Source organism: Peromyscus leucopus, chromosome 7, assembly GCF_004664715.2.
Source record: "Peromyscus leucopus breed LL Stock chromosome 7, UCI_PerLeu_2.1, whole genome shotgun sequence".
In the NCBI taxonomy this organism is placed as follows: Eukaryota; Metazoa; Chordata; class Mammalia; order Rodentia; family Cricetidae; genus Peromyscus; species Peromyscus leucopus.
In genome coordinates, this window is record NC_051069.1 from 74,346,436 (window position 1) to 74,418,524 (window position 72,089).

Consider the following 72,089-nt stretch of genomic DNA (forward strand, 5'->3'; position numbering starts at 1 on the left):
TAGGAATGCCCAGCAGCCTATCTCCCAACTGATTCTAGATCTCATCAAGTTGAGGATTAATGCCAGCCTGGCACTACCTTCATAAGTGAATGAGATCTGAAGGCTATGAGAGCTGATTTCTGGTATAGCTGTTGATGGACCAAACAAAGCTACTAGAAATGAAAGTGAAGAGAGATCAGTGGGAAACAGAGAGGTCGGGAGAACTTTCCGGTTATTTTTCACTCATGTATAATATTCTGAGATATACTACTGCCTTCAAAACATGCTGCAAAATCTCTCCCTGGTGTTTTCGTGAGCCTGCTGAATTAGTTGTTCAAGTCTTTTGTGATATTCTGAGGTGCAGAAATGAGCATGGTCGCACACTCTGTTGTAATGAATTACATCTGCTCCTTACCTCAACATTCTGTGCTGGTTTCTAGCAAATAAACCATGAGAAGCACAGCCATTGCTTCAGGCTCTGCTTTTTAGAGGATCCAAGCCAAGGAACATAGATTCCGCACGACCAAGCCTATAAAGTAGATGTTCTCAGCAGAGTTGTACTCTAGAAATGTTATGTAAAAAATGCATATGGATTTACCTCATCCAAGACTTATTAAATAATAATTGATAAGAGTTGTGGCTTGAAACGCATGTGTTCCCTCAGGCATAGTTTTATAAATTCATCAGTTGAGATAAATACCATATGAGAATCAGATCCACATGTCCAATCCTACTCTTACCCTCCAAGAAACATGTCACCTACCAAGTGACAAAGAATTTTATTGATACTGTTTTGAGGAAAGTTGACACATCATTTTCATGGCTCCAGGAACTTGAACCTGACTGAAGCTATCAAGGGAATGAAGAAAAGGACAGATAACACAGTTGGAAAGTTGGGATGTAGCAGCTTGGGTTCTCTGATGGAGAAATCACAGCACCCCATCTCAGTGTCTTTATTATATTAAATTTAATGGATAGGGGGCATATTCATTGCACAAAGCTGGAATAAGGAAGCATAAACGAGGAGGCAGGATTTGTGGTATACAGCTGGATCAAGGAGACAGGTTTAACTAATCATGGTAGGCATAGTCTCTGTCAGAGAGCAGAATTCAGGCTATTGATATATCAGGGGAGAAAGCTATGGTAGACACTTTCTGCACATACTGTCAACATCCTCACACGGACTAGAAGGGAAGGCTTTGCCATTTCCCTCTGGGTCTCATGCTAGAGTCCTTGTCATGGTCTTGCCCATGTTGAAAACTGTTGTGTGATATTTTACTTGTGTTCTGACCAATAAAGCTTGCCTGGAGATCAGAGGTCAGCACTACCCACTAGTTAACCATTAGTTAACCATAGAGCCTAGAGCATGGAGGTGGTGGCATACCCCTTTAATCCCATCTCTCAGCAAGTGGACACAGGAATATAAGGTGGGTGGAGACAGGATCTCAGCCCCATTCAGTCTGAGGGTTCCTAGAGACAGGATCCCTCCCACTCAGTCTGAGATTTCATAGAGGTAAGAAGTCTTTACTGGCTGGCTTCTCTGCTTCTCTGATCTTTCAGCTTTCACCCTTAACATCTGACTCCAAGTTGTTATTCTTAAGACTAAGATCGCACTTCATCTGGTGCCCGGTGTTGGCAGAAAACAATACTCAGGATCTAAGACACTGAGGATTTTCTTTACTCCCAACAGAAAGTCTATGTCATAATTACGCAAAAGTCACAAGCTATAAGGAAAATACCAAGGAATGTGTTGGAGGCGGCATGCTAAACAGGTGTGATAGGAACACAAACACGATTAATGAACATTTCACATTACATGAATGCAATCAGAATTTTGTAAAAGATTAGTGAGACTCATTATACTCTTCACCTTTCTTTTCAGACATTTTCCTGTTTTACAAATTCAAAAAATATTCAAAGGAATGGAGCTCAGTTGAGTGGCTTGTGAGTAAGAAGTGACGTGAGACAGGCTAATTGATCACTTTTGAAGATTAATTGGCCCATTCTCTATACTATAGCCTATAGAAACCAGCCTTGTAAACATTGGTGCAGTTTATTGAATTTTGACTGCCAACTGAAAATTTAAATCATGCTTATTCTTCAGATGGGAATCCACCCACAATAGGCAATTTGGGTGATCTCATCTGTTAAGAAAAGTTGGATGCTCTTCCTGAACCGTCTATGTACTATGCTGTTACCATGCACCTGCTTTTTAGATGGATGATTGGTAGGAGATGGGCTGTGGAAGACAAACTTTGTCTTGTGTGTTTAGGATAGAAACAGACTTTCAGCATATGCATTGAATAAGTTCTGAAAACCTTTAAGTCTAATATGCAAACTCAGATTTTTTTCTGCTTCCATGGTGAGATAATCATAATACAATTTAATCTAAAATTTGAGATTTTCTTGAGAACTGAATGGAAAATATAATTAAGTTATCAAGTCGTTTGCCTATATCTGCTTCTTACAACATGTACGATCTTCCATTCTCAAGTATAGAGGACTGATAAAAATACCTACCTTGACAGTCTGTGATCAGGATAAGAAGAGAGATGTCATGTGGAAGCCTGAAGAAGAGAGTAAAAAGTATGCAATTCAAGACTTCCTCTGTATGTCTTCTCCTTGCTTCTGCAATAGCTTGGACCAGGCCAGCTTGGTTCCTATCAGTTTTCATTTCATATTTAGTCAGGCAGGAGAAACAATAGCTACCACTGTTACGTTTGGGGCATCTAAAAAGATGGTGTAGAGTTTTCAAGTAGCTCCCAGTAACAACGAGACAAATATGTGCCCTTAAGGAGTTGAATGCTACCACAGAACCAAAGAGGATTCTTTGCACAGTCCTGATATCGATATTTCTCTTTTTTTTCATATAATGATGATCAATGATTCAAACTTATCCAAGAACCTGAAGAAGCTCTATTTGTCTCCAGGAGTTAAGGAAGTTTGTTCAATAAGCTATACATATGGATTATATAAATCAAGTAACTGCAAATATTAAAAAGCCCCTCCTCAACTGACTCTTCCTGTGTTTTGTGGTAGGAGCAAGGACTCTACTCTTGGTCTAGGTTATTCCATGTATCAGAAAATACAAATCCTGGAAGAAGAGATGCTGACATGATCTTACTCATATATATTTTTTAAATTAAATCAACTCTATCTATGTCTACAAATGTTTTGCCTCTATGTTTGTATGTGTACCACATGTGTGCCTGGTGCCCACAGAGGTCAGAAGAAGGTACCGAATCCCCTGAACCTGGAATTACACATGGTTATGAGCTGCCTTCTAGGTGCTAAGATGTGAAATCCCCATCCTCTGTAAGAACAAGTGCTTTTAACCTTTGAGCCATCTGTCCAGCCCCCAGTTTTACTCATATTAAGGTTACATGTTCATGACTAAAGTGAGATATTTGATTGAGGAGAGATTTTGGTCTCTTTTCTTTGTTATTTACCTGATGAGCAAATTATTAGTGAATGGTTCAATAACAAGTTCACTCAAGGGAATCAAGTTCACACAAAAGAAACATGCAATGTCAGTGCACTTGAGAGTGCTAATATGTTGACATCTTAAACCCTTATGAAAGAATTAGTTCTGAAGTTGGCATCAGAACCCTCCCTTCCAGAAGTACTTTCAATGGGATACAGAGTATCACATGTTCGGGTGCTCTATCAGTGTCCTAGATAACCAGTGAGCTGAATATTTTTCTCATTGCCTTGTGGACTGGTTTGAGTACTTCAGTGTTTAGTGGATCCTGGCCCTCTCTGTCTCTCTGGCTCTGCCTGTCTGTCTCTCTTTCTCTCTGTCTGTCTCTATCTGTCTCTGTCCATCTCTGTCTCTCTGTCTCTCTCTATCTCTGTCTCTCTCTCTCTGTATGTGTGTGCAGGTCTGATGAATGGGGGTGGAGGTCAGAAGACACCGTGGATATTGCTCCCCGGGTGCCATTCATTTTGTTTTTGGAAACAGGTCTCTCACCATGCTCGGGCCTTCTGATTTGACTGGGATGGATGGAAGGTGAGTTCCAGGGGTCTGCCTGTCTCTGCCTCTTTGGCTCTGGGAGTATGAGTGTGTGGCACCAGGCTTAGCTGTTTTACATATGTTCTGAGCACTGAATTCAGATCCTTGTGCTTGTAAGGCAAACAATTTACAGACTGAACCATTTACAGTGCCCCTTGAGGAAATCTTTTAAAATAGCTAATGGAACATAACTTATAAAATTTCTCACAACTGAAATTGTATGATTATGTATGTGTGCATGCCTTTTATATGCGTGTACACACATATGCATGTGTCTACATATGTGAGTGCATATATATGTGTGTATATATGTTTTGAAATGAAGCCTAGAAGGCTCATAACAGAGGTGGATAGAAATACTTATTTCCACATTACACTTGAGAACATGAGAATAGCTTAAAATAGATTCAAATTTGGTTCATTGAATAGACTTCTATTTTGTTGCTGAGATATCATTTTAATATCTCAAAATCTCAGTATACTTTCAGGGCTAGTACAAAGGTAAATTAGTAAAATCTTAAATTCATGTGGTACATTCATTTCTCTGTAATAATTACAAATGTTTAACTAAACAAATTACATAATGGAAGTGATCCATGTTTTATGAGCAAGCTTATTTGGTCAGACGTTGCATACAAAGTTTGACATATTACAGGATGCTTCATTACACTCGCAAAATTATCTTGTCCACCCAAACTTATATTCCATGATGATAACATGGCCCATGGATTACTAAAGTAAATAAACAGACAGAGACAGATAATGGTGATGTATGTAACTTACTAAGGGTGCTAGTTTAAAGAACTTAATTAAAGTATGAGTCCTTCATATTTTTTGAGGTTTCCAAAACATATCACACCATGTAGGAATTCCGTTGCTCTTATTTTTCCTTTTGTAAATACAAAACTAACTTCTTATGATGTAAGAATCCTGTATGTATGTTGTTGTTTTTCTGAGAGAGGGTCTCACTATGTAGCTCTGGCTTACCTGGAACTCTCTGTAGATTAGGCTAGCCTCAAATTCACAGATATCCATCTGCTTCTGCCTCCTGAGTGCTGGGATTAAAGGCATGAACTACTAAGCCTGGTCCCTGTTATGTCCTGTAAAACTAATAGAGAGATGTCCATTTTTGAAAGTGACAAATCCATATGTCATTGCATCCTCCTCTGATGTGGATTTTCTGGAGGATCATGAACTTTAAGTTTATTTGAATGCCTCACATCTACCTTTTTTAAAATGGAAATGTTACATGAGATGTTCAGTACTTTTTATGAATGATGTTATGCCACTTTACTGTACTGAATCAATCTCCCTCACAAACTCTCTTTTTATGAGACTCACTGCGGCCAAGTATACTGGGGCTTTGGGCAGGATGCAGAGAACCTCACTGGCTCACATACAGAAGCCAAAACTGAAGTTTGAGAGTTGTATTACATGGTTTCTATCTATATTGCTTTTTCTATGAACTCAGGATCTTCATTGCAGCAGATACATGACTTACACAGTAAACACAAAATGGCACCCAAACTCAAAATCATTACTGAGCGTGACACAATAACACAAAGAAGTCTGAAAACAGGGGAAAAACAATGAACCCCCTGAAAAACCAAAAACAGATATAATGCCCAGAGCAGGACTGCTCTCTCAAAGGAGTCAGTGAATTTGTCTTCTTCAAACAGCAGTGCTTTCCCACATCCTGCCTGGAGCCTCGGCCTTCATTCTGCACTCTTGATTTTCTCAGGGATATCCTAGTTCTGAGAAGCATAAGTAGGAGATGAAGAAGAGGAGAGTGGAGAAATGAGACACAGAGAGAGAGAGAGAGAGAGAGACAGAGAGAGACAGAGACAGAGACAGAGACAGAGGCAAACAGAGACAGAGAGACAGAGACAGAGACAGAGATAGTGGGAGAGAGAATGGAATAGTGCTGAAAGGGCCAGCATGCCAGATGTACCACCCATTACTCTTGTCTCTGATCACAATCTCACAACCCATGGTCAGCACAGGCTACCCTACTCTCCTTGGCTTCTTAGCCTCAGAAGCTTAGAAGGAATAATACAGTTTTTTTTCTCTAAGCATTCTTTTAAAAAAAAATCTCCATTGACAATATCTCATTCTCAGAGTTCAGAGCTCCAAGTGTGATAAAGACGGGAATTTCTGCTCCTGGATTCTCCAGTGATCTCTTGCAGCAAGCCAGAAACTTATTTCATACAGTTCATGGTCATTCTTCATCGTTTGAACATCTTCATTCTTGTGTTCCTGTTTGACACTCCACTTCACCTCTCAGTCTGAAAGTCAACAGGATTCATTCACGCATTGATTGACCAACATTGAACAAACACTGTTACAGTTTAGATCTGGAACATCCCCGAAAGGACCACAAAGTGAAGCACCCACCTCAATTAAATGATGCTCAGAGGTTGGAAATCTGAAGATGTTATTAGATACCAAGGGCCGTTAACTCATCGGTAGATTAACCTATTGATACAGTCAAAATGTGACGGTGTTTGGGGAAGAGGTGGAAACTAATGGGTAAGAACTGAAGGAGCTAGGTCTTTGGGAGGGAGTCCTTGGCCCTTCTCCTTCTCTGCTTCTTGACTGCCATTTGGCAAGCAGCTTCACCACACCATATGCTCCCTGCCACAGTCTGCCTCACCATGACCCCAAAAGCAATGAAGAGAAACCTCTGAAACAGTGTGCCAAAGTAAATACTTCCTCTGTGACAGACTTTTCCTGGGAAGATGTACCACACACACACGCCTACGCACCCCAGATAGGGAATTCAGGACAGATCAAAGTACAGATACCACCAAAGTCCAACTTGGAGAAACAAAGAGTTTTATAGAGTTACTTGGAGGAATATGGGGAGGGGGTTACAGGAGTAGAATCCATGTGGTTGATATATTATGCACCCCAATAAACTTATCTGGGGGTCGGAGAACAGAACAGCCACTATATTAAACATAGGTTTAGACAGTGGTAGAACATGCATTTAATTCTAGCCTTCTGGAAGCAGAGATCCATCTGGATCTCCGTGAGTTCAAAGCCACACTGGAAACTGCCAGGCATGGTGACACACACCTTTAATCTCAGGAAGTGATGGCAGGAAGCAAAAAGATTTATAAGGCATAAGGACCAGGAACTAGTCCTGTTAAGCTTTTAGGCTTTTAGCAGCAGTTCAGCTGAGATCCATTGGGATGAGGACTCAGAGGCTTCTGGTTAGAGGAAACAAGATCAGCTGAGGAATTGGCCACATGAGGAAAACTGTGGCTTGTTCTGTCTCGGATCTTTCAGTGTTCACCCCAATACCTGGCTCTGGGTATGTTTTTATTAATAAGACCTTCTAACAATTCGTGCCACAAATCCACTCAAAGACAACTGCACCACCAAAGCCCACCCCAGCATAGGTTATAGCTGACAAAAGCTGGAAACCTGGAACACACTCTACAGCTCCACAGGTTGGAGAGAGTGTCCTCTCCAGGTAGCTTGGTTGCTCTGCGCCTCGTGCAGGCAGTTCAGCTGGCCTCTACCGTGTACACATCTACACAGAATGAAAAGTAAAATAAGCCTTGCAAGAGGCATGTAAGTCATTGTTTCTACAGCGCTTTCTGCTAGGATGACAAGTCATAAAACTATAAAGCATTATCAAGGAGTTTCATGAATGTGACATTAGAATAAGAAGTTTGGAGAGGATTTTTTTTTTTCAGATTTTTCAGGAGAAAGATCAGGAGAAATCTTTGATAAAGTAACATTTTACCAGTAACAAAAATGTAAAAGGAAGAATGAGATCAAAAGATTCAGGAATGCAGGGCTCACGGTGCAACCTGATGATAGTACACCTGCTATTATGTGTGAGAACTTAGGTTTAATCCCCAGTAGCACTACTGAAAAATGAGAGAGAGAGAGAGAGAGAGAGAGAGAGAGAGAGAGAGAGAGGGGGGGGGGGAGAAATAATGAATTTAGTGAGAGGATGATACACAAGATTCAACAGGAGTCCTCTCTCTCTCTCTCTCTCTCTCTCTCTCTCTCTCTCTCTCTCTCTCTCTCTCTCTCTCACCTATGTTAAAATTGTTTCTAAAAGCCCAGATTTCCTTCATTGAGAGAGATGGGGGAAGCAACCACTTTTCCATGAAAGCTGTACTCCTTAGCTTTCGTCCAGTTGCTACAATTATCTGGAAAGAGGGAACTTCAACTGAGAAAATGCTTCCATAGACTGTGTCTGAGTAGTCATCTCTGGTGGGAGCCCCACAACACTTGATTGTGTTCAATATGGGATAGGAATTTACATACTCCAACACTTAATAGTGATTGTCCACTTGGTGGGATTTAGTATCATGATGGCAATGTACCACTAGGCATGTTGTGAGTGTGTTTCTAGAGCAGATAAATTGAAGTGGGAAAACTTACCCTTATATGTGGCTGGCACCATTGCATTGGGATGGAGTCCTAGAGTTAATAAAAAGGAGGAACTGAACTGAGCACCAGTAAAAGAAAAGAAAAAGGAAAAGAAAATGCCTCCAGAAGATTAGTCTATCGACAAGTCTGTGGTAGTATTTTCGTGGTTAATTATTAGTGTGGGAGAGCGGTGTCATCCCTGGACAGTGGTCTTGGGTTGATTAAACTGAGTGAGCGAACTGAGTGAGCCATGGAGAGCAAGCCAATATGTACCATTCTTCCCTAGTTTCTGCTTCCAGGTTCCTGCTTGAGGTTTTGTTTTGTTTTGTTTTTTCCTCTGACTTCTCTCAAAAATAGATTGTGACAGGGAAATATAAGCCAAATAAACAGTTTCCTACCCAAGTAGCTTTTGGTCACGGTGTTTACCACAGCAATGGAAAGTAAACTAATACAAACATGGAACACCTCAGATGCATAAAGGGACACAATGAACTTGGCCTTGTTGAAGTGCATTTGGCTGATAGGTGAATATCACTGTTACTTTGTACAGTGTTTGTCAGCATGTGGGTTTGGGTCACTTTTCAATTACAGTCTCTAGTAAAAACAAGCCACTTTTGTGCTGTGCTTTGTACATATTCCTATAGCATCACGTTAAAGGCACCAGGAAAACTGAGGATTCTCTAAATGTTTACTAAGGTTGAGGCTATGTAATGATTTCTCTTACCTTGCAGCTCAGGAGGCTGCATAAAACAAACAAACAAACAAAAACCTCTCTTTAAATAAACCTCTAATGGAGCAACCTAGCTAGACAAGTATACAGCTGGCTTTGCAGAAATCGGGAGGAGGTGAGGTCTGGAATACGCCGTTGCATTCAGAACCTTTAAATTACTGAAAGGGTAACTTTCCACACGATGGAAAAGGCAGCAAAGAACAAACTCTACTTCAAGATGACAGTTAAACAGACGTGGTTACGTAAGAAACATTCAAGGGAATTTAATGAGCTGCCACAAAGGGGATTATAAGGCCATAAAACTTCAAGGTGCATTCTAGTTAAATCCTTACGATTTCTGGGCCTTCTGGAAAAATGGAATGTAAGTGTTCACAGTCTTAGAATTGTTGCTTCCTTCAGCAGAAAGTTGAAGATATCTGACCTGCTCCTGTTACAAAACAAGCAAAGAGCAGATACCTGGTACACAGGGGTCACCTTTGAGGAGCTCCGTCTTTGCAAACTCCCAAGAAGGCACACTACAAGGGCTATTACCTTCATCTTGAGTCTCCAGGGTTACAGTGCCCCATACAGAGGTAAGCCTCGTGAATAATTAACCCCAAGGTAACTGGAAAAAAATGAATTTTCAGCCAGTGAGTCTTCCTTGAAAAAGGAGCCTAATCTTTTATAGGGTAGTGGAGCAAGCCTTTCAATGCTCCCACTCTCTACCTTATTTAGGCATAATACACAAATAAAATCTGTGTGTATTAAAGGTGTGTAATGTTACTTTGAGAGATATATACACTATGTAGCAACTGCCACAACCAAGCTAAGCTAACTTCTCTGCTACCTTCTCCAGAAACCGTTTTTTGTATGTGGATACAGTGAGAACACCTTTGAACTTCAAGTTTATAATGCATTCATTTTCATTACCAGCTGTACCTTAGGTCTTCAGTTTTTATGTATCTTACATGAAAAGTAAGTTGTGGAAAGAGTATTTTGGTGTGGATGTGAAGTGTCCCCATAAGCTTTTGTGTTTGAACACTTAGTCCCCAACTGGTAGCACAGATTTGGAATGTTCTGGAACCTTTGGGAGGCAGAGGCTGTTTTGAGGAAGTGGATCACACTGGTGAGGCTTAAAATTTTCTCTTGCCACACTTCCAGTCCACTCTTTGCTTCCTTAATGAAACACTTTGACTAGCTGCCTCATTCACCTAATGCACTTCCCACCACTTTGAATGGCATGCATCCCTTCTTAACTGTTGACCAAAACAAACTCTTCCTCTGATAGGAAGTCTTCTGCCAGGTATGCTGTGACAGCAATGTGAAAAGTAACAAAGGACCTTCCACTTCTGGGTCCATCTCAGGACTCGGCACCAGGCTAAATACATAAAAAAGTATTCATTAACTATTAAAATGAACAAATGAGCCATGTTTCAGAAGGTTGGCTGTTGTGGTGCTATATGCTGATGTAGTTTTGAATGGTACATAAATGTTAGGTATTAACAAACTGCCAATTATCCTTTACTCAAACCATAGGAAATTCTGTGCCTTATTCTGTGAGTTTAAGTGCATTTTCAGTTTGCCTCATAAAATGCAGGACTCTCAGTGAAGTCTGACTTTCAGATATACGTAGATATGATTTTAGTGTGAGCATGAACCAAATATTGCATAGTATACATATTGTAGATTATCACTGGTGATATGCAGTTTGTTAAGATTACATTCAGGGCATTCTATGTCTTTATTTCTAAATCTGACAACTCTAGCTTCATGCCTTGAACTTAACTGGATCTGTTCCTCTTCTTTTCACTGCGGCCTGGCTCCTAGGACAATATTAAACTACTTTAAAAGTTTGTTAACTCTTCCCAGTTAAAATGAAGAACACATAAACTATGATCTTTTTGGCCTTGCTTGAAGAGATATAGAAAAACTCCAGAGCCTAAGTAATTATGAATGGATGCATAGAATAAACAGCATTACCCACCATGACCAGTGATGTCTATTATATTGACTTTTGTTAAAAGAAAACCTAAATAATAGGATTTGCTCTAATGACATGACCAGATGATGCCACAAGACCTTGGCATCACTAATAAGTATGCACTGTGCTAGAAAATCAATAGTTTCTGAAGGGTGCCCTGATGAGACTTTCTGCAACTTACCACACACTCATAAATCCCTGGAGTTCAGGTGCATTGCATCCCCAAGCAAGAAAGCCTGGGCCTCAACTAGCTTCATAAGCTGCCAGGCTGGAATGGTTGTTTTTAGCTTTGCTAAAGGCATCTATTCTTTGTCACCATTTTTAACTGTTTCAAACAGTAGTTATTGCACTAGAAAAGGAAATCTAAGCATAGGTATTCCTCCTTTTCAAGAAAGCCTGCTGTCTGAAACAGTAAGCACAAGTAAGCAAATAAATTTGGAATTGGTTATTAATATCAAATAATAACCTACTGCCACACACCATTGAATACTAGAGTGTGACACTAGCAATAATTTTATCATGATTTCTTGCAAAGAATCCCTAAACAACCTTTGAGCATTAATTCTTGTTACTGTCTGTCCTACAGGAGAACATTAGTGGTAGATTAAGTTTTCTTTAAATCTTTTCTTTTTCCCCTGGAATGTCCAAGTGAGGCTTCTCTAAGAATTTTGAGTAATATATATCATTCTACCTTCAGCTCTTCACATTATCTCAATATGGCAGGTGCATGGCCACTACAACATTAAATTCATTATTGTTTTTACAAATGGAGTCATGGCCCAGAAATAGTTAGGAGGGGCCACCTGGTTTTCACTGTTCATAAACACTTTGAGAACAGTTTCAGATTTACAGAAAACTATGAAAACCGTAGCGATCTCGCGGCATCTCATGAACCCTATATCCGGTTTCCTCTAGTGTTGACATCATACATCAACATGGTACACTCATCACAGCTGCTATGAGGAGACACTGTTCCAGAATACTCCACTCAGACTGCCCTGGTTTCTACTTGAAGGTTTTGTTTTGTGTTTTGTTTTTTGTTTTTTGGTTTTTGGTTTTTGTTTTTGTTTTTGTTTTTCTGGTCCTGGAGCTTATCCAGGAACCCATATGACATTTGGTGCCGTGTCTCCTTTGTGGATTCTCTTGCTTTTCAGATTTCTTTTGGTCCGTGATGAAGAATGACTGGGTTGGTACTTAACAGAATGAATTCCCCTCAAGTTTAGGTGGCAAGTATGCCCTATTAATGTTGACGATGATCACCTGGCCCATATAAGGTCTCTTGGGCCTCTATATTAGTTGTAGTACATAGATAAATACTAAGACTGCCCACACTTTAGAGGTAGAGCTAATGTCCCCTTCATTGAGGGGGTAGTATTTACAGAGATTATGTTGAATTCTACATGAGAAATTTGCCTCCTCACATCATTCACTCAGTCATCCAGCTACTTTTATATCAGCGTTGCTGCATGGATGGTTTATTATGTTGCTTATTATCCTAGTTATTGATTTTGCTGTACAAATTTCAGTTTCACCCACTGGAGCTCTATCCCCTTCCATCATCATAGCCTGTTTGTAAGCTTCTCTTTCTTTCTGAAATAGCAAGATGTCCCATGGTCCTTGTGTATATCCCCTTCTCTGTCCCTAGGTTTAGATCCAGCCACTTCTCCACAGAGCTTGGTTTCCTTCTGTTGGAGTGCAGCACTAGAAACCAAGATGTAGGCCCTGTTGGATGAGAGCCACTGAGCTCTTAAGTGGCTCCTCTCCCCTTTTCCTGCCAGAATACATTGGTCAGTTAGCCTCATGATATTCCTATCATGGATTTCAAACGTAGTTCTGAGGGGGAAATTATGGCTTCATTTCAGAAACATATAATGGTTTTAAATATTTTAAAGACGAGTATAATTTACCTTTTGATTATTATTGCCATGCTTTCTTTTTCTTATTAAAGGAACTGAATATTTAGAGAATGGGGTTCCTAAGGAAAGGACTGGTTACTAAGTGCAGCCTGGTAATTCAACTAGAAATGACAGGGTGTACCTAAGCCTAGGAGGAGTTTAATATATACTATCCTTATCCAACCCTTGTTTAAAAAGAATTACATGATGGGCCAAAGACTCATCAGGGACTGCTTGTAGAAGAATGAAAAAGTTGCAGCAAAGGATAAAAAATCTGACACACAAATACTATTATTCTTCCAAATAACTGGTGTGTGTGGCGTGGGGAGTGTGAAGGAATCTGACTTTCAATACTAGGAGTATCCCCTTTCATAGATGCAACATCTATCATGTGTTCTATTCAACATCAAGGTTTTGCCTGGCTCTTAAAACCACAAACATGTCCTAATGTAGCACAGGCTTACCAAACACACACACACACACACGCGCACGCGCACACGCACACCACGTCTCATCTTTTTTCTACTTCTTCTTCCCACTTTTATTACCAATAGGTATTCCTCATACAAATTAAACATCCTATTAAATAATGTAATTGTGCATCATATGATATTTAAGTAACACTGATGGCAGAATCACGGTTGTTGGGTTACTCAGAAAAGCCAAGCCTACTCAGAACTCCCAGAATTCTGAAGTTCGGAGCTGAGAGTCTGCTGATACTGAAAACAGCTCTGTCTTCCGGGTCACTTATCCCTGCTAAGCTTATACCCAGACAAAAATTTTTGGCACAGAATAGCTAGTCTCTCTTGAAGCTGTTGCAGTCATTTAGATGGACTGGCTGGAGGCTGGACACAGTCGTGTCCTGTGCTACAACACAGCTTCGGAAGGTTGGTCTGCTCCTGTGTGTGCCTCACGCTTGACAGTGTACACAGCTTGGGGTTCAGAGGACACGATCTTTAGCACATTAAACACCAGAGAGAGCAGACACTAATCAATAGAAAAAAATAACTTCTTTTTATTTACAAAAACAAAAAAAATCCAAATATTGGATGCTGTAAACAAAATTCACAATCTGTTCCCTCTAGCACTGATACGAACATGTCAGTTTCGAAGAGTCCGTTTTCCATCAACACCCTTTCCTGCCTGTGACACACCATTGTCAAAACATTCCAAGAGTGACCCAAGGTGCAGCTTGCTGTGGTAGGACAACTCAGAGCAGGCAAAGGTTGTAGAGAAGTAGGAGCGGGGGTCAACAGGACCCAGAGCCTCTTACATCCCGCAAAGCCTGGCAGTAAGTATCCCCCAGCCCCTCACCATCTCCCACTTTGTACTCTCACCACTTATTTCTTCGCAAGCCATTACCATGACAAAATGTGACACGGAGATCCCTCCACGGCACTGAAATGGTGATGCTAAAAGAAATCTTAAAGAAAGAGTATATTCAAATAGGTACTATATATGAAAACAGGGGGTTTTTTTGGCTTTTTTGTTTGTTTTATCTAACACACTTTTTTCTTTCACAACAAAAGCTTATTTTTGACAGCTGCTGACAGCTTTCAACATAATACATTTCATTTACAAAATAGTTCACAATCTTTATTTAACAAGCATTGCATTGAAAACAAGGATATGCACGGTAAAGCAACCAACGACAGCAAACAGAAAGGGGTGGCATAAACAGTATGTTCACTTTTCATTTCATTTCTTCCCAGGCTTGAATTACAGATATTCTGCCCATCCTTGTGTTTTCTTGGACCCAGGTCAAAACAGTCTAGCTGTATTAAAGAAAGCGAGTGCTCAATTCAATCTTTCAAAGTCCATCCCCCTGTAAGAGTTCTTGAGGCAGCTGAACTTACTGCAGATGAAGTAAACTTTGTAAGAGGACACAGTCACAGGCTAAGTGTGCTCTGACATGCCAGACTGGACACGTGAGAAGAGCCTCCAAAAGACAAAACTTCCTCCTGTTTCAAAGTAACAGTGCACTAGGCAGATAAACACAAACGCAAACACATCACCGGCACTGATCAGACATGGAGAGCTGGTCTTTGCTCTGACATTCAGATTTTTAGGCCACACATCCACAAAGAGAGACATATATTCCATTGTGTGTTCAACTACATATGCACAGGACTAGAGTATGCACAAAACAGAAATAAATTATATGAGGGTTAAAATAAAGGCCGAAAGTTGTCTTGAACACAGCCTGTTCTATCTGAATGCCATATGCTGGCACTTTCAACTAAGCTACCAACCTTAAAGTCATCAAGCAAAGAATATAAATACTTGAGAAAGTAAATGAAAGGCATATTTTCTAATAAGGCTCCTTCAAACAAAACCCTGTGTTGTGGATTAACAGCAGGTTGCTGCTATGGCAGAGCCAGAGATCTCCAGACTTTAAAAACAGTGGATAACTCATGTATGCAGAATTAGCACGAGCAGAAACCAGGTCACCAGATGAGCCTCTGCTCCCCAGCAGTCCAGGAGAACTTGCTAAGAGCTAAGCAGGCTGGACTGTGGTTTCTGATAGGTTAACGTCAGGCCTAATCTGCAAGATGAACAGTATTTCCCAGGACTTTGCAAGTGATTTTTCAGACCTAGGGCCTGTGATGAGGGAAACTGGACCAACGAGAGAGTAGGAAGAGTTCCTTATAAAAGAGAGTGGCAGTGTTGGGGGCTGTGACAGCTTGGTGGGGATTCACAGGGAAGCTGCTACAGCAAACTCATCTGGTTACTGTTAAGGCTTCAAATACAGATGCACCCTTCAAATACAGAAGGGTGGTCCAGACAGATTAACCTATACTAACCTGGCCATGAGAATCTAAGAGATGCCCAGGTAACAAAAAAAAACCAATCACACTGCCAACGTGAGGGTGCTATGTCCTCCCTAGCTCCTCTGTAACTGATGGAGTCTGCAAAGGAGTTATCATAATTAGCAGTCATTCATAAAGATTCAAGGAGATTATGTGATTGTTTCACAACAAGAAGGGAAGGTTTGTAATGCATTTGTTTTGCTTTTAGAAATATATTTTCAGAGACCAGTGTCTGCAGGGCTAGGACAGGAGTTAGGATTAGCTGTTACTGAACTGAAGTCATATTATCAGCTCATATCACAAAGGTATATAAATGGTCTCTTGGGAAAAAAATAAAGTTGGGTTTGATCAAATCAAAGTGATTCAATTTAATGTACAGTACTAAATATTTCTATGCAGTGTGACAACCAGATCAAACATGTTTCATATTGGAATAAATTTATAAAATGTATATATAATATATATATCCTATATATAAACTTTATGCAGTTGTGCAAATACTCTTTAAAAAGGGTCATTTCACATTTATTAAATTCTAGTGGTCCAAAATGCAGAATGCACTCATTTGTATATTTATTTAAATATTAAGAAGTAGTGTTCAGGTCCCAGAAATTCTTTTTAGCAGTTATGGATTAATTATCCTATCTCTGGCCCATGATCCACAAGTTCTATGCCTTGAAGGCATATGATTCTATTTATTTAAGGTGAGAGGTTCAGACTGTCAAAATGTCAGGTCAAGTCAATTAAAAAAAAATGTTCTACCAAATATTCTCCCATTTGTGAAATTTTCTGGTTCACTGAAGAGAAGAAAAATAACCTCACTAAAAATGTATAATCTCTGCTCTTCCTATCAAATATATTACTCATTTCTCTCATTTTTATATGGGTTTAAATTTGTCATTGCAACATGCCCATGACATCTATGATCCTAACAAAAACATAAAATGCACAATATTTTAAAATGTCCTATTTGATACATTATTTTATAGGTCATAGACAAAGGAGTGTGTGTATATACATACATATCACATATGTGTGTGTGTACATACACACAAACAATATACGAACACGTACCTATGATAACATCACACCAAACAATATCAACTTTATATAGATATTTGCCAAGAAAAAAAAATAGGGCATTTCCTCCACCATTCACAAGCTTGTATGTTTGTTTGTTTGTTTTTTCTTGAGTCCCTGATAAAATAAAATAACCATTAAACCATAAAATAACTTTTTCCACTTCAAATCCTCTAAAAGCAACAGGCACTTTGATGTGTATTGGTGTGTAACAAATATAGTTACTCTTTATATATCCTAGTCTATCTCTTCTGCTTGGGGATTTTTATCTGTTAAATCTTTGGTCCTTGAGCATATTTTCTTGGCTACAGCTGGTTTTGCTTGCGTTCTTCACATTTTAAGAATGCAAGCTATGCACAAAGCTGGAATTAATGGGTTGTGTCATCATTAAGTTCCGCTGTTCGTTATGAGAACAGCATCAAACTACTACTGTTCATTTGGATTGAGCAGTTTCTGTGAGGAGAACGGGATCCTTCCAGAGAAAGCACTTGCTGCAAGATGGACGGTAATCCCCAGGAGGAGTCCCGCTTTTCCCATATTGTTACTTCCTGACCTCCTCAACTGATAAGACAAGGCTTCTCTCCTCTGTATTTTCCCTTTTGTGAATACCATCTTAAAAGTTTTCCCACCGTTCCCCTCCCCTATGGCAGAGCTATGGGAGTAGTTGCTGCAGACCCATATTGTCAACAATGGAGCCATTTTTTTTTTTTTTTTAATTCCCTTGTTATCTTGGGAGAGCCTGGCTGCCTTTACTAATGGGCCTCTTTTGTTTCAAGACACAATCCAATTGGGTAGAGCCCATGGGGGGTGTGGCTAAGGAGGGTGACAAGTTGAGATCATGCTCCCTTACCAATGGAAAGATCCATAAGTATTGCCAAGCAATCCGGAGCACGTCCCCAGTGCACAGAACACATCCCTAATTAGGGATGGATCACTCCTTTTTGTTGTTGTTGTTGTTTTGTATTTTTTCCTTTTTCTTTTTTCCCTATCCTGTCTGAAATGGCTTCCCCACAGGACATTTTTAAGTGATTCTTAATTGCAGGGTAACCAAGTGGAGTATGTCTGCTGTTGGCATGTGAATACTGGCTGAACCTGTGCAATGTAGTAATTGCTAAAGTTAGCATCCGCAACATAAGGGGCTGGCTGGTAATAGCAAGTGACATTAGCTACATTCGGGATGACATTTTGGTCAGCTAGCACCCGGATTGCCAGCATGGTGATAAGGTTTAAAGTCTGCCTCCTTTCGTGTCCCATCAGGCACACCGTACTCTCATTTACCACTCCGTGAAGGGTCATGAGATAGTCATACTTGCGGTCTTCCAAGCCCACGAAGTGGTTCTGCAAATAGGATTCCAGCTTTCTCTGCTGCTCCCCAATGTCTGAGAAGTCGATAAAAAACCTGGAGCACATGTACCTCTGGAGGGTCTTGATCTCATCAGAGGCAGGCCTGAAGCCCCTCACTAGGAGGTTGCAGTACTTAAGCAGGCCTCCCCCTCTTATTTCCTCTGGGTTCCTGGTAGCAATGATCTTGTTGCAAAGGTGATCAAAGGCTTCATGGAAATCACCGTAGACACTCTCGCCGATTATTGTCGGGTGAAATGTCTCTGTCATCGGGTTCTCGGAGCACTCGTAAAAGAGGAGAAGAGAGTCTAGTTTGATTTGAAACGAGTCCACACTGAATTCGAACTGCCTGCGGAGGGAATCCACAAACTTCAGCTCCACATTTTTGCCGCTGTTGTTTGACAGGGATATAAGACTCCACCGGTCAGAATCATTGCACACTTTCACCATTTTCTGCACGTAAGCTTCCTACAATGGAAAAGACAAAACAAGAAGATGAGCAAAACTGGAAAAAATAATGATAATAATAATAAAAGAACAATCAATACATCTCAGCTTCTCAGCTGAGAATTATTTTGCTCCTTCCTGTTTGTTTTGTCAAGTTTCAGCAAAATACTACCTACAAGCTTAAACAGTCTTAGGAAAACAGGAAAAAAAAATACATTTAACGAGTAGTTTTGCTGTCTGGGAAAGAGACTAGAAGTAATAGTTTGAGGCTTTTGGCAGACATAGCAGCGTACTAAGGGGTTCTGTTGTCATGTCTGACTTCAAATGTTATTTTTTGAAGATGGTTTAATAGGCGCAATATTCACCCAGTATCCACAGAAAGGCAGACAGTGTTGTGAGTATGCCTCTCACCCTTGTCTCCAGCCACCCAGTTCTCCTCCCCCTTAGGCAATCAATCTTATCAGTCCCTGGGGTGCCCCTTCAGTGACACGCTACAGTTATAGCTAAAGAGGAACTAAATTACCTTCAGGCAACTTTAATTAATTAAACAAAACGCCACCTAAACCGAGGGGGAGGGACATACTACTACACCCTCGACACATAAATTAACCCGGAGAATCACCAAATATCTTAAAGGCTGAAGTCAGTTGAATCCAGAGTAGGAACCTATTCACATTTTCCAATACAATAAAAAACCCATTGACTCAATTCTGCTTCAAGCTGCTATTTTCCCAAAGCCTGGATCACAAGATGACTCAAAAAAAAAAAAAAGTATTTACATCATTCCAGTCTTCCACCAATCAGAATGAACTCTGGACAGGAGTCCAAGAAGGAATGTCAAGAGTTAAACCATACAGAGAAGGAAGAGAAGGGAACGAACGCAAAAGGAGGAAGCACGCAGTTGTGGCTGGCGCCGAAGCTCCCAGAAAACTAAAACACTTCACATCATTCTCGCACCTTACTTCACTCGTGAAAAAAAAAAAATCAAAAATAAATAAGCGTCCGCACCAGGGCCGACCTAGCGGCAGTTAAGGCAAGTCGGGCTTGCCTTCTGCTCCCACCCCAGTCCGCCGCTGTGCCCCAGCCCATCTCCAAGTGGCTTTACCTTGAGAGTGAGCGGTGTGATCTTCTCCTTGTTCACCCCTTCGGGCAAGAAGTCCAACAGGCAATCCAGCACGACGTCCTTCACAGTCTGAAACTCCTCTTCCCCACGCAGGTCAGCGCAGAAGATGAGGTCCAGGTCCTTGTAGCCCAGGCCACTGTCCTGGTGTAGGACGTGACTAGCGGCCGAGCCGTTGAGGCGCACGTCGCGGACACCTATGCTCTTCTCCTCCAGACGCCTCCGCACCACCTTCACAATCAGGCTCGGCTGCAGCTCCAGCGTGGGGAAGTTGCCGCGCCCGTGGATCGGGATGGTCTCGCTCAGGATGCCGTCCAGCCGCTGCACTTGCTCCCAGTTCAGCACGTTGCAGTGCGCCGTGGGGCTTTCGCAATAGTCCAAGCAGTCGCCGAAGCTGCTGCCGCAGCCACCGAAGTCAGCACCCAGGGGGATGTAGGGGCCGCAGGTCAGCTCGTCCTCCGCCATGGCAAAGTACCCTTCGCCCTCGGCCATGTAGTGCCCGCCGAACGCCAATTGGCCTTGGTCAGTCCTAAAAGGAAAGAGTGGGTTTAGGGGAACATCAGGGAGGTCCGCGGGTGCGGGGACAGGGACCCTCCGAGGGACCTGGGCTCCACCACCTCCCCGATCGTGACCCGCCTGGAGCTGCCCAGAGTAGCCCTTCTCCCCGGACCGACCCCAGTGCCCAGCCGCGCCCCGCAGAGCAGCCCCGCACCAAAAGTATCTCTGATGCATCTGGAAAGCGCAAGCGAGAGTCCCGTCTGTGTCACCTGGAGGCGGCCGCCCCTTCTAGGAGCGCAGGCGACCGAGGAACCGCGAGGCGGACACACTTCGCAGGAGCTGCGAGTGCGCTCCGGGCAGCGGCCCGCGACTTCCCCGCGCAGACCCCTGCCGCGCCCTGAGCGTTCCCGCCCCTCGCCCGCGCCCCGCCCGCGCCCCCGCTGCGGTGGTCTCGGAAGTGGCGGCTCTCGGTGCCGCCAATGCCGCCGCGCGCACTCGCGTCTCTGGAGCTTTAGCAATTGTGCGGGGGGAAATGTCTTCAGTACTTTTTTTATACCGGGCTTCTCCGCGCTTCCGGGGCCCCAGAGAGCGGCGCTGGCCACACCCTCTCATTTGCATAGGGCACCTCCCCCCCCCAGCGCCACCCCCGCGGGCAGTCGCTGGGTGGACAGTCGCCGGAGCTCAGAGCTGCTGCTGGCTGCAAGCCAGGGTGCGCAGCCCCTGGCTGTGTGCAATAGCAGATGCCTGTGGCGCATACGTGTAGATTGAGCTATTTCTGCACGTCCTCGCAAGCCCCCCTCCCCAAAGAGAAGACACTTTGAACGCCCCAAATGTGATAATCAGCCATCAAAACTGAATCAGGGTTAAAAATCCGCACAACTCCAGAAACTTCCCAAGCCTAGCCTTCGGGCCGAGTGAGGAGCGTCACTACTGCGTAACTCTGGGTCTCCTGGAGGTTCCTCCAGCCAGTGTCCGTTTGTGGCTAGACCTTCGATACCACTAGGGACCCTGGGCCAAGTGTGGTCTCCAGAGGCAACTTGTCACGCACGTCACTTTCTGTGCGGGAGGGGGAGGATTTGCTGAGAACTGAGTTTCGATTCTGGAAACCTCGAGAAGTGCTGGGGAAGTCGGGTGCCAGCCAGCCTTAGTGCGCAGCTAGCTGCTGCGCGCGAGCGGGGCGGGCCCGCGTCACCCACCCCACTGCTCCGCGGGCGCGCGTGGCCAACCGGCGGGGTCGCGGAGCGCAACCCCAGCAGTGCACGAAAGCGGCCGCCAGGGTGGCGATCCTTCGGGGCGCAGACCTAGGAGGGGAAGCGCGTTCCTCTCAGCCTCTAAAGTTCTCAGTTCTAAAGTGAATCAAAATGTCAGCGATCTAGGTAAGATCTGGCTTTTCACCAGACGTAAAGGACAAATTTAAAAGATGGTTTAAGTTTCTCCCCTCCAGCTTCAGTCGCTAGTGTAGCTCTTAAGGACTGGAAAGGTTATCTCCGTGCCCTGGCACCGCGGTGTTTGCTAGAAAGCTCCCTGCTTTTGCTTGCCCACTTCCTCCACCCGCTGCCTCTTTCCAAAGAAATGCTTCGCAGTCCTCCTCGCGCCAGGTAAAGGATGTGTGGACCGCTGCAGTCCGGGTACTGAGGACAGGCCCTGAGTTGAATAATCATTTCCCCCAAGGCCCTGCACAACTCCAGAAACCCGGCCTCTGAATTTGGGGAGCTCTAGCCTAGAAGCCCAACCTGTGCCGCTTTGAGTTGAGAGATGGGGTGCAAGAGTGTCGCCCACGCAGATCTAGCAGCGTAACAATGCCGCCCCCTGCTGGTGCCCTACGGAGCCGAGTCCCCAAAATGGAGAAAGACCAGGTTTCCTTAGCTTAGGCAGGGCCTAGGCCAAATTGGATTGAGGGACTGAAGGAGCCTTGGACCCCGGCATTGATTGTCCTTATAACCCCACCGCTTTCTTTCAGGACGTGTCCAACCATGAACGCTGCCTAGCAACACATTTCATATATATGAAAGTGTGTGCGTACGTGTGTGTGACAATACCACTGTGCAGCTCAGACTAATCTGAAATTCAACATCCTCCTGAGTGATATGGTTACATCTGTGAGCCACTACTTCCAACCTGAGCTCTCTCCACATACCTCACAGCCTCCAAGTCAAGACGAAGGTATTCCGTGCCATAGAGACTTGGAAACAAAGGGATTAAGAGGTAATGAGAGCCTCCTAAAATCACAACTAAGTTGTGGGGTCAGGCCTTGCACCTCACACCCATTTGACTGTGAATGCTATTTAGTCTTCATTGCCTGAACGAGACGTCCCTGGCTTAGTTCTTCCTTCTCAGTGGAAACTGAGGCAAGCACTGTGTGTGTGTGGGGGGGGGGGGGTCAGTGGGAGAGGAGAGTACTGTGGATGCAGCTCAATGATAGTGTTTGCCTAGCTCTGAATTTAATTCCCGTACACACACACACACACACACACACACACACACACACACGACACGGGGAGGGGAGTGGACGGGAGGGAGACAGAATGAAAGAATGGGATAATGAAAATATTTTTTGATAGATTGTCAGAAAATTTTTTTTCTTCAAAGGCTGATAAGAATTTTCCATTTTCTTAAGATAACGTCAAAGTTGCTGGTCATATATTAAATACACTGCATTGGGAGGGAAAAAAAAAAAACAATAGTTTAGCTCCAGTCTCATTACTTTGTGCTGTATTTCAAGCTTCCATCAGAAAGAGTGAGAGAAATAAAGCCCAAAGTAGAGTAGCCCACGAATGGGATGATTACTTTAATCACATCTGCAATGTGTCCTGTGGGGCTGAAGAGATCTTCAACTTAACTAGAAAGCTGCCCACCTCACCTCACCCACCCCCACCCCACCCCACCCCACCCCTCCCCACCCCCGGGGATCCCGACAAGAGGACCCAGCCAGGGCTTGCTTGCACTGCAGTGGCAATGACTGCAGCCTGTTCTCTAGGTGGGGACCTTGTCCTCAGCAGTAGATACCCTTCTCCGCACAGCTGCTCCCATGGCCTCTCCCAAGAACAGGAAACTTGGCTGAGAAGTAGAAGCAGGTCATGGAGGGCCTGCTGTGCACACCACGTGCTGAGAGCGAGAGTCCATGCCACGGGTGGGGAACACCCCATTTCCTCCTAGCCAGCAGGAGAATTCTTTGTGGATAACACTTCTTTAATAATAGAGCATTCCCCATTGTCGGGCATGAACTAGACCCTCCTGCCTGCCTCCCACACCAGGACATCTGGGGCAACTCCCTCTTGGCAGCGCCAGGAAAGGCAATTGAATTATTGGATTAATATATGCCTGATGCATAGAGGCTACTTGTTACACACTGCTGAATGGAAGCATATGGTCTTCATTGTCCCTCTTCTGTCATCAAACTGGGGTAATATTTATATTCTGGAAAGTTGCAGCCACTCTTACACGAAACTGCAGAGTTTGCAATTGTGAAGCACTAGCTTGCTTTCTGTAGATAGCCAATGGAAGTATTCAATGAGAAAGTCTGTACTTCCCAGCACATTCACAGCCAAGACACTTCACACAGTTATTCTGATATTAGAGTCACATGCACTTGGCTTTTGCAAAATGGATAGAAGGTTTTAACTTCTAGGCTTATTTGTTAATTTTTTCCCCTTTAAAATGGAAAAAAAAGAAGACCATTGGCAATATTTTGCCATGAAATGATAAACTAAAGCCACCACAGGAGCTGGAGAGATGGCTCAGCAATTAGGAGCACCTATATTTATACCCCTTCATATTTATACCTCCAGTTCAGTTAATAGCACCCACATCAGGCAGCTCACAACCACCTGTAACTCCATCTCCAAGGGATCCAAGAGCCTCCATGGGCACCGGTGCTCACATGTAACACACAGACACACAGATACATATACAACTGAAAAAAATTCTAGAAGTATTAAAAGCCACCAAACTGAAATAATGTATTCAGACTGCTTCCTTAGCATATTTAGACTGTTGCCTGAGCAAGCAAAAAAAAATCTTTATCTGAAAAATTTAATGGAAAGCTTAATATAGATTTTTGAGGAAAGAATATCATTTACAACTATTTGTTCTTGCAACTTATAATAACAATCAGTCTGGGCTTAACACAATAAGAAAAAAGTTTAATTTTGGCTTTAATATTATTGAATTTGCTAGTATGCAACAGAGAGTGTGCTCAGTACTTTAAATATCATTTTTAAAATATTCTTCCCAAGGCACAGCTTTGCATATTCTCTCCCTATTTTCTGGATTGGAAAAGCAAAGCATTGGAAGGTCAAGTTTCTTAGAGAGGTGGGTCCTTCATGTCTGGGAGTCTCTTGAATTCTATGGGTTGACCTTCTTCCTGTCTTCTGCTACTCTTTTCAAACTTGGAATTGACCTGGAATTGTCTTCGACTATTTCTTTCCAAGTAGTAGAAGTTCTACCTGGCATAACATTGGGAACTTAGTCTTTAAATCAGAATCAACTGCGAAGAGTCAAACTGCACCATGACTGGACTGATGGCTTCCTCTATGCATGAAAAATGACCTCTGCAGTCACTGAGAGCTAGCAAGCCAGCAGCCTCACGGGAAGCAAGCCTGCAGAAACCCCCCACAGAGGGAAACACAGTGGGAGGCTTGGAGATTGGCCCCAGTACACTGAGCAGTGGAGTCATTTTTCTCTTCTTGTTCTCTCTGATTCCTATCTTTCCCAAAGATGACTTCAAAAGATAAGAAGTAAACAAACAGGAAACAATTTCCCAAGCTCAGACCCAGCAGCACAGTGAAACAAAGAATCCAGAAAGCCAATATTAAGACTCGAATGTCCCTCTCACAGCCCTCTGGTAATTCTTCCTCCCGTAACCACGCTGCTCTCTTGGTTTTTCCATACCAGCTACTGCCTTCCCTTCACGATCTTCCAATTTTTGCTGCTTCTACCCTTTGGCCATTTCCACCAAAAGTAGTGTGAATGTGGGAGCACACTGTAGCCATGACAAAAGAGTGCCAGTGTCTGTGGTGTGAACTCTGACCACCTGCCTCATTCAGAGGGCAAATCTCAGTGATTAATGACAGTGAGGGACACCAGCTTCCTTTTCCAAGCATGAACACACATGTGCCATCTCACAGAGACCCTGAGACCTCTTTGCTCCCCAGTTGTCAATGGTGGAGTAGCCACTGATGGCAATGTTCTATGTAGAAGTTAAAATTCACAGAGAGAGCTGTTTATAAGAGAAATAAATGGTGCTTGTAAAAAGATTTTTACTTTGATTCTTCAAGGAAATAAGAAATGTTTCAAAGACTATCAACATCCCAGGATTTAACATTTCTAAGTTATTTCAAAATTATGTTCTAAGTTATTACTTAATATATTATTAGTATCTGCATTAGTTACTTTCTGTTGCTGTGATAAAATACCATGACAAAGGCAATTTAGAGAATGAAGGATTTATTTTGGCTTATAGCTCTAGAGGGCCCATCATGGTGAAGAAGCATGGCAGCCAGAAGGCATACCTTGAATGGCAAGCACAAACCTGAAAGAGTAAACTGGATATAATGAGGTGTTTTACTCTCAAACCCTGCCACCAGTGACTTCTTCCAGCAAGGCTGGACCACCTAAGTCTCAGACTTAGGTGGACATTTCTTATTCAAACCACCACAGTAACCAATAACAATTACCAAAATGATAACAATTATAATTTTCCTCTATATTACCTCCTTTTTATCTTCAGAACTCTTCTGCTGGTTCTAATTTTTCAAATGAGGATAGACTAGGTGGTATCTGCCATGTTTGTAAAACTAGTCATGGAAGAATTAAGGTTACACAATTCCCCTTAGTTGCCACAGTTCTGAGTTTTACACTTGTGTTAGTAGATTGAAAACTAGGGATGCTCATTTATATTTGGAAAGACCCTATAGCTACTCAGAGGGTCCTTTGACTTGGCTGCATCTTACTATTAGATTGCTAAACATCTTATTAAAAGTGTCATTTTCTAAGGTGTTATTTTCAAGTATTCCTTTGTTCTATCTCACCACAGAAAAATAACTCCATTCACAGTTGCTAATCAATGAACTGAAGAAAATCCATGAGCAGGTACCAATACTGTTGAAACAACTAATGGCATCACATTAAAGCCAAACTCAATACCAATTTCCCCATAATAGAATTCTTCATCAGAGAGATCAGCCAGTATTTTCTGGTACTGATGCTGCTATTGATGCTGATTAAGCCAACGTTTCTTCCTGTTTGGACATCTTGGTGAAATGCTTGCTGTTTAAATCAGTCTTATAAGTCCCATGGACCAGATGATTGTTCTTACTCCAGACAAGAGAGATATTCAAATTTGATATTCATTTGGTGACATATAAACTAGAAATATACATGTTACCTTCCCAAATACCAGGTGTGCAGAAATGAGCTGTTATTTTACACTACAGTACTTTCCTTCTGTGCTTGCACTGAAAGATGATGAACTACTCTGACAAAAGGATGATGCTTACATTATGGAACACAAGAAACATTGTGGAGGATAGTAAGACGGGCTACACTCGATCGTTCTTCCTTTTTAAGATGAATTCATCCCCAAGTATTTGCAACCCTTGCCTTGTGGAAAATGAGGCCATCTTCTATGGGTAGGTTCATTGTATCTTGACATGTATCAGCCAGTTCTCACCTGGAACTTGGATTGATATATTGAATGCCCACTCACTGCAAGCTGCTTTCCTTTACATAAGATTTCAATGTTTAAAAGATATGTTCACAAATGCTAAACAGTCGTTACATTAGTCCATTTTGCTGTTGATCAAACAAAGTGGCTGAGGCTTGGCACTTTGTAAAGAAAGGGGCTTAGTTAACTCACTGTTTGGAGAACTTCTGGGATCTGAGGCCATTTATTTGACTCCTGGAGAGGGTCTCTTGCTGTGCCACAGAATGGAATATTGCTTCATGGGGACAGGAGTGCTTATGGAGGAGACATTGAATACCTGAATTCAGAGGGATTGTGTAGCACGAATCTTAAAAGTTCTTATTAATAAAAACAAACCTGGAGCCAGGTATTGGGGTGAATGCTGAAAGATCAGAGAAGCAGAACAGGCTACAGCTAACTTCACCTCACCAGTTCCTCAGCTGATCCTGTTTCCTCAGACTGGAAGCTTCTGTGTTCTCATCCGAATGACTCTCAGCTGAACTGCAGCTCAAAAGCCTAAATCTTAACCAGGCCAAAAGCTTCTAGCTTCTGGTTTTCAGCCTTGTATACCTTCCTGCCATCACTTCCTGGGATTAAAGGCGTGAGTCACCATGCCTGGCTGTTCCCAGTGTGGCTTTGAACTCACAGAGATCCGATGGATCTCTGCCTCCCAAGTGATAGGATTAAAGGTGTGTGTGTCACCACTTTCTGGCCTCTATGTCTGTCTAGTGATTGTTCTGTTCTCTGACCCCAGATAAGTTTATTAGGGTGCACAATATTTTGGGGAACACAATATCACCACAGGATTGACTCAAGGGCCCCAAGGCTTAATCATCTTCCACTGTACCTTCCTCCTAAAGGCCTAAGCATACTGGAGCTTTGGCCTCCAATCACTCGAGCTTTGGGGGGACAACTGCAGACCATATCTAAACTCTAACACCCATTTACCAACACCAGTTTTATACACTTAATCTGGAGAATGTATGAGGTAAATCTGTGGAAACTGTGGAAGACACATTTATTTACCCTACACCTAAGTCATATACTATGTCAAACATGCATGCACTGCCTTGTGTGATATTTGAGAAAAATTAGCACGGACTATGGTTACCAATAAAAATTATTTTTCAGACTTTTTGAAAATTTGAGTACAAAACTTATGTAAATAATTTTTGAACCTACTAAAATGCAGAACATTGATTAAAAATAATATTCTTCAAATCAGTAAGATTTGACAAGCCTAAAGTCCTTAGGTGTGAGTAGGAAAAACTACCTGCAGACTAGCTGTATGTTGTTACTCAAAATGCCAACATTTATGTTACTAATGTGATTCAAGGAAATTCTAATTCATGCTATTAACCAAAGCAAACAATTCAAAACACAGGGAACTGTGCATTAGCTGAGAAGTAAAGAGAAGAGTTGTTGATATGTACACCATAAACATATCTTACAAGGGAATCAGCTTTCACCAAGTCTCTATTGGGATCACTAAGGATTAAAAGGGGGTAGGGTCAATACTCCCAAGAAAACTAACTGAAGTTTATATAAATAAGATAGCCCTGCAAGGTGGTACAAACACACTTTCCAGGTTTTGAAACTTGTGACTAGTGAAGGAATTGAGTAATTCATCAGCATGACAAACTGGCATTTTTAGTTTGTCTTACTATAAATGCCTATTAGAATATTAGAAGAGAAAAAAATAAGGCAACTGGGAGTCAAAGTTACTTTTTAAGTTTTAATTATTGTGCCTAAGAGATCCATGAAACAAAAATGCCTCTGATCTGCAAGCCCCTTGCCCAAGGACAGATAGTTCCTAAAATGCTGGAGGCTATTGTGTCTGAGAAATAACAAGCCATCTGTTTTCACTCCCCTAGACAATTGTGTTTGACCCATCTGTGCATGTTCACATGTGGGTGGGAGGTTCACAGGCAAGAAATACATCAGACTATATATATGCTTGATCCTGACTGGATGTAGGCTGGAGGTACATCAGGATGTATGCTTGCCCCTGATTGGATCTGCTGGGAAATGCAATGAATTACAGGTTTTCCTTCTTAAACCCTTTCAAAACTCCTTTCTGGGCCATTTCCTGGAAAACTGGATATGGACCTGGCCAAAGACCATCCACCAATTTAATTAAATACTTACTTAATTTTTTTATGCTTTATAATTATAAAATTATTTAATTAAAGCTTGTTTCAAATGTGGCTTTAAATTGTGGTAGCGGTCTTATTTTCGATCAGTGGGATTAACACTAAGGCTCTGTGTTGGCTTCCCAGCATTGAAAAAACAACCTTAAAATACTCAAACAAGAGAGATATCGTTAACAGTAATAATTTTATTCAACTTTGAAGCTTATTGTAAAATATTTTAGTTAGATTTAATTAGTGTATTGAATTGTGTTTTAGTTTTTGAGGGTATTTTTATGTATGATTTTTGCTTTGTTTTGTAGATAGGCTGTCACATTATTATTGAGGCTCCCTTCAGACCCATTGTGCAGCCCACATCAAGGTTGAGACTCAGTAAGAATATGAGTAGAATCATCAAATACAACCATTTTGAGGAATTTTGGGAACCAGCAAGATGGGTACTACTGGAAACAACACCTAGTATGTGTACTTTAGGGAACATTGCCCTAGAGCTGGACTGAGAAGATGCCAGTACTAGACTTTCAGAGAAGACAGATTGGACAAGCCCTCAGCAGGCTCAGGGACCACCCAATTGTGCATCCAGAGCTGGAGGCCAACCTAATGCTCATGAGGGAGGGCAACGAAGGTTGAGGGAGAAGCACAAACCACACAGGTTCTCGCAGGGGACCAGGCCTGTGGGGCATCAGATCTTGGACTCTGAGGTGTCTTATAAAGTTGTCTTTTTCTAAGCCCCACCTGAACTCAAAGGCAGATATATTCTGAATCTCCATCTTCAACTGGCTGCTGGTCAAGAATACACAGATATCTGCTTAAAGATCTAGGGCTGCTGGGCCACAAATAGTGACTTCAGTTATTAGCACACAAGTGCTTACAGGCCCTTCAACAGTACTTTCCTTGTGCAAAAACCAGAAAGTCACCTATGATCTTTGTGTCATGAAGAGCCTCCAAAGCTGGGGTGTGAATGACTCAAGGATATGCAACCCTCTAATTATAACCTTTCTGAATCAACAAAAGTTCCTCCAGTGTGGGAGCTAGCTCTACCAGCAATCTCCCACAGACCATTGCCTTTCTGTAGGGCTCAGTCGCTTTGATCACCACTACTACCACTTTTCAGATGTCTCTGAATCCTCAGCATCTGTGTAACTCAACTCTACCTTTTCTCCATCTGTCTCAGCAAAGTGGTGACATGTAGAATTTTTCAAAGTCAAAGGGACTCAATAATAAACCCCAAATGAAAAGGTTGTCATTTCAGACATGATGAATCCTATAAAGTCACATTTGTCAAGTCTAAGTTCTTGATCCTAAAATGAATGTGATCCAGCCTCAAAACACTATTTCCTGATGTAGCCCCTCCTCCCACAGGGAGGAAATCTTGCCTGTTACTTGAACAAAGTTTTTTAGGCAACATCTTTTTTCTTCATGTTTCTAAGTGTGGTTGATGTAGGACAATGGGATGAGATAAATAATTAAAAGGGGAAGGTCTGCTTAAACCAGGAAGGTCAAGAAATGCCTATTTTCATTTAAAAAAAAAAGAAAAATGAAAAGCAAGAACTAAAAGAGAAGTAGCTCCCAGCTATGAGAAGTCAGGGAGTGGTCCTGGCCTAGAGAGCAACTTGTACCCAGGCAAGCAACAATCTGATATGCTAGAGGAACTGAAACGAACTGTATGGAACCAGAGCACCCAGAGGAAGGGGGTGGTGGTGACATGAGATTAGATTAAAGAGAAAGTCAAAGGTCAGGTCTCAGGCTGTAGTGAAGAGTTGGATTTTATGTAAGTTCAAGAAGTCATTGATGGCTATAAACAGGAATAAAGTGGTTTCTCTTTAGAGATCATTCTTGCCTCTAGATGCAGTTAGGAATTGAGAAGAGAAAAATATAAAGACTAGTTAAGTGGTCAGTGTTGGTCTGAGTAAAGAATGAGTCTAGGGTGGATTTCTTGTGGATCACAGCCTATAAGGATTATACAATGCTTTGAATGGTTTTACCCTGAATGACTAATAAAGCAGAATAATGCACAGTATCAAGCATATAAAATCACTTTACCACTTCCTCATATTGCTTATTATTTTCATGCATCTAAGCATGCACACACAAATACAAAGCTTTGCTGTGTAGCAACTTAAAGCAAAGGAACCAACAAAAGTCCCTTCAAACACTTTGCATAGAGTCAACTAGAAAAAGACACAATGAGAAAGGAGAGAGGATTATGTGCTATATTTTATTGCACTTTAAAATAGCACATTTGAGGTTAATATTAATTATTGACCTGACAGAATCTAACATTACCAGAGAAACAAGCCTCTGGCCATGCCTGGGAAGGATTATCTTGCTAAAGTCAGCCTCTGGACTACTTATGAAGGGTTATCTTGACAAGTTTAACTGAGGTATGAAGACCCTTACTAAAAGTGGGTGGAATAATTCTTTGGGTTTGGGTTCTGAACTAGATCAAAAGAAAAAAAAAAGGAAAAAGAGAGCTGAACATTTATCTCATTCTGCTTCCTGATTAGGAATACGATGTGACCAGCTGCCTCAGGCTGCTGACTCCATAACTCCCTCTGCAAGAGTGTGCCAGAAGAAACTCTCCCTTAAACTGCTTCCTGTCAGGGTGTTTTACCACAGCAATGGGACAGATAATTAAGACAATAGTTCTTATATTTATACATTAGTTCTTCTTTAAAATATGATTTACAGGGTTTTTTTTGTTGTTGGTTTTTTTTTTTTTTTTTTTTTTTTTTGGTTTTTTGAGACAGGGTTTCTCTGTGTAGCTTTGCGCCTTTCCTGGAACTCGCTTTGGAGACCAGACTGGCCTCGAACTCACAGAGATCTGCCTGGCTCTGCCTCCCGAGTGCTGGGATTAAAGGCGTGCGCCACCACCGCCCGGATTACAGTAACTTTTGAATGTTAAAAAATATAGTAAATTTGTACCATTAACATAGGAAAATAGTATACAACTATCATTTGTTTTTTTTTTTAATCTTAGAGTACTTGTAGAGTATTGTAATATACACTGATAGTCACCAGTAGGTAACTCATTCACCTTTCAGTAAGATAATACTTTCCTAGAATATTGACTATTTCCAAAAAGTTTCTTGTATGGGAGGAAACTTTAAATCTTACATTTATTTAGGCCTCATTCTTTCTGGGGTCCCAAGTCTAGCTTTGTTGAATTTTCTCACAATACAGTCTAGACCGTTCAGTCTCATGTATCATGTTATGACTATTCAAAGTGTTCAAAAATTTGCATCATCACCACTGTAATAAAAATGCACAATGCACTGGGTTAAATACAATGCATCTGTTCAATTTTGTTTAGTATAAAGCAGAATGACTTCTCTTAGAGGAGGTCATCTTAATGAGTCTCTTTATCCAGATGTACTGGAGCACATTGGATTTGACCTAATGACAAATAGATTTATAATAAATCATCACTGAAAATCAAAAATGGGCCTTGCAAAGAAAGAAGACACATCATGAGCAGTTAGCAGTTGCACACACCCTCTAATTACAAAGCATGCCCTTACCACAGGTACTTCCTACTGTGCTGACTGCAAGAAGTCTTTCCATTTTATACACAGAAGCACACACCCTCTGTCTACAAACATGTTAAGACCCATATGGTCAAACAACCCATTTACAAATTGTTAGATGGGGCCAGCAGCAGCTCCCTACTCTCTCAGGCATTTGAAGAAAGCAACTTTACTATTTTTAACACCTTTCTTCTTTCAGGGGTCGCTTTGATCCCTGTCCTAACATATCTTTCTTCTCCTCTCCAACACCAGTCTTCCTTTGGAATAGGTGGCAACTAAAGACTACAGCTGTATTTAATTTGATTTTGATTTGTTGGAGATGGAATCTCCTATGTAGCTTTCACTGTCCTAGATCTCACAGAGGTTCACCAGCCTCTACCTCCCAAAGTCATCCACCAACATGTCCCACTTGTAGCTGTATTTTAATCGTAGATTTTTTAAGATCTTCCATGGCAAAATAGATAGATAGATAGATAGATAGATAGATAGATATAGTGTTTAATGGTAGAAGAATCAAATTCCATGGGAATCATTTCCAGTTGTCTTGGAGATGCCTGAGCCATTGGTTCTCAACCCAGAACACCCAGGTAAAGGCAATAACCAACACTCCATACAATACTCCATACTGCAGCTACCCAGCGAGTCCAGCCTGCCTGCCTAACTGTGCTGTTGACTCTACTGCTAGCCACTCCTATGCCAGATAAACCACAGAACATCAGCAAGTAAGGCACTGGAAGACAGAGCAGCTTTGTAATTGTCCATCTGTTTCTTCATTCTCAGCCTCACCACCCTGTTAGCTCTTCTCCAGAATTTCAGTTTGTTCTTTGTTATTCACTGAGGAAGTCTGGTACATTTGAAAGCTTCCTCTTAGAGCAGATAAGACTAACAGTTTGGGGGCCAAGTAGTATTAATTATCAGGAAGCTGTTGATAGTTCATCACTGACCTGTAAAAACCCGTAAGAATATTGTTGACTAAAATAATGAAGTCTATTTAAAGTTTGGGTCATATAATATGTCATTAAGGATCGCATTATTTCAGCAAAGAAAATCTTGCAGGGAACTCTCCTCTTAAAAGAAAATAGCTTTTCTGTTGGAAAGTTTCCAAACCACACCATTGCAAAACCCAAACACTTCAAACCATTGGACACTAATGTTTAACCGTGTCTTCCTAGGTATCTTAAAAACCTTTTCCTTGATGATTATTTTGTTGTTGTTGTTGTTGAAATCCAGGTGGAACTTGTCATTTAATCCCAATTTGAGTATACTTTCATTGCCTAGAGGTTAAGGTTTTACACCTTCCCTGATGGAGACTGCACCCTACAATGTTCCCTATGATTAGAAGAAAGTATAATCAGCATTTCATAGATTTGGGAAACACAGTGAAGGGCAGGGCTGGCCCAAGGCCTGATTGTGAAATGCCTGAACAGTCTAAAGCCCTTGCCTCCTTAGTGTTATTTAACTCTTTCTTTGTCTTCTAATCTCCTGTTCATGCACTTTGAACTGTGTTAACCATCTGAACTTCAGTTTCTTCCTGTGGTGGGTCTCACTGAGATGATGAAGCATGCTAGCTGATATAGAGTGGGGTTTCAAAAGGTGCCCATCATCATCCTCATTCTTGGCTTCATCTTTTGAACATAGCCTCTTCCTCAACAATGTGCTACTGTTGAGGTGTCTCCCAAAGGCCTACATCTTGGTTTTTGTAGCCCATGGCAACATATCTGAGATCTCAGGAGTAAGGGGTACTTAATGGTGATCTATTGCACAATGACATTGCTTAGAGGAACATTTGCTTTATAGTAATTTCATTCTTAGCAACAAACATTTTCTAAACACAGGATTATGCCTCTAATCCTGATGTTTTAGGCCCCCATAACAGGTTGAAAAGGACTGTGATGTGGATGGGGAAAGTGATGACAGCTACCTGTTCACTAGACAGACTTTATAAAAAAAACTACAGCACCATGTGTTCATTAGCTTTCTGATGTATCTCAGGGCAGTAGTTTTTCTAAAGTTACATTTCAGGTGGCACACTCTTTTATTACCTTCTCGTGCATTTCATGAAATGAGATAATTTCTCAGTGGACATGACATCAGTATAAAGCAAAACCTTTAGTTATAACTTCTCACTAAAGAACAACCACAAAGATGCTTCAGCGTCTGATATTCTAAACCTATCTTATCCTGTACTTCATACTTCTGCAGAATGTATTCATATCACATTATAACCTCTGGTCTTATGTTTTCATCTGTCACACAAAAATGCCTGGGCAAAGGACTTTGAAAGCATGTCTATGTAAAGAAGGTAGCAATTATCACTGTACCTGGAAATGACTGCCAATGGCATTAATACCTCCCACTGAACCCAAACAAAGGCATCCCAAGATCAATTCCCTATTAGCCAAAAGTCAAACGCCCACAGACAGTCTAAAGCTCCCTAATATGAGAGGCTAAGAAAAGGAATTTCATATGGAAAGAGTTTGAAATTTGAGGGGAGCTAAAATATTTGACTTTTATAAAAAATAATAAAGGCATGCCTAAATAATCAAGTGTCCTAGATTTCAACTTCTTTAGCCTCAGAGAAGACCCACCTCTGCTTAGGGGAGCTGTCCCACAGATGGTTCTGTCCTCCTGTACTCATAGGAAGAGCTCTTTGATGCAGAAGATCTTCATATCTTAATAACATATGTTATATACAAATACTATCAAAACTTACTAAAGTCCACTGTGCACTAAACTGGGGCAACCTTAGAAATGGAGATTATGCTGTAAATTCTTTAGGGAAAGAAAAGAGCCATACTTTGCTCCTTCTAAAACCTTATGCTATGACTTAAGTAAGCCTATATGTGAATGGGCTTGGTTCCTCAGCCTGTGGCACTACTGGGAGGTGACAAGGTAGATAAGACTTTGGGCCTCATGAAGAAGCTAGATTGTTAAGGACATGCCCACAACAGGGTATTGGGATACCCAAAGGTCATTCCTTTCTTTCTCATCACTTCATGGTGTCCAGGTGGTTAGCAGCATCCCTTATGCACAACTTTATTGGTGAAATTATTAAGGCCACTCCACATAGTTAAAAGGGAGGTTTATTTAGTGGTGTAACTTACAAACGAAGGGATAGGTAAGTTGCACAGTCTGGGAAAGACATAGCACAGTCCACTGGTGTTCTCTGGAGAACTCTGTTCGGTCTGCCGCCAGCGTCCAGGGTCCAGGAACCAAGAGAGCCAGTGCATCCGGATCTTGGGTCTTTAGGGTCCTCTCTTGGCCCTGCCTTGTAGGTGTGACAGTTACCGAAGCCTCAATGGGGGTTGGAACTTCCAGACCAAAGCTGGAATGGCTACCCACTACACAACTTCACCATGTGCACAAAAGCAACTGTGTTAATTGACCATGGGTTGAAACCTCTAAAACTGTAATGCAAATGCATATTTCATTTTCTGAATGCTGGGGGTGTTTGAATTCACAACAGTCCACCCCTTACACTAGTTCTTATAGTCTCCCTTCATTATCTTCTGCTGACATCTCATTCCCAGTCTGATTTCCTCAAGTCTACAACAAAAGTGTATACTATCTTCAGTAACAGGGAATTTCTGTCTATGTCTGTCATGCAAGTGACAGTGGTGGTAATCGCTTTATTATTTGGGGATCTTGGAGACTTCCCTGAACAACAACCCATCTAGAAGTAGCTCATCCCTGTATTAGAATAATACTGAATAATTCAATGCTCCCAGGAGTCCACTTTCCACTCACATGACATTTCTTTGCTTAACTCCTTAACTGGTATTTTGGCTGTTCTTCTAAATATTTTTTACAAATCTATACGCTACTCAGGGGTTAGCACTACATAAAGAAACCTTTTTACAGAGGTTGGGCAGGGTATCTGACATCCTAGTGAGGTCCACTTGAATCAAGTTGGTCTTGGATGGCTAATGAGATACTAAAACAGAAACATCAGCAAGGTACAATACCACATGAAAAGATTCCCATAACTTGTGTAAATTGTTTCTTTAAGAGAACAGTGTTGGCTACTGCTGTGGAATAATGCTTTTGTACACTGGTTACTGATTGGCCAGTATCGAGGCAGGATGTATAGGCGGAATAAGCAGACAAGGAAGATTCTGGGAAGAGGAAGGCTGAGTCAGGAGATGCCAGCCCGCCATCCAGGGAGCAGCATGTAATGGCACATAGGTAAAGACACAGAAAACATGGCGACATATAGATTAACAGAAATGGGTTTGTTTAAGTGTAAGAGCTAGTCAGTAGTAAGCCTCAAGCAATTTTAATTAATATAAGCCTCTGTATGTTTACTTGGGTCTGAATGACTGTGGACCAGGAGGGACACAAAAAAACTTCTGGCTACAGGTTACAACATGACAATAGCTACAACAGATGACAGCAGATGTCATCTCATGTAGTCCTTTGTAATCCATGCTCTTTTCTATGAGCCATCCTGGGTCTCCATCCTCAGGAGCTGCTGCCACAGAGCTGAGGTGCATCTCCCCAGCACTGATGGTGTTGGAAGGTGTTTGTGCTGCTAAGACAGTTCAGACACAGGGGAGAGTAGAGATGCACCCTAGTCTGCCATGCCTACTGCTGGAGCCAGCTGCTTTGCTCTGACAGGCTCTGGGCTAGCTCTGCACCCTTTGCCTTCCCTTCAACTACCCCTGACTACTGAAAGGGCCATAAAGTAGATGACCTATCTCCACTCACCAGTATACTTTCTTTGTGGGAAGTAATAGGCACAGCATACTCTAAGGAAATAATTGCTCACCCATAGGATGACGAGCCTAATCTTTTCCACTTGCACAGTTTTGTAATTTGCTTTCCACAAGCTGTTGCTCAAGCTTTAATGCTTCCTGGAAGCTCACTAGTACAGTATTTGGCTTTCTGCTAAGTTTTTTTTCCTAGGAATTCTGGCCCCACACAAATCTTGCCACATTTGCCTTTGAGTTATATAAACAGACCCCTTTGTCTACTTTCCCTTTCTCCCATATTTTCTTGATTGCTTTAACACTTTATAAATTCAGTTTATATACTGCTCTAAGTCATTCAGATCTGCTAATGTATCTCTTATCTCATAAGATTATATTCCACAATGAAAGGCAGAAAACTATGAAAGTCCTAAATGAGTTCCAAGGTCCTTGGTGAATCAAATACTTTCTTTAATCACCCATTAACATAGGTTTATCCAACCCAGTGAAAATGAACTGGGTATCAGTCATATCTCTCTTTGCTCAATTCTCTAGTGCCTATACCTACTTTCTTTACTGTCTTCCAGTCCCTGTTATTCATGGGTACCACTCAGCCAGTGATAACCAAGTATCTCTAATGCATAGTATATTCTAAGCTATCAGAGGCTGAGTTCCTTCATATTGCCTCAGATTATTATTTTTTTGTCTTGAAGCAGAATGGATAAGTATATTACCCTGTTTCTCTGCTTCCACATTCCTCAGACTGATACCACTCCCATGTTCCATAGCCTTACAAACAAAGCTGTGAGAGGCTCTTAAATTGCTTTTTTAGAAGTCTCACAATTCACAAAGTTCAGATGCTGATGACAATTCTCTGGTTGCCATAGTTTCTTCCCTGTCTGCATATTAACTTAGGTACTCTTCCTTGCTCTGTATTAAAGGTCACCTCTTGGGTCTATATTACATTACTTCTATTATAACTTTGTCTTCATCACTATCTGATTCTTCTCATAGATTCCAAAGATTATTTAACAAATGACAATAATTGACACTCTTTTCCCTGACATCCTTCAGCTGTAAGGCACAGCAAGCAAACACTTCCATTTCTTTCTTCCTGTTACCCATTTTCTCTTTCAAATCAGAGAGTTTAATGTATGTTGCCTTTAGCATCTCCATGTCTTTTTCCAAGTGTGACTCCTTCTTTATGCAGGCAAATTATTGCTGGGAGGACAACCAGGCTTCAGCTGCAGGGCTTATCACCAGCAACAAACTACACAAGTGACCCTCATATACTTCATAACCTCTTTCTGATTCCATCCCACATATGCTGCTTTCAGGGGTTAAAATATATTCTCTAGTCCATCAACTGTTTGGCGGCCAGCCCCATACCTACTGGTAGACATCATTCATCTAGGAAGTATGCTTCCCCATAGCACGTAGAACAGTGGTTCTCAACCTGTGGGTCACAAACCCTCTGGGGGTTCGAACAACCCTTTCACAGGTCTAAGACCATCAGAAAACACAGATATTTATATTACGATTCATAACAGTAGCAAAACTATAGTCATGAAGTAACGATGAAAATAATTCTTTGGTTGGGAGTCACCACAGCATAAGGAACCATTTTAAAGTGTCAAGGTTGCAGCATTAAGGTGGTTGAGAAGTACTGACACAGAGAAAGCCAGCAACCCAGGGATTTCCCATAAGGACACACCCCTTTCAGAAAGCTTGATCCGAGTTTCCCATCACAGGAGTATTGTGCTCCGTATGAGGAAAGATAGTCAGTTTGAGATTACCCCCAGTGTTGGAGGATGCTACACCCTCCCACAAATCGGTTGCATATCTCAGAGCCCATTACAGCAGCAGGGCATCCATTCTTCCCTGATTTGTGTTTGGTTCTATTGTTCCCTCTATAGGCACCAACCATGTCACTTTCCTTGTGAAGACAAGCATCCATGAACCTAGATTTGGCAGTGACAGCAGATTAAAGAAGTGATTCTACCCAAGTCTACCTTAGTAAGCCAGTGAGTGTACTGGAGTTACTTGGAAGAATGTGGGTGAGATGTCACTCACAGGAGGAGCTTGGATAACTCAAAGGCAGCAGTGTCGTTGAAAACCCCAACAAGCATGGAACTCATGGAAGCTTCATCCGTGGATCACACTCTTCCCAGGGAGATGTGGACAAGCATCTACTCAGCCCAGATAGGGAAATGATGGAAGACTGAAGTACCGACACCACCCAGTTCAACCTGGTGAACCAGTGAGTTTTACTAGGGGAGTTGCTTGCAGGAATATGGGCGAGGAGCTATTTACAGGAGCAGAATGAGTTAAAGACCTCCGTGTCATCAAAAGCCCACCCCAGCATGGATGACAGTTTTCCAGAAAAGAAAAGAAAAAAAAACCAAAAAAACAGAAACGTGGAATGTATTGCACAGCCTACAGGCAGCTTAGCAGGCTGGACAGTGTCTTTGCAGGCAGCTTAGGTTGATCTGAGCCTCTTCTAGGAGGCTTGCCTGATCACTGTTTCAAGGCACTTCAGCTGAATGGAGCCTCTTCTACAAAGCTCCACTTGTCAGAGAGTCACTTTCAGCTGTCTGTTCTGCTTATATACTTTGGGGTGATGGGGGGTTGGTGGCTATTGAATCGTGTCTAGTGGCAAAACCCAGAGAAGTGGTTACGCAACAAACACAGCATACAAGCTCAGTTCTCTTTTGCTCCCTCCTTCAGCCCGCCCCACAGCGAGGTGATGAAATAACATTGATGGGGTTAAGAAATCTTGTTAGGCTGTTCAATAATCTGCTTATGTTACTATATTATTATTTGGCTCCAAACAGCCACTGACTAGCTGTGTGATGTGGGTCAAATAAACTAGTTTTCCAAGCATGACAATCATCCACAAAATGGAAAAGTAAAATTGCGTTTGTAGAGTTATGTAAAAGAGTAATTTGATCACACACATGCTTGCACACATACACATACAAACATATATAAGGTACTGTGGGTGATGAAGATATCGCAGCGGACATTATTGACTGTGTTTCAAGTGATTATGGCAGGAAAGAAAGAAGAAGGGAAATGTGAATGATCCAGGCACACCAAACATGTCCTGGGGTGCTGAGCTCCATAAATGCTAAAAGGGAAGCTGCTGGGTTTAGTCTCACGTGGCTCAGAGGCCCCTGGAAGCACTGCAGTCAAAGTAGTCCATAGACGGACTGTGTTAGTAGACATGAGACTTTCAGGAGGAAGCAAGAATTCCTGCACGGCTCAGGTTTTCTCCAGACGGCTCGACCTCTGACGTTTCATGACATTTGGAGTGTGCTTGCCTCAGACTGCTTGATATTTGAGAAAGAACATCAAGTCACACTTGATAACAGGCATAAGAAGCTTACAGGGCACCCAACAGGTAGTTGGAGCTCTATAATGAGTTGTCAAAATGCTGCTAAGGTTACATATCCTGAGGCCTTGGACACCGATGCCAGGACCAACAGTGTGTTCTGTGTACCCCGAGACACCAGGCAATGTGGCATGCCAGAGTATTTGTTTTTTTAAACCAGGACTTGTCTCTGAAACTAGACCACTCTAGGCTCCAGAGCTTAGCTCTAAGTGCAAACGGCCGGACAAGAGTGAGGGTATTCTAAAAATAAGACCGGCAAACTTAAAATGCTGGACTCCCAAAGAATAGGACTTTCCCCAGGAATCTCAATATGGGAGAAGAAAAAGGTACCAGCTAAAAGAGGAACTTGTCTCAGGAAAGGAGATTTCACACAGATCTAACATGCCAGGCTACCTTACAGGATGAGGCCGAAGCCCAGAAAACAATGGGTCAAGGCTGGATGACATCACACCTTGTCTGGGACTGTTTAAATGTGTGTATCCTTGGCCTGCTATTTATTTTATATATATAATTTTACAATACCATTCAGTTCTACATATCAGCCATGGGTTCCCCTATTCTCCCCCCTCCCACCCCCTCCCCTTACTCCCAGCCTATCCTCCATTCCCACCTCCTCCAGGACAAGTCCTCCCCCGAGGACTGCAATTAACCTGGTAGACTCAGTCCAGGCAGGTCCAGTCCCTTCCTCCCAGACTGATTGGCCTGCTGTTTAAACTTTACTCTCACTTCAGGACTCCAAGGAGGGACTTGGAAGGCTCAATGTCTCTCTTCCCAATGTGGCCACACTGAACAGATCTCTTTTCCCATTTTAGCTTGGCTGTTTCAGTTGGCTTATTGAGGCTAGGTGGCTGGACCTGACTTGGGCACAGGTTGTAAACCCCATGTTTGAAAACTCATTATCTTCAAAACCTTAAGAATAGTGAAATTCTCCATGTCATTCTTTCTTTTGAAAGCAAGAATAAATAATTAATGTACCTTACTGAATTGTACAAGTACTAAATGTGTATCAGGAGATGACATTTCTAAAGGGTCTGGAAAGGTTCCAGGCATGTGGCTAGTTCTCAGTAATGGTTTCCTCTACATTCAGCAGGAAATCTGGAAGTGGGGTGAGGGTGGATGCTACAGACATTGGTTTGTATGGATCTGGCACTCAGAAAGGAGATGATAATTAAAAATATAGATTTAGGGATTGTCTAGTTACATTTGTCTCTTGTGACTAACGTAACAAATTCCTGGAACCATCAATTTAAAAGGGTGACCTGGAAACAGTGGATTTGAAATCCTCATGGATCAGGAGACCAGAAGTCCAAACTCAGTACTCCTGGACCAAACTCAGAGAGGCAGCAGGGACATACTCCCTCTGGAAAGGTCCAAAAAGTCTGTTCCATGCTTCCTCCATTCTACTGCTTGACAGCTGATGTTTCTTGGACTAGAATTGTGTCATTGCTGTTTTCTCTATGAAATCCATTATCTACCATTCTCGTACCATCACCAAGTCTTCCCTTTCCTCTTATAGATGCGTTACAATGGCATTTAAGGCTAGCCAGATAAATCAGGATAATTTCCTCACCTTGGAACCGTTAACTCACCAGATCCATAAACATCTTTTACATTTCCCCCGGTAAGATAGCATCTGCAAGTGTCAGGGTGTAGGAACTAGAGTCTCCAGAGGCCATCAGTTCACTTTACTCAGCATAGAACCAGGGACCTATCCACACACCACAGAAACGTGAGAGGACAAAATGAAGGGAGGGACAGCTAGAGAGCATGAGGTGGATGGAGTGGGTGTAGGAGACCCCAAAACACAGCGACTTTCACAGAGGACTTCCTGTTCCAAACGCCTCAGAAAACCAGTGAGAGGATGAGAAGGTCGATGGAGAGCAAGTCGCAGGAAGGACATCAAATACTTCGGCCTAAGTGAATGTATACATTTGTAAGAAGGAAGCCAAACTGTGGTGGACGAAGGATGGACTCACTGCTGTGATGCACAGTGAGCACAGGCCGAGGCACTGGAACAAACACACAGCTCACCAGCCGCTCCTCTACCTCACACTCATTTATGTTCCCTTTGGATGGCCAACAATCAAAGCTCATCAACACCATGAACTGGCCAAGGTAGACATGGCCCATGGTTAAAAAGGGAAGAAGCCACCTGGTCCCAAATAAATATGTTTACGTTCAGCTCCAAGAGAGCTGAAACGAAAGGGTTGGTTTACTCTTACACAGCTCTTCTCACAGGTGTGTTAATGATTAGTAAAGATGTGGCAGTTTGAATCATTATATTGCATTACGAGGACCAACGTGTCTAGTTTTGTTTCTCCCACATAAACATTAGTAGTGAGTGATCACTGCAGATGGCAAAACCATGTGGTAGGAATATGATATACGAGGGATAATAGAGGTTTGAGGTGATTAATATTAAAGTGAATGCTTATATTAAGTAGCATAATAATATAATAAATAAGATTAATATGAAAAGATGGTGCTTTGTTATAAACATAGACATAAACAGTTTATGTAACAGCTCAGTGAAGGTATTTAGTGAGAGGAGATGCACCAACATGGTAGCATCATTGTTGTCTTCCTTTTATAGAAGCAGAAACTGAGAGGCAAAGGTCAATGAAAATTGCACAGCCAGGAAGCAAGGACTCTCTCAGAAGTCTCTCCCTGCACCTGAACCTTGCCAACATTTACAAGAAAGCATTCAAATAAGCTGTATTCTAAAGTAGCTTACACAGCAGTAGGCTTTGCTTGTAGGACAAACTTATAATGCTCCAAATCTTCATGCATCATTTCGCTCATGCTTACTGAGTGCTTATGAATACTAACATAGTGGACCACTCCTCCAGAAACTGGACAAATGGACAAAAACCCCTCTCCCGGTGTCCAGGAAAGCTGGTGACATCTTTCAATTTAATTCAGTGATCATAGAGTTAAAATTAAATTAATTATGTCCTCACTGTATATAAAAAATAAAATATCCTGACAGAAAGTGGTCTGTGGCAGAAGCTCCTAGTACAGATTGCTGCAGCTACCCTTCTAGGGAAATTATTATACTGAACCTTGGGTAAAATCTACAGTGGAAAATGGCAGTCCATGTGTGGAGGGCCCTTATTATTTGTAGGGTTTTTGTTTTGTTTTGTTTTGTTTGTTTGTCTTTATACCCAACTGACCTTTCAAGATTCTAAATAAGTATTGTCATTCATAAAAGCAGTGAGTGATACTGAACACCTTGTTGGTCATTTCTGTTTCCATTTCCTCACAATGGCATTGTCTAACATCACTTGACTTTCTATGACCCTAAGTAGAAAATATCGTGTTAGGAGAAAGCTATTCTACTTAGCACATCCTGTTTCCCAACCACCCACAGGAAGGGAATACAGAAAAACCTGAAAGTCAGTTATTCAGAATAAGCAGCCATCCTGGTCCCCTGTGGCAGGACACACAGAGGCCACAGGTCTGAAACTTCCCTTGTGGTACTCATTTCCCAACAGAATCCATCATTGTAAAAGCAAGAGTCTGCACATCCCTTATCCCTGGGTACATTCTCCTAATAAAATAAAGAACCATGTGTCGGGTTGAGTAGAATGCCCTCTATCTTTATCTGCTACTGTTGACACTGGCAAAGGTCTTTCAACACTTTTGGAGAAAGTATCCCTCTCCAAGAAGCCTTCCTTCCTCTATCACTCACTTTATTTTATTGTATCATAATTTAATTTTTTTCAGATTTCTTCAGGTTTAGTTCGAGAATGGGTAGGGGAAATGATCTTAAACAGATTTTAGAAGAGTAAATGCCTTTCCAGAGTACTTGGCAGAAAGCTTAACCACACAGAAGAGGTAGCTTAGAAAATCTTTATGCAGAAGTTAGTTTACAGTAAATCTCAGAAGGGCACCCCTTTTACACGCTCTTCCCCTACCTGTGGGCACCAACCCTTGCATTGGTCCTCCCAAATGATCTAAATGAAATGAGCCTTTCCCGTTGCCTAATGCCGAACCAGACTGCTGTCATCCTCTCTCTCTCTGGAGTTAGGGATCTGGTGGTCTGAGTCTCAGACATGTAGGTAAGAACATGTCATAACAGGAGACAGAGCAGTCAGGCCAGGGAGGAAGGCAAAATCACCAGCATATTGTAAAGATAGCCTCCAGGTCGTACTGAAGGAACATCCAGACTACATCTGTCACTGGGTTTGTAATCTGGCCTTATAGTGAGCCAGCTATTCAGAAACTCACTGTTATTTCTAACCAAAGATAGTTGATAAGACAATAATAGCAAAGAGCAACCCCATTCTCAATCCAGGCTTGCAGCAGCTCTGCCACAGCCCAGCCAAGTCTCCAGGGAGGTCATAGTTATCAGTGGTTTGAACAATGCGACTTTGTTCTTACCATTCAGAAGGTTCCCATTCCCTTTCTGTCTTGACTAATCCTGGCACACAATGGGCATCTTTTCTCATGCCAGGGTGCTTACTACCGACCACTTTTCCATTAATAGTCTCTGCTGAAACAGTGACTCCCACTTAAGTGAAACACTTCCTGTTATTTAATTTGAAATCCAGTGAACTCTACCACTACTCAGGTCAGTGACAGTCCATGGGAGGCAGTAACCAGTGGCTATCATTAGTCAAGCAGTGTTTGCCTCCCTGTGGCTAGGACTCAAGTATCGATAACAGGAGCAGCAAACTAAGACCAGCAAACCATAGTCAGTAGGATTCAGTCAACAGCCATTTTGATAGAAGCCAGAGCTAGAAAAGGGCTGATCTTTTTTTATTTTTAATTTTTGAAAAATCTCATATATCTGTATAATAAAATATAATTGTATATTTATCCCCCATCTGTCCAGTTTCTCCTATGTCTTCCCAACCTATCCCCTTCCAAAACTTTTTTTCTAATAAGTCATCAAGTCCAAAAAAGTTTTGGAAGGGGATAGGTTGGGAAGACATATGTGAATGGGGGTAAGGCCATCCAATGGAGCATGGGAAACCTACCAGGTTTTATTTTATTTTTAATTGTGGTGTAGAAGACAGAATTCTGGATGTTGTACAAAATGAGTGAAAGCCCCACCTTTCTATGGTTGGTGATGAATTCTATTTGTACTTTGAGATAGACAGGCTTTTGCTGAATTGGCCATGATCCTCCTGCATCAGCCTCCTAGGAGCATTAATGCTGAATTTTAATTAAATAAAATTCTATTTTTTATAAACTTTCCTTCATAGGCGTAGACTTGCTTTTGTTTGTTTATTTTTGTTTGTTTGTTTTTAATGCATTGAGAGATCATTGTAGAATATGAGGAGAAAAGATTGTAAGGGTCAGAAGATCAGAGAGTCTGACGTGAGATAATGTCTTCCAAAGATGACAAGGTGATGCACCCATAACATCTTAGCAACACAGTCACCAAAATAGGACCCATGCAATGATAACACCAGTTGACATCCCAACACCAATGGAGGAACTCTCAGGAGGCACCACCTATAAATGAAAAACTACAGTCAAACAATGACTCTTAAGAGAAGGAGAATCAGTCTTTTTCAAGAACCAAAGCCACCTTATAGGTTATCTGATCCCAAGTGGTCATCCCTAAACACAAATATATATCAGCAACACTAAATGGACTCAAAAGATTTCATTTATATATGCATTTGTATATAATATATATAAAATGGGAATAATTGATATATAAATATATATAAAACAAGAATAATTAAACATGAGATCATGAATTTAAGAAAGACTGAGGAACACAGAGGGGTTGGAGATGGGAGAAGGTAAGGAAGACATGATGTAAATAAAGTATTCATATATGAAATTTCAATAAAAATAATATAAATGTAAACTTGTACACAATTATTGCTATATTTTTATTCATCTATAAAAACCATGGAGACTCATTTTCTCTTTCACTATATAAATACTTACATTGTTAAATTTCTTGACACATAAAGCCTGAATTAATTACTAACTGGCTGATCCTTGCTCTGGTCTTTGGTGTGTTTGGTAGTATGATTGAAGAATAGTCAATTAGCAATTATTTTTCAAAATAAAAAACATCAACAACCTTAAAAAGTAATTAGAGGAGTTTTTCTCTAGCATACACAAGGTCTGGGGTTCAATTTCCAATAACACAACTAAACTAAAAATGAAACCCTGTTTTTGCCCTGGACTATATCACATGGCTGATCATTCAATTCTGCTGATTATAGTTTTCTGGATTTTAGTAAGTGGCTTAGGTTAGAGACTTTAAAGTGATCATCACCAACTCTAACTTTATATTTCACTTACTAACATATTGTGTGGTGTCCCTTCACGAGGGGCCTGGGAAATACTTATTTTTAAATAGAATGTGGAGTAACAGGTTTCCTTATTTCTGTAATGCTTAGTTTGGGCCATGAAGGTTTTAGTATTATTTTATTGAATTACAATTTTTCATTTTCAAAATTTGTTTTTTAACCCAAGTCCCCATCTACGGTCACAATTGATTATTTGTTTCTAGAAGATTCTATTTCTGTAGCTTGTTTTATGATGGGCACCAACTTCAGAAACTATGACATAATTTAGATCTTCTGAAATTTTTCCTTATAAATGCACAGTCTAAGAAGGATTTCCTTTCAAGGATCATTTTTTTTCCCTTGAGTTTAATGTTATTGATGACTTTTTGAAAAATACTCTGTGATTATCAGTATATTCCAGGACAGAAAAACATTGAAATGGAGAGAAACTGCTGAAGAAAATTGCCTTGCATGCCCATGCTTGCACAGAGGGAAACAGAAAAGTGTGCAGCATCCTGAACAGATCTACAAAGCCTTCTATGACTTTCCCTTATATTAAATCTATTTTAAAGCTACATTTTCTTCTTTGGTGGAGGGATGATACTGAATCAGACAAGAATATAAGAGTGGGTGGTTCTTGAGGCCCAAGAACATATGAATGGGTGTTCCTGTGAAAGTCAGAAGCTGTCGCTGGAGTTGGACACACCAGGGTCATGGAACACAAATTCTGCATGGATACTGGACTGTTTATTCATTTTCCACAGATCTACCCTTAGTCCACCAGCAGCTTACCCTAAGAACTAGGCAGTCCTTCCTGCTGCACAGGAACAGAATTTAAGCCTGTTGGTCCTGGAGAAACTGTAGTTCAGGGAAAGTTAACTGTCTCTCACTTTGTTTACCTATCCTGCCTTCACTATTTGAAATCAAAAATGCCACTTCTCATGGACACCAATGATCTGCAGCTCAGCCCAGCTGCTCCCTAACTTGGCTTTTGGAAGTCTAAATGCATTCCCTAGTACAGTCCTACAAGACTTTATAGGCAAGATTCCTTTATTTCCCATCTCCTGCCTACAGAACATGTTCTCTTTCAAAAGGCAACATACACTTTGCCAAGTGACCTCACATCTCAGCATCCTAGAGGTCACGGCAGCCAATGGTCAGCTCTAGTGCTTACTTGGGCTCTTCTGTGTTCTACGGATTTCATATGAATTGAGTGTCAATAGGAAGCAGAAGTGTCAGACTCTCCTCCTGTTGAAAATGAGGAAGCTGACTCTTTCAGTGATTTTGCCAGAGCTTCTGTGCAGAATGCAGGGCTGGGTATGAGGTCTCCAGTATGCTTATAACTGCCGCTTACTCTGGTGACTCTGACTAGAATAAGACTTTCACATAGTTTAAGAGATTATCCTCTGGAAGTGGCCATCCCATCCTAGGATAGCTTGGCCCAAATAGAAATAACTCTTAAGAAGTCATAGCCGGGCGGTGGTGGCGCACGCCTTTAATCCCAGCACTCGGGAGGCAGAGCCAGGCGGATCTCTGTGAGTTCGAGGCCAGCCTGGGCTACCAAGTGAGTTCCAGGAAAGGCGCAAAGCTACACAGAGAGACCCTGTCTCGAAAAACCAAAAAAAAAAAAAAAAAAAAAAAAAGAAGTCATTTAAGCTTAAAGCCAAGTGTAGTTCATCTGCTTTGGGAGGAAAATGCTTAGTAAAGGACCATTCTACAAAGGTCTTTGAGGGACTGAGGCCTTTGAAAAGATGCCACCCTTCTCAGAGATGGTTGTTTTTGAAAAAGTCAGAAATGAAAAGGCTTTTAGTCTTTGCAGGTTCAGACTGAGCCACCTTGTTTCTGCAAGTGTCCTTCCTGTGGGTACCCAGCGTGGTGCTTGTGCCCAGTATTAGTCATGTTCATCCAAGGTGATAACCACCATGATCTCATCAAATTCAACAAGGACATTCTCCAGTCACAGGCCACATCCATCAGTAAAATTCTTTTCTCTTGTCAGACCAGGAGAAGAAAGCATAAGCCAAACGACCACTTATCAAGAATTTTCCATGCTGTAAAGCCTTTCCTCTATAGCACATGTTAAGTCAGCCTAGGCCGCCGAGCATGAGGACTCAGACAAATGAAAACAGCCAGAATACGTCTTTGGTTTTCCTGTTTGTGTCGTCTTCCTGAAGCTCTGAAGAACGTGTGGAAAGAAGCCGTCACCTATGAGCTCATGTTGAGTAAATCTCCACAAGCAACCACTGTGAACACCCCTCAACACTTGTGAGCTTTCTGATGTTCTTGTTCTCACCCCTTGGGTGGGCCCTGGGGCCTGCTGGCTAAGTGCTTGGCAGGACAAAGATGACCTGGCCTACTTCTAAATCAAAGAGGAGAGCAATGTGGCAAGGACAATGAATTCAGTTACTGTCACCAAGGTCCATCATTCAGAACATTTTGCAAAACAAGTTTGAACTTCTGAGCTTTGGTTTATTTGTTTATTCAACTGTTCCCTTTAGTCTCAAACATAATTCTTCTCTACCTACCTTCTTGCTTTGATATTACCTTGGAGTTAGTTAGCCAGCAGGATCCCAAACTGCTTGTTTGCCTGGTTATTTTGTTTCAGCTCCCTTTGTCCTCAAATGAAACAATTCAGGTAGCTATTTGAAATAGGTTTACCAAGATATCAGACCTGGCAAGAACTTTCCAGAATTCCTACATATATTTGAAATGTCTTTTATGTACCAGTGAGTAGAAAAAACAAACAAACAAAAAACCCAAGAGTATCAAACTGCTTAGGCTGAAATTCCTTTAGGGTATACCTACTAACCCTCTAACAACTGAACTAGCAAGACAGGCATAGAGAAGAAGACTGTTATGCATGCAGAGCCAGTCTTCTGGGAGAGCAAAAGGGGTAAGCAGGTCAAGCTTTCATAGTTCCTTGGGAAATACTTCCTTCCTCTGTCTCTGTTCTTCCCTTCCCTCATTTTGTTCTCTTCTCTCTACCTTACTTATCTTAGTTGTTATCATGAAAATAATAAAACATCTGAAATTTAGGATAAAAATCATGGTAACTATTTCCTATTGTCCCGGGCCTCTCTCTTGTACAAAATGAAAGCTGACCCATCTCCCAGTTGTGAGCATGAGGTGAGGGACCTTTTGTGTAATCAAGAATACCCTGATGCACAGTAAACACCAAACTGAGGTCATACCATACCCTGTTCAGCTGATTCTAGAACTCTATTAATTATGAAGGGAAAATCCTTCCAGCCAGAAAGAGGAAAAGTATTAAAATTGAAGTTGATTGTTATAATGTCTGTATTTTGATCTGAGATGAAGCTGGTTTCATGCATTGAAGCCAGGCACTATACTTCATCTGATTTTTTTTGAGAGTTCTTCAAGTAACACAGTCTGGATTCTGGGAAAGAAATCTCATCATTTGGGTTCATTCTCCTCCAGAAAAAAATCAACTAAAACAGAATTTTCACCTCCCCCTTTTTTTCCATGTACATTTTAAAGATATTGCAATGATAGCATAAAATATAGTAATTTAAAATAAAATGCTAGTTTTTAAATTTTATGTTAGCTCACCAATAAATGACAAATTATTAAAAGGGAAATAGAAGAAAGAATAAAGGCCCATTGTTGATTGAGCTCAGACTCGACACTGTCCCTGGTGTTTTTCCTGTGCAGATCTATTGCATCTCACAGCACTGTGATATCAGATACTGATCATTTTAACTATACCATCAAAGAAAAAGACTTGCTCAAGATTATAGAATTAATGAAAATAAGTTTTGATTTGACCTTCAGGATTCTGACAACAGGTCACACAGTCTCCATTACCCACCTCTGCTTTAGATCTGAGACACTGACTAATCAAAGAGATGGACTCCTTATTTGAGAAGTATTTATTAAAAATTAACCTTTGATATCCAACAGCCCTTAGTGTAGGTCTGTACTGAATACATGAAAATAATGGGAGATGGCCATTGCCCAATTAATCTATAAATATTTTAAAGCTAAAATAGATAGAAACTGTCCATTTGAGACAGTCTGCTATTTCTTCTGCTAATACAATTCCCTGGACCATGTTTTACTCAGTAAATGAACAAGGAAGGGGTTGCTTTAGCTTGACCTAGAGTTATTTTGCCACATGCTCTTTTTAGTTCATTTGGTAGTAGCCTATCTCTCTGGACGACTAAATTGAGGACATTCCATGTTCTCCATGGTCCTTTGTTTACGGAAGAAAGGGGGAACCGTGGCAAAAGTATCCACAGGCTAATGGGCTTGTCTTCTAAGTGAACATCCTCTCCAAGGCTTTGGAACATATTTTATTTTCAGAATTCTTTTCGAGAGCCTTTGCCATTTAAAAAGCAAATGTTAAGAATGAACTGAACTTCCTCTGTCTGTGCCATTAAAAACCAGCCCACATCTGCCTACTGCTCAGTCTTGTGGATCTGGTCCCATTGGGGGTGGATGGAAGAGAACCTTCTGAAGCGTTGTAGGTACTGCAAAACCTGGAATAAGAAGCTGGCCATGATGAGTGGGCAGCACAGAATCCTGTTATTGTTTGCAAACACTGCGGGCTGGGGTTTTGTTTCTATTTTGGGTTTTATGTGTTTGTTGATGGTGGTGTTGTTTCAGGTTCTCCCTCTACTGATGGGCATTTCAGAAGGTGTAGACATGAATAACCCAGTGGAATATGACAGACTCAAGGAGTCATGCTTTAGACCTTATTTCATTTAGGGCAAGGCTAGGGAAGATAAAGCAAATTTGAAACAGATTATTATCAAGTATCCAATCATTGATAAATAAATTCAGATTACCCCCTGGTCCCACCAGGAGGCTCATTCTGTAGTTCCTGGTTCTGATGGCCAATCAATTTATGGTTTAGAAAATCCTGCTTTAGCCTACTAAAGCCTGGCCCCAGGCATCTCTAGCACTTACTTTCCAGATACACTGAAGAAGTTTCAAAATACCCTGGAGGATACAGATGATAAAACCCCCAAATGAAAGACTAACTTGGATAACTTGGCCCTGACTTCTGAACACTTGGGAGCATGTGGAAGGCCACATTTCTAGCTTGTGAACCTAGAACCCCTTCCACACACATTTTATTATTGTTCCTATTTCAATTTATGACACTCAGGATGGACCCGAGAGCCTGATTGTGCTAGACAAACTACTGTACCACTGGACTACACCCCTAACCAAGACTCCTTTTATGATAGCCCAGGATCCCTGTAGCCTGTTTACTTAATAATTTAGACAGTGCAATTTACAATAAAATCATGAATTGTTTGAGAAATATGTCTAAATTTTTCTTTCTATTGTGTTAAAAATTAACTTTTAAGATATTCTGCCACTGGAGCTAGCTGCAGGTTTGAGCTCTTTGACCCCAGAGCATTCAAAACTAAGAGACAATGAAGTTATTTTCTTTACTCACATTAACTTTCATCCCTAGATAGATGTGTATCTCTCTCTCTCTCTCTCTCTCTCTCTCTCTCTCTCTCTCTCTCTCTCTGTGTGTGTGTGTGTGTGTGTCTGTGTGTGTGTGTGTGTGTGTGTGTGTGTGCGCGCGCGCACACACATATATATTGTCTTAGGGTTTCTATTGCTATAAAGAGACACCATTACTAGAACAACTCTTATAAAGGAAAAAGAGTTGACTGGGATGGATTACAGTTTCAGAGATTTAATCCATTATCATCATGGTGCAACACAGTGGCATGCAGGCAGAAATGGTGCTAAAGAAGTAGCTGCAAGTCCTATATCTGGACTCACAGGCAACAGGAAGTAGTCTGAGACCCTGGGCATAGCTTCAGTATATATGCGCTCTCAAATCCCGCCTCCACAGTGACGCACTTTGTCCAACAAGACCACACTTATTCCAACAAGGCCACACTTCATAATAGTATCACTCCCTTTGGGGGCCATTTTCTTTCAAACTACAACATATGTACATACATACATACATACATACATACATACTGTATATATCCTTTTCTAGGATAAACATTTTTAATTCCTTCAGTTGTTCCTTGTAAGCCATGATTTTCAGAATTCTTTTAAGGTTTGTTTTATTATTTTAAATTGTGTATATATCTGCATGTGGGTATGAACACTAGTGCAGGAACCCACAGAGACCAGAGGCGTCAGGTACCCTGGAGCTGGAATTACAGATGGTTGTAATTCTGCCTGATGCTGAAAATAAAAACTGTTGTTTTGGAAGAGCAACATGTGTTCTTAACTGCTGAGCTATCTCTCCAGTCCCCAATTTTCAGAATTTTAACCACCAAAATAATTTTCCACAGTACTCCTCCTGAATATCAAGACTTACAATAATTAGAATAGATGATGGGCTCCAAATGTGGTCCGGCCATCATACTCTTCAGTGGTACTGCTAGTCTTAGCATAGATGACAGATTTTCACAAATGTAAGTTGCTGCTGCCAAAGGCATTTCAATAAAGAAAGACACCCTTTCATCCAAACACTAATATGTGTTACTATAGCTACACCTTCTCATTATCTCTTAGGGAGAAAGGACTTGGAGCTAAACTCAGAGAAAGCCAACTTTGATTTCAACCATCAGTTTACTAAATGTGTGGCTTTAGATAAGGCATTAAGTTTTCTGTTACTTTTTTTTTTCATTTATTAAGAAGAAATGATCCATGATCCATGAGAATCTATAAAAGCACTAGACATAAACATCATTATATCAAGCTAAAATTAGGATGCGATGCTCCTATTACCATTTATCTTCCTGGTTTCGGCTCACCCTTACTGCTAGCAGAGGACTTATCCAAATCGTTGCACTCTATGCTTTAGTCACTTAATAACATTTCTTAAACATTGATTTGCTGCATTATCCTATCTACATGGTATCTCTGAACATCTACTGGCCTCTGAGAGTCTGTAGGTCATTCGTCGACCGCCCACAGATGTGTCAGTCCCTCAACTCAAAGGAGTTCTTTGATGTAAGTCCTGGGAGTCTGTTCTATGAAACTGATGATCCAGAACCATGGGTCATGCTGCCCAGGGAAGTCACAGCAGCAGCAGGCACACCCAGCTCCCATGCAGGGGCAGGTACAAGGAAGCTATGGGCAGTTTCCTAGTCTCCCCTGATATCCAGCACAGACAGAACAAGCCAAACAACTACCTATCAGAATTTTAGAAAAGAAGAAAGAAAGAAAGAAAGAAAGAAAGAAAGAAAGAAAGAAGGAAGGAAGGAAGGAAGGAAGGAAGGAAGGAAGGAAGGAAGGAAGGAAGGAAGGATGGAAGGAAGGAAAAAGGAAGGAAAGAAATCTTTAAATTTGTGTAGACAATGGATTGTGAGACAGGCAAATAGTCTGAAGCAGAGAGTAGACCATCCAAGGTCAGGAACTTAATCCTTGAGGACTCCCCTCCTCAGCCAGGCTTTTAGTGGCCCCAGACAGAAGAACAGACTGACATGTCTGAATTTGTGTCTCTACCACTGGACATACGCCTACTGAAAACTTGCCAAGAGAAAAGCATAGTTATTAATTACTTTTACTTTGTGGTGAGACCCTCGTACTGACATCTATGTGAATCGGCACAACTCTGACTCTGAATTCTCTGTAAGTGATGTGTCAGGTATGACAAGGAATTGTCAGAAACAAACTGGAGTGAGTAGATATATTGTAGATATATTTCAGTTGATTCGTTTCAATTAAGAACCAAACAAAACAAAACAGAAGTATAAAACTGGTTCGTCTGGTTTTCATTTAAAAATAGAAATTACCATGAGTTGATTTAGGACAGGTGGATGTCAGTTTGTCAGACCTCTTGGCTACAGGTCTATGTGCTCCCATAGTCCCTGAGGATTAGCTAGTTCAGCACACTCATCATGTGTGAAGAATGGACATCAGAGAACTGCTCAGGACTCATGAGAAATTAACCAAAGTAAGGGCAGCATAGTCTGCAAGTTCTTATCCTATGATTCTTCAGCCATAATACGGTCAAGCAGACAAAATGACTGTACCTACACACACACACACACACACACACACACACACACACACACACACAGAGGTACACACATTGAGTTATAATATGAGACAAACTGACATCCACCTGTCCTAAATCAACTCATGGTAATTTCTATTTTTAAATGAAAACTAGACAGACCAGTTTTATACTTCTGTTTTGTTTTGTTTTGCTTGGTTTTTAACTGAAATGAATCAACTGAAATTGCTTAATGGATTCACCATCGTTATGTACACCAAGATTTAACTTTGTATAGTATCTTCCAACTCCATCAATATCTACAGATATATAGGGTCTGACTCTGGTACAACCCTCTATAAATCCAGTGTTGGAAATAAATTTAACAAACTAGGGAGTTGATTATAAAAGATTTTCATAGGAGGTGTATTTGCAACATGGTTGGAATCACATGAAAGGAATATAGTAACATGAAGTATATAGCCTCTAAACAGTATATAAAGTCGTAGCTGACAACAACCCAAAGACAGTCAAGTGATGCCAAGAAGATGCCAGCAAACTGGCATCTGGAGCAGTTACATGTCAGTACTGGTGAAAAGGGAGGCCATTTTCCCGGCACATTTAGATAGTCATGGAAATGGCTCCTTAACTTCTTGCACAGAGCAATGTGCCAGCAAGAAAACAATTTGGGAGCAGTTAATTTCTGTAGCCTGTTTGTGGGGAAGCTCCAGAGTGAAATATGCATACCTCCCAAAGAGGGAGTTGACTCAACTAGGGACATGAACCCCACTGTGTGAGAGAGGGCATATATGCTCACACTCCAATGAGCTTTTCATTTGAATCACTTCATAAAATCAAAGCAAGTATTTCATTGAATCACTCAGTTGGGAAATATACACACCATGCATTTATTAGCATTTCATGGACACCAAACACATTCACAAATGCTGTGGTATTTGACTCTCAACCATGTGGTTAGGCTGTTGTTTTTTGCATTCTACAGTTTATGACCAAACTCAGTATAGAGAATTGGATGAGTTGCTTGGGGGTCTCTCAGCTTCTGAATGCTGATGCTGAGTCTCTGACCTAGGATCTTAGTCTTCAACTTCTCTTTCTACTGGATTGTTTCAGGAAAATCTAAAAACCACTGTCTTGTGCTGACAGCCTCTGGGACAACCTTCTTGGCAGAAACAGTTTCTGTTAAGATATTTTTAGCTAATTTAAAGAATTGAACATTTACATAGACATCTATGCATTAGTAAGATATGGACTGAATGATTGATTGATTGATTGATTGATTGCAGTGCTGGAGATCAAACCCAGGTGTTGCACACTGTATACAAGTTCTCTGTGATTGAGAGAACCACCCAATCCCAATAGAGCAGGTTTCAATCTGACTGATTTGTTAGAAATGCCTGCTATGAACATCAAGGCAATAGGTTATACGATAGAAAAATGTGTGTGTGTGTGTGTGTGTGTGTGTGTGTGTGTGTGTGTGTGTAGCCTTGGCGTTTCTGCAATTCTCTATTTGCATTCAGATAACACCTCATCAACTTAGTGAGAGCAAGAAAGATTTTAACCTCAGCATTTTGGGTGAAGATGAATTATCCAAGCAACAAAATGTTGGATTTGCTTTGTACTTGACTTTTCTAGAGTAATTAATCCCACTTTGGATTTTGTTTCAACAATTGTTCTATCTAGTATGGTTTCACATTTTTCCATTAAAGCAGAGACGCTATTGCAGTATCCACTGCAGCCTTGAATTCTAGTACTGGAGTTTCAGTTTCACTTTTAGTAAATAACTGGTGTTTTCAAACAGCGTTCTAGAGTCATTCAGACCACTGCTGCATCAGAACCACTTCCTTCGTGTTTACTTCATGTGAAATGCTTTTCTCTCATTTACTTATACTCATATCCGTGTGTGTATGTGTGTGCATATGTCTATATGTGTGAGCTCACACTTGTGCATACATAAGCCATCCTTTTTTATTTTTTTTCTTTAGTCAATGGCTGTTACTATTTTTGACTCTTGAAAACTCGCTAATGTCAGTTCCACATAAATTTGTCATGGAAGTCCCTAGGACCAGTTTAAATCCCCTGTATGTGACAAGCCTCTTAGAACCTGCTTAGTGACCAAGGTTGCTTATTTGTTCCTCCTCACAGGGTCAATTTTCCCTGAGTTCATTTTACCTCAGAGAATCAAGTGTGACAAGTTAAAATCTTGGCAAGAAAACCAAACAGTCATTCTGTAGCTCTTTAAACCGACAACGAATTGTGTTATTGGCAGGGTAAGGAAAAGCCCGTCAGTGGTGACGTTAGCAAACTTGGCATGTTGACATTTCAGCTGACACCCCTGGGCAAACCTAAGTATTGTTTAATAAGTCCCAGCAACTGAGATTCATAGGTTGGATCTCGAGAGAAAAGCCCTACAGTTCTGTCAACTTTTAAGTTTTCTACTTCTCAGCCTGATATTTCAAAACATTGACAGAACTGGGATGTAGCTCAGTGTAGATCATTTGGTTATAGTGAAGTGGGGTTCTGGGGTAGATTCCTCAGCACTACAAGAATAATGACTAAGAATTTTTTTTTTAATGAGAGACAAAATTGACTCTTCTAAATCACACATCACTTCGTACAGAAAGGAGGGTATTTGAAAACAAATGTGGACAATGGGCTTTGCCAGCTAAGATTCATCATATACTATACTCAGAGAGCATACATTAACTTATAGTTATTTCTGTGGCACTGAAAATACATTTACACAGTTTTCTGAGAGCCTGATAGAAAATTTCTAGGTGACTGGAGATCAGCGATTCGAAAGGACTTGGTAAAGGAAAGACAATGAATTTGGGGAAAAGTCAAATCTCCATTTTCAATTCCTGTTATTCTACTATTTGTGTTAAACAAGAATTAATTTCCTGCGGTGAGAACAGTTTAAAGGAAGTTCAGATTGTCTCTTCAGCATGCTTCTAACAACAACTCAGTTGAGGGTGGCTCTTATGGGGGAGCTGGTCTAGATTAGAAGGGACTGATTTTTTTTTCTTATTAGGAAATTTTCTATTCATTTTACATACCAGCTACAGATCCCCCTTTCTTCCCTCCTCCCTCCCTCCAGCCCCCCCCCCCAACCCATGCCCCATTCCCACCTCCTCCAAGGCAAGGCCTCCCATGGGCTGTTAGCAGAGCCTGATGCATTCAATTGAGGCAAGTCCAAGCCCCTCTCCCTGCACTGAGGCTGTGTAAGGTGTCCCACCATAGACCCTGGGCTCCAAAAAGTCAGCTCATCCACCAGAGACAGAACCTGATCCCACTGCCCAGGGGGTCCTTAAACAGTTCAAGCTACACAACTGTCTTGCCTATGCAGAGGGCCTAGTCCAATCCCATGGGGGCTCCATAGTTGTTGGTTCACAGTTCATGAGTTCCCACTAGTTTGGTTTGATTGTTCCTGTAGGTTTCCCCATCACGATCTTGATACCCCTTGCTCATAGAACTCCTCTTCTCTCTCTTCAACTGGACTCTTAGAGCCCTACCTGGTACTTAGCTGTGGATCTCTTCATCTGCTTCTATCAGTTACTGGATGAAGGCTCCATGATGACAGTTAGGGTATTCACCAATCTGATTATCGGAGTAAGCCAGTTCATGCACCCTCTCCACTATTTCTAGTAGTCTAAGGTGGGGTCATCCTTCTGGATCCTGAGAACTTTCCTAACACCCTATTTCTCCCTGTTTCCATGATGTCTCCATCTATCATGGTATCTCTTGTAAATAATTTTTAATTTTGTATAGCTAGTGAGCAATTTAAACTTATGTAGAGATAACTTGACTTAATACATTTTATCACTCTTCATAGAAATGTCTCCACTGACTGATTATGACCATGATTAAAACTGAGAAGTGTAATTTTCCATAAGAGATGTATAAACATTTACAGAATGCCCTTTGAGTTTTGACTCCACAATCATAGAGTCAAATCTCTTAAGGCAGGTCTCCCAGGAAGCAGATTTGCCTACTTCTGATCCAGATACCCCTAACAGGTTTATCCATCCTCTCAGAACACCCATACACCTTATGCTACTCTGGGAATCTTCATGGAAACAATTGCCCTCACTTCTGGATTTAGTCTTATCTAAGATGTGGATCTGAGAAAACAAGAGCAGCTACTTTGCAGTCAAACTTCATCATCTAAGCAACTCTTGTTAAGTCAGAAAACTCCCAAATATATAACCTGGAGAGCTTTAAAAATGGAGTGAAAAAGACACAAACTTTTGTTATAAAGTGAGACATTTCAATGCAGTAATACTTAACACTTGATTCATCCGAATCTTTCTTTCTATATCTGAGTTACTATATTCTGGTGCACTTTTTCTTTTATTTTAATTTAGTAGTCATCAGAACATAGCTTTATTAACCCCAAATTAATGAAACGTAAAGCACTAATGATTTATAAACTTCTTATGCTCATCAAATTGCACTCAACCTAAAAGGGATGCTTGCGTATAGCAGAAGGCAGAGTTTGTTGTCTGTGGCTTGCATCTCTCTCAAGCCTGGTGCCTTTGCCCTTGCCCAGCTGTCATCTTTACCTTCAGGAAGCAGCCTTAATCAGACACTCTGTCTGCATGGAGGAACAGCAATGCCATTCTACTTTAATCAATTATTTAACGCATCATGCTCATAGGCCAGCAGGGTAGGTAAACCCTTCAGTCTCCTACTGCCAGAAAAACATCCGTATTCATAAACAATATGTTCCAGGAAGTGCAATCTACCTGCCATCAATAAAGCACCACTCAGGACCTTGGAGGCTGGTGACTCAGTGGTGTTTGTCCTGTTTCTTTTATTGCCTTTTTTGAGGACCATTGTACAAGAAAATTTAAAGCCTGAAAAAGGTTAGTTCTGCCAATACTGCACTGATGAAAACTGCACTATTGATTCCCACATGCCTCATGATTCACTCAGGAATCTTCTCTATTATGCCTCCATGAAAACTCTCTGATCTAGTGTGTTGAAGGATAAATTATGTTCCATGGCCAGAACAAGCAAAATAACATTTATATCCTAAAACAGGGGTTTGGGTGGACTGTCTGGGGTTTGGTCCTGGCATTCATTGCAAGTTAATAGCAATGTAATGTTGTGCAAGTTCCTTGGCATCTGTTTTTCAATGTCCTTCCTCTAAATGAAGATAAAAAAAAATTGTCTATTGAGTGGGATTTAATGAAGATTATGTGGATGAATACAAGATGAATACTCTTAAGAGAGTATATATTACATGGGAGATACTATGCCACACCTGTCACTATAATCATCCCAGATGCCCAGCCCTTACAGAGGTAAGATATTAGTTTCCAAAATGTTAACACAGCGCAAGTTGTACTAATGCACACCTGTAATCCTAACACAGTAGAATAAGGTATTAAAGGTCATTCTCAACTACAAAATGAGTTTGAGGTAAGCCTGGACTACATGAGACTGTATTTCAAAGAAAAAAAGATTGAATAATAGAAGAGAGAGAGAGAGAGAGAGAGAGAGAGAGAGAGAGAGAGAGAGAGAGAGAGAGAGAACACGTTTATGAGACCATATTGTTCCATGTTATGGCTACAAAAGTCTTGAGCCAGAAGTCTCCTATGTCTTTTCATCCAGAATGTAGGCAGCACAGCATACTGAAGGAGCCTATTCTTGACATGAAGGACATGTTGACTTTAGTCCACAATTGCTATTAACTTGCTATGACCCTTCCAGATTTATCTCTACCTTTCTGTCTTATTGTTTTGAACTACAAAATAAAGGGAATGCTCTAGATTGTACTACCCTGCTATCACTCAGCCTTTGAAAGATGAATGGAAACAGTTAAATGAATTCAGCCACTATGAGAGTGAGCAAACCGCACACATTTTCCCCTTGAACACTTGTGTGCCACATTTTGTTATGGGCCCGGGCTGGGAGCATGGAATTTGAACAAGACAAACAAGCATGCTTATCTCCTGGAGTTTATCGTCTAAAGAATAGAATCAATTAATTAGTAATAGACAAACAAATAAACAACTGAATTCCAGGCAGTGGTAGGGCTGTGAAGAAATTCACTTATGGCAAAGGATAGAGAGAGAAGGGAGCTTGAGTTTGAGTGGTCGGGGTAGTTCTCTTCAGTACACCCTTTAAGTTGGAGGCTAAAGGGCGAAAAAAAGGTAAACATGTGAAGACTTAAAGAAAAAAAAAACAGCCTAAAGATCGAATGGAACTTGAATCTTCAAGGTAGAAACTAGATTGAGTATTTGGGAACAGTAAGAAGAGAGAGAGCTTGGGAGGCTGTGGGGAGAGATGAAGCTCAAAAGGCAGAGTAGACTCTAATAACCTCCAGCTATGACAAGGAGTTAAAGCTTCATTGTGAATGTAGCAAAAGCCACTGAGAAAAATGAAACAAGAGGTGATGTGTGACTGGCAGTGTGGACTGTGAAATGAGATGTAGTCACAGTTTTCCAAGCAGGTGGCTGGACCACTTACTTTATTAATTCTGTGATTCTAAACCCTTGTCTCCACTTAGCTTTCAACTGAGAGACAGATCATTTGCTCCAATAATGTAACTCCTAATTGCTTCTTTGTATTACTAGAAAAGTAAGAATCTTTTTTTGACTCAGTTTGGAGGTCTGGCAGGTACAGAAATAGCAGCTATGAGAAGCCATTGGCTGCTTTAGATCGTTCCTCTTTTACCTGTCCCATGTAGTGATTTAAAATACTTTTATTCTTGTATGAACTGAGAAGAAAGCAAAAAAATGACACGTGTTGGGAATCTGTAGCAGCAGGTCTTTAAAAAAAACACAGATTTGGGGGGAGGGAAGAGACAAACTCTCCAACAGTTACCCACCACAGAGAGAAAGTTACAAATGGGAACTAATGGTAACAATAAGGCCCAACTCAGAGTCACTGTGAATGTCAAATGAAACAAAACCAAGAGAAAGTGCTCAATATGGGACCTGGTTCCTTTAAGTACCCAGTTGACGAGGTACTCTTGATTCTCCCCCATTCAACTGCTTACTCCATTCCCATTTTGTGATATTTCCATCATGCTGTGTTTGCAGATGTCTGGACTTTGATCCCTTACAGAAACCGAAGGTGCTGTAGTGGTATTAGTTATGTTGGTTTGTTTTCATATTTCTCTGTCAGCCAAGTATATATGACCTACCTACTCTAGGCCAGTCAGATGGATATGGTACAAAGATTTATTCACAACAAGACTGTTAAGCCTAAAAGGTGAGAGATCTTGTGAACTCCAGTTCCTCCAGTACCATTTCTGCTCAAGGTACTTGGGAAGTATCTTAACTGTGTTTTCGAAGTTCAGTACTATCCCTCCATCGATACTGTGGGCCTATGTGATACTGTTAACTTCCCTCCAGTTCTTTCTCCTGAGATTCAGATGACCATTATGGCTTTTATTTTGCTGCAAAATAAACCCTAATGAATACAAGCTAGGCTTTCCTCCTTGACTCTTTTAATGCCACCTTTTCCTTCACTCAATTGCATCTTCTGTGAATGAACCAATGACTAACAGACTAGTGACAGCACAGGCTTGCTTAGTTTGTAACCCAGAATGCTGGAGAGGTTTCCTTTCACTGAGGACACTTACACTCACCCCTACTCACCCAAAAAACAGGGATGTGAATCTTTCCAAGCTACATAACCCATTGCACAAGACTAGGATATCATGGAATGCAGGGCTCGCCACTTTAATCTTGCATCTGACTGGTGTGAGTGTGTGCCTATATCCCCTGGATTGTAGCACCTATAAAGTAGATACTGTGTGTCTTGGTTAGGATTTCTACTGCTGTGAAGAGACACTATGACCAAGGTAACTCTTATAAAGGAAAAACATTTAATTAGGGTAGCTTACATTTTCAGAGGTTTAGTCCATTATTATCATGGTTCTGCATGGTGGCATGCAGGCAGACACGGTGCTGGAGAAGTAGCTGAGAGTCCTACATTTGACTGGCAGGTAACAGAAAGTGGTCTGAGACATTGGGTGTATCTTGAGCACAAGAGACCTCAAAGCCTGCCCCCATAGTGACACACTTCTTCCAACAAAGTCACACTTACCACAACAAAGCCACACCTCCTAATAGTGCCACTCCCAATCAGCTTATGCGGGCCAATTACATTCAAACTACCATGTGGTATTTCACTGCAATTGACTTATATTTAAATTAGTATTTGATATATTTGATGAGTTACAATGATCTCCTTTAAACTAAGATATTAAAAATAATAGTTAAAACTCATTTTGACTAGTGTTTTTAGTCCCTTGAACTCCTCAAAACTAGCCCAACTCATCACATCAGCAAAGGGGTATCATTCACAGCTTCTAGACTATCAACAAACAACCCATCGTAGCATGAGCCCCAGCACATCCCAATGCTGTATAGGAGCTACTTGGGAGGGTGTCCTTCAGGGCTATTTGCTATGTATGCATCTACTAGTAATGGAGGGAATCTTTAGCATTGTGAACATTATATATTTAAATGGAGTACCATGCTGGACAGAATACTTTATAAAGCTACCATCCTTAGGTCATTATGTCTCATATCCCTTTCCACATATGGATCAACTGCACTTTTTACAAATGATAGTGACTTTTCCATCGTGTGGATAGTTCAAGGTTTGTTTTTGCTCATCTTTTATCTTAAATTATTTCTGAATTGTTACTACTATAAACAATACATCCACAAACATTTTGTTACATACGACGTCAGGTTCTATGCACTTTTAAGATGAATAAAACAAGAATCACTGCCTTTCTCTTTGCATACACCTAGCTCAGTATTGCATAATGTCTGACTTCCAAACAGCCTCAGGGGAACTTTGGAAGATGTTTTTGAATGGCTCTAACTCAGTAGATGTCTCTTGTCCTTTGTTTTACTGGGTGGAAATTCAATACAGACTCTGAGAAAATGGTAATCTCCACTCCTGCAGGTGTTAAGCATCAAAGATCTTAATTCTAGAAAAGGCAGGAAGACACATCCAACTTCAGTCACCATTCTTAAGAGTATTGAAATACACAGAGAACAAAGTGTAAAACAGCTCCAAATAGAGATAACTTCCCTAGCAGTAGTTAGAACAGTGGCTTTATTATTATTATTATTATTATTATTATTATTATTATTATTATTATATTACATCCTGACCACAGTTTTCCCTCCCTCCTCCCCCCAGTTTCTCTTCCCACCATCTCCCTTTCTTTCTCCCCAAGATCCACCCTCTCTTCATCTCCTCTCAGAAAAGAGCAGGTTTCCCAGAGAGACCAACCAAACATAGGCATAATATACAATTATAAGACCAGGCACATACCACCACATCAAGGCTGGACAGGGCAACCCAGTAGGAGGAAAAGAGTCCCATAAGTAGGCAAAAGAGTCAGCAGCCACCCCCACTCCTGCTTTAAGGAACCTGACAAGAACACCAAGGTACTCAGCCATAACATATATGCAGAGGACCTAGGTCAGACCCCTCCCTACAGGCTCCCTGATCTCTGTGAGCCCCTGTGAGTCCCAGTCAATTGATTTTGTGGGCCTTGTTCTCCTGGTATCCCTGACTCCTTTGGTTCCTAGCCCTCCTCTGCAGGACTCCCCAAGCTCTGTCTAATGTTTGGCTGTGGGACTCTGCATCTTCTCCCATCAGTTGCTGGATGAAGTCTCTCTGGTGTCTTTAATGAGGATTCTGATAGATGCCCCTCAACTGAAGTATGGATAAAGAAAATATGGTAAATTTACACAATAGAATATTACTCAGCTGTTAAAAACAATGACATCATGAAATGTGCAGGCAAATGGATGGAACTTGGAAAAAAATTATCCTGAGTGAGGTAATTCAGACCTAGAAAGACAAACATGCTATGTACTCACTTATAAGTGTAAAGTAAAAGGTAATCATGCTAAGGTCACAGACCCAGAGAGGCTAAGTAACAAGGAAGGCTTAAGGGGACATGCAAAGATCTTCCTGGGGAGGGAAATAGAATAAATTTCATGGGTGAACTGGAGACAGGTAGGCCTGGGAACAGGAGGGATGCAGGGGAGAATACTGAAAAAAACGATTGGAATTGGGAGGCATGTCGGGGGCAAGGTGGAAACCTAGTGCAATGGAAACTCCCTGGAATCTATGAGTGTAACCGTAGCAAAGACTCCTAATAATGGTGGACACACAGCCTAAGCCGACCGTCTTCTGAAACCAGGCAAGGCCTCAAGTGGAGGAGGGATTGGGACACCAACCCAGTCACAAAACCTTCAACCTACAGCTTGTCCTGCCTGAAGAGTGTCCTGGGACCAGAACTTAGCATAAACATGGCTTTTCACAGCAACCAAATCCAGTGTTTCTTTTCCTGTATTTCAAAAGCCCCCCTTACAGAGGGAAAAATGATTGTTGTCATCTTAATGGACACTAAATGACACTTGTGCAATGCTTGTCTTCTCCACTGCTCCTGTCACAGCCCACAACTTCATTCACGACCAGCACAGGCACACAAGACCAAACACTGACTGATGAATTGTTTCTCACGGGAAAGATAGTTAATTTCTCTGCCCCCCCCCCCATGTGTCACAATCCAATGCATCACCCTGGATGAGGAAGCAGACCTGCGGGAGAGGAAACCACAGTAAAGGCAAATCAGTGCAAAGTCCTGTGATCCAAGGCTAAGTTCACTTTTAATGGAATAAAAGGGCACTCCAGAGATTTAGCTATTATACCGCAACCACATGCCGCTTCGCCCTCAAATGTAATTAGAGCACAATCACACACATTCTTGAATGTTGTCTTTAAGGGGCACTGAAAGCTAGGCAGGGGATGAAAGAAAAAAAAAAAAAAAGATTAAAAATGGCACATGCAAAGTGGAACATTGATAAAGGAAGATACCCGTTTTGTTTTATTTCTCATTATAGTTTCTGATTTTACTTTGTCACAGCCTCAACTAATTACCAGACATATATCATCCTTCCCCTGAATAATTTTGCCATCAATAAGCTCATTACTGTAGAGGTTCTGACAGTTAGCAATCAAGAGGCCATTCCCTATTTTAGCCATTACCAGGGTTTGAGTCTGAATTCCTGTTTAGGCATCCATCACTGTGCTTGGGAGGAGCTACAGGAAGGCACCAAAGACTGAGGCTTTGTTGGAGATGTGTTCTTTCTAGGTGTATAATAGCACTGTGCACAAAAAGTTCCCCTACTGCCTTAGGCCCTGATGTCTTCCAGGCTGTTACTAGCTGCATCCTTCAGTCTACATCTTTTCTCTAAATGATTTAGTTCCTTTTGCCTTGCATTCCAAAGGACCTCACTGGAAATGTCGTAAAAAACGTCAAGACGTAATTTGATTATCTTCTTAGACATTCAGAATCTATACATTAGTATGAAGTCTTGTGTTTATTTTTCATTTCAATGTTTCTGTCCATGTTTCTAGGCCAAATACAAGTCAGGTTAAAAGGCAGAAGTGCACCTGCTGAAGTATACATGCAGTATGTCATCTTAAGGGAGGTGGCCGCTGTCTAGCAGGTAAGGTAACTTCTTCATATATAACTATTATCTGATAAGTTCTTCCTAAGCTCAGCAGTAGAATTCTCAAAAGTTCTCACACATGCCCACTGATGACCCTACCAGGCTCCAATGGATAGTTCTGACCTCCTGGTCACAGAGATGGCCCTGGTTGAACTAAATGGGTGATAAAACCAAACCAAAAGCCATGAAACCTTGGAAAGTGATAGGTAGGAAGTATCAAGGGTTGATAATGATGGAAGAGACATTGAAGGATGGGGTACAGAGTAATCAGAGTATATTATATACGTGCATGAAATTGTTAAAATGGATTAAAAGATAACATGTTCTGGTTCCTCAGATGAATTAGGATTCTTCTGGGGCTGGGAGGCTTGTTTACATGAACATTTTAGGAAAATGTTTTTCTGAGTCTTTTCTGAGCTTTAATTGTTCTTAAGGTGCAAAGAGAAGGAGGAAAAGGTCAGGCATATTAAAGCTAAAGGAGACTAGAGAAATGAGGATGTGAAAGATTGCAAACAAGAGGGAATATTTTGTGGAAACAGGTATGAGTTAAATGTTCCCAGTTTCAGGGAAAATAAGGAAATGGTGGGGGAGGGGAGGGAAAAGTCCACTAAATTAGAGAATTTAACTTTTTTTCTACTTGTGTAATACTCAAGTACAGAAAGAATTCAATTAGTGGTGTCATTTTCATTAACAATATGAAATCAACATATGAAAGTAACAAACAAAATGAGAAGGAAATGTTCAAAATACTAAGAGATATTTGCAAATCACATTATCAGGAGGCAAGTATACTACTGTCCAAAATATATAAGGGATCCTACAACTTCTCAGTGAAAATAATAATTAAGAGTCATTTTGGAAGTAAAAATTTCTCCATGCCTTCCAAACCTCTGGTGTATTTGGATAAGGATCCAAGTTTCCAGGCTGCCCTATTTTTACACCCATATATAATAAGTTGTCCCTCATATCTTGCTAAAGGAGAAATAGCTAAAATTTAAAAATTTGCATTTTTCTCAAAAGTGCCATCTTGCATGCTGTTCTTCCAGGGGGCTTTTCGGTAGACATCCTGTACCTTTACATGGGTGATATCCAGACACCAGCACAGGGCTTACTTCCCATTTTAGTCGCTATACTATAGCAAGTGAACGGCAGATCACCATTCCATTTTATTCACTCTAAAAGATTAGCAGATCTCTAAGCTGGCTTCTCTCCTTGCCGCATGCTGAGTTCTTCTTAAAGAACTAATGGCAAACAATGCCTTAAGGAGCCTCCATCTGCCCCCCCTGGAGGTCTTGTTTTGGAGCTGCTTTCCTTAAATCAGAATAAACCACAGCAGAGCCAAGGGACTTTGCCTGCTTGGCTAACTCTTAGAAAAGCCCACTTGGGTGTGATATTATAGAGTCTATCTTTGCCTAGATAGAAAATCTTTTTAAAAAAATTATAACCTACACTTTTTATTTATGTCATCTATGGAGCTAAACTAGGATGATTGATTCTTGGTTAGATGTGATTTTGGTCATTTGTAGAAGGCTCAAAGCAGATTTTCTTTTCGATTTCTCAGTCATTACCAAGCTTATTCTGTAGTTCATTCATTAAAGATACTTGCTTGGCACTGTTGAATAATTGGTTATCAATGTTTGTATACCATAGTAGTTCTCATAGCCTTGTTCATACAATAGTGAAAATGGGTGCTAGAGGTGCTGAAAATATCTGTGTGCTGGATAATTTCAAGGTCAGTCTCCATTCTTTTCCATCCAGCTCCTTTTCCAGGCTCACTGACATCTCTAGGCCTTGAGTCAACAAATGTCCATGTTCCCTCACTTCTCCTTGTGTGTGTCCAATAGGAAACAAGACTGAGACATTAAGAAGCAGGAGCAGAGAGGAATCAGGGTATTTATTTATGCCCCTTATCTGCAACTACAGCTCCTCCCAGAGAGCCTGATAGTTCTTATTCTCATTAGGAACCACCCAAGCCCTTCACCCTTTAGGCTGGAGTGATAATGACTCCCAAGTACTTTCCTACCTTTTATTGCTGCCCCTGACTATGCTCAAGCATTTGTAAGCCCTTCCATTACACCAGATGGCTAGATCGCCTGTTTCCTGTTAAGACACAGACTAATTCAATTTGAGAATGGCTACATTTAAATACCATCACATGATAGGATGCTCATTAAACATCATTTATACAAATAGTACTCAAAACTAAGAGAAAATTCTCAAGATGAAAGTGAAAAATACAATTTAAAAATGTCTAACCCTAGCGAGCAAAAGTACATGGGGTTTGAATATACATGTGTGTGTATGCGTGTGTTTGTGTGAGTGAAACCTTTTTCTTTTATTTTATTTTATAATTTAATTTTACATATCAGCCATGGATTCCCTTGTTTCCCCCCCCCCCCCCCCCTCACCTTCCCCCAGTCCACCCCCTATTTGACTCCCCTGAGGATTGAGTTCAACCTGGTAGATTCAGTCCAGGCAGGTCCAGTCCCCTCCTCTCAGGCTGAACCAAGTGTCCCTGTATAAGCCCCAGGTTCCAAACAGCCAGCACATTTTTTAACGACCGAAAAGAAAAGCAGGACTTAGTTAAGCACATACATAATTGTTGGGTTTTAGAAATGCTTCCAATGTGTTTTTATTCACATGTTATTATCCAGCTGATTAGGAATGGGGACATAGTTCCGTGTGGGAGAGGTCCTGGTTCAATCCCAGCACCACCAAGGCAGAAAACAAGTAGATGTCAAACTTCCCGCTACGTTGGTCATTGTTGGGCCTCATAGACTTTGCAGCTGGATAGGAATGGTGACCCCTTTTCTCCCTTGGCAGCTTGTATGCACTTTCAGATATTTTGAGAGCTACTCCTCGGGGAGGAAGGAGGCTTCCAAGTCAGTTCCAGCTGCCTGTCTCTGAAAAGTGTGGTGTCTTCAGCAATAGAGTCTTTCCTTCAAGTTCTGAAAGGCCACCATGGGTAATGGCAATAGCCTATATTGTTTTGGGAAGTCTCTTGGATCCCCTGATCAACAGTTTGAAGGGAAGTTTCCCAGGAACTTGAGATTCTGTTAGTCTATTACCACTCCACGTGGTATAACTTGACACTAAGTAGCTCTACATGTATGTGTGTATATACTGCACACACACACATAAAATGTATTTTTAAGTAAACATAATCTAAGCTTCCCTATGACTTTTTCAAGTGCCCTTAATGTCTTTTTGTTCCCTTCTCCCTCTCTTACCCTTTATATTATCCTCCCTCACTCCTTCCCAGTTAAACCACGCCCCAGCTTTTTCCATCTGTGCTTCACAGCGCCTGTCTCCTACTAGTCCTCTCTCTGGAGCTTTTTCTTCTCCTTCTCCTCTTCCCACCATGGTCCATCTTTAAGTTTCCTAGTTTCTATGACTGACTAACCCAGATTGTATATCGTATCTGAAGATTTGGAACTAGGAACCACAGATGAGAGAGACCATGTAACTGTTTTTCTGGGCCCAGGTTACCTCACTGCATGCAATGTTTTCTAGGTCCGTCCATTTGCCTGCGTATTTTATTTTTCCTTACAGCTGATTACAATTCCATTGTGTACATGCACCACATTTTCATTATCCATCCATCAGTTGAAGGACTTTCAGTTTTTGTCCATTTTCTAGCTATTGTGACTAGAACAGCAATGAACATGTCTGAGCTGTGGAGAAGGGTATCAAGTTCTTTGGACATATGCCAAGGGGAGGCATGGCTGGGTCACATGGTCAATCCAGATTTGGATTTTTAAAAATTCACCACATTTATTTCCAGAGTGGCTATACCAGTTTGCAATCCCAACAGTGAATGAGAGCTCTCTTTTTTCTACAACCTTACCAGCATTTGGTGTCGATTGTTTTCTTGGTGTTTACCATTCAGAATGGGTTAAGATGAAATCTCAAAGTCATTTGAAATTGTAATTACCCTAGTGGGTAAGGATGTTGAGCACTTTTAAAGATATTTATTGGCCATTTTTATTTCTTCTTTTGGGAGCGCTCAGTTCAGATTTGTATCCCTCTTTTTTTTTTAATTGGGTCAGTTGTTTTCTTGATTCTTTGTTTTATGAAGTTTATTTAAAGATTTATTACAGGTTTATTTAACAGTAAAACCAGAAAGTTCTTTTTTTATGAGGTCTTTATGTCTGTCTACATATGTACAGGCCATCACTATTTTCATTATCTAATTCTAGAAACTGTAAATTAAAATTAGGCCACAGGTGATTAATGGCAAATTTACCTAAGAAAATAGTTTCTTTTTTTCCATGAGATATTTAGTTCCTAAGCAAAAAATTATCAGAGGTTATGCAACAAAAAGGATAATGTATATTAAATTGTAAGAGTGTTCACACACATACAAAATTGTAATCTTTCACAATTTTAAGTAGAAGGCAACCAACCGTCACAAAATAAAATAATCCTCATTAAAGGAATAAGAATTCCCGCTATTGGTATAATCCTCTTCATCTGAAAATCTCATTCACACTGCAGTCTATTTTTTTCAGTACACAAGGGAGGGCTTCATGTCTCCCAGGGGAGAACTTTATACCATGCAACACTTGGAATTATTTTAATTTGAAGCTTGAGAGTCAGAGTCACCTAGCACTATCAGTTTTTATGACTGGCTAAATGTTACTAACACAATTATAGATTGCTTTTCTCTGAATTTGTTACCCATTGTAATGGGGTTGGGCAGTGGAAACTCTGGAATGATGTCATGAGTTTTCATGGATGGGGTTAATGCTCTGATAAAAGGGACACTAACTGCTGACATGCCTCCTTGGCTAGATGGCCTTACAGAAAATGTTCACGCATTCAGGAAGTCACCTTGAAGACACTGAGCTTCAGGTTTTGGACTTCCCAGTATCTAGAATTGTGAGAAAACTTGTTTGGAAATCAGCTGGTCTATGGTAGGCTACTGCTAATTTAATATGACCAGAAAGAATTTCAGTGTCTCTGGGACAATCAATCTCATTAATTGTATTTCTGACCTAAGTTTTTAAATCTACTTCAATAAAAGATATTTTGTAAGAGCCTTTGTTTTGTTGTTGTTGCTTTTTAAGCCAATAATGGTGGTACACACCTTTTAATCCCAGCACTTAGGAGGCACAGGCAGGCAGATCTCTAGGTATTCCAGGCCACCGTGGTCTACATAGTGATTTATTGGACAGCCAGGGCTACTAGTGAGACTCTGCCTCCAAATAAGTAAATGAATAAATACACAAATAAATAAATAGTGCTAAGGAAACTAAAATAATTAGATTAAGTAAAATGTTTTGTATTTTCTCATATCCCACTCCTCTGGTGCAGCCATACTTAAGGAAGAGAGTATGTGTGTGTGTGTGTGTGTGTGTGTGTGTGTGTGTGTGTGTGTGTGTGTTTCTTTTACACAAATCAATTAGTACTCTTCAGCCTGTTCCATAATCCAAGTTTTAAAAATGAAACGTTTTCTCATCAAAGCAATCATCTTTTATTTAACCAGAACAGTAGATTTGTCCACTCCATCTCTTCCATCGTAGTTGCTCACAACATTTAAATGTACAAATACATGAAAACACGTTCTTGTGAAGAAGTCTGCTTTAGTTTTCTGCTTTCACTGTCACCTACCCATAACATACCTGTGGGAAGAGCACATCTTCAAGAACTCA

General features: G+C 41.1%; 1 protein-coding gene and 1 long non-coding RNA gene across 3 annotated transcripts; one reads left to right on the forward strand and one right to left on the reverse strand.

The window, feature by feature from the left end:
* Window positions 1-13,959: 13,959 nt before the first annotated feature.
* On the reverse strand, window positions 13,960-20,666 carry Tent5a (terminal nucleotidyltransferase 5A). 2 transcript variants are annotated; one of them, XM_028875491.2, is made up of 3 exons: window positions 20,534-20,666; window positions 19,752-20,295; window positions 13,960-18,667 (listed from the first exon to the last, which is right to left on the reverse strand). In XM_028875491.2, the coding sequence occupies exons 2-3, from the start codon at window positions 20,256-20,258 to the stop codon at window positions 17,891-17,893; spliced, it is 1,284 nt and encodes a 427-aa protein (XP_028731324.1). In that variant the 5' UTR covers window positions 20,259-20,295; window positions 20,534-20,666; the 3' UTR covers window positions 13,960-17,890. The 2 variants fall into 2 exon arrangements, with proteins under 2 accessions (XP_028731324.1, XP_028731323.1); XM_028875490.2 differs by having other exon boundaries at window positions 20,479-20,666.
* Window positions 20,667-20,953: 287 nt separating this feature from the next.
* On the forward strand, window positions 20,954-41,262 carry LOC119088354. The gene is made up of 3 exons (XR_005092013.1): window positions 20,954-21,640; window positions 22,225-22,469; window positions 39,228-41,262. It is a non-coding gene; the product is annotated as an uncharacterized LOC119088354 (long non-coding RNA).
* The last annotated feature ends 30,827 nt before the right edge of the window (window positions 41,263-72,089 follow it).

Coding starts and splice junctions, on each gene's coding strand:
- Tent5a (XM_028875490.2), bottom strand. CDS start 20,498: ATGCATCAGAGATACTTTTG. Junction 20,296..20,478: donor ATGCATCAGAGATACTTTTG/GTGCGGGGCTGC, acceptor CTTTCCTTTTAG/GACTGACCAAGGCCAATTGG. Junction 18,668..19,751: donor TCACACCGCTCACTCTCAAG/GTAAAGCCACTT, acceptor TTTCCATTGTAG/GAAGCTTACGTGCAGAAAAT.